This window comes from Mauremys mutica, unplaced genomic scaffold, assembly GCF_020497125.1.
Source record: "Mauremys mutica isolate MM-2020 ecotype Southern unplaced genomic scaffold, ASM2049712v1 Super-Scaffold_100101, whole genome shotgun sequence".
Lineage (NCBI taxonomy): Eukaryota > Metazoa > Chordata > Testudines > Geoemydidae > Mauremys > Mauremys mutica.
Window position 1 is genome coordinate 1,004,517 of NW_025423268.1, and position 70,682 is coordinate 1,075,198.

Here is a 70,682-nt window from a genome sequence, read left to right on the forward strand (position 1 = left end):
TTTCCCTGCCTTGCTCAGCTTGACTTGCTGCCTCACCCCGTTCCTGCCCTAGTGCCCGGGTTGACCTGGTGGTGGAAGGGGACTGGGGGCCAGTGGCGCGGGGAGGAAGTTGAGCTGGACCCTGAGCTAGACTAGACCCTGGGGGTGAGAGTCTGGCCACCACTTGCCGCCCCCCTCTGTTGTCCTGGCTTCCCCCACTGGGCGTCATTTCGGGAGGGAAGTGGGGCTTCTGCCTCCCCTCCCCGATTTTCACACCGCAGAGGAGTGCGAACAGGAAAACGAACGGCTGCTCCACACCCCCACCGGAGGAACCCGGCGCCCTTAGCTGTGGGGAGTAAGAAGTGGCTGTTGGCTGACAGGGCCTGTCCCCGAGCAGCTGGAACAGCAGCTGCCGCTTCCCCCTCGGCTCCAGGCGGTGGGAAATGCTCATTGCCTGGCTGCATGGGCGGCTACTGCTCTGTGCTCTGGAGAGCGTCTGTATTGCTCTGTCAACCCCCCGTCTTCACTGAGCCAGTCTGGTAAGGTCCCAAGTGCCCCCTCCGGCCTGGCAGCTGAGAGTCTGTGCAGACATCAGCCCCCCTGCCAGCCCTACAGGCAGCAGCAGCACCAGCCCCCCAGCACCACAGGGGTACTCAATGCACTTCCTGTGGGGAAATGGCTCCTTGGGGTCCAGCTGCTAGAGTGAGAGCCAGGAGAGAGCAGTGTCTGGCTCACCGTGGGGGAGAGAAGAGACCTGGTGAGTGCGGATCTCCCTCAGCCTCCCCCGCAAGGCTGGTCACTTCTATTGTCACTGTGAGAGTCGGTGCTTCCCTTCAGGGCCGGCCCTAGAGGGATCCGGGGTATGGGACAAATCCCCCCTTTCCTCCCCAGGCCCTGCCCTCCACTACACCCCTTCCCCCAAGCCCCCACCCCTCTCCCACCTCTTCCCGCCCTGCACCTTCCTGCCCCATTCCTTTCCCTCTTCCACTCTCCCTGCTCCTCCCCCAGCGCCTCCTGCACCCCACTGAACAGCTGATCACTGGCAAGTGTGAGGAGCTTGTCAGCAAGGCCTGTAGTGGGTGGGGGGGAGCTGGCTGCCAGTGGGCACTGAGCACCGTTTTTTCTCTCTGTTGGTTCTGCAGCCCCGTAGCTCCCATGGAGTCGCTGACTCAGCTCCTTTCACACTCTAGAGAGAGGAGCAGAACCAGGGCTATGGCTGATCTATGGGGCACCAGGTGAGTGGCAGAGGCTTCAGGTGCTGAGAGTTTGCCCAACCCCTCAACAACACAGTGTGAGGTGGTGTCCCAGGCATCTCGATGAAAGGAGCAGAACAGAATTTACTTGGAGTGGGGAGAGAATTGAGAGTGTCTCAGGGGGTTGTACAGAGGTATTGCCCGGGTGAGAGACTGGCTAAAACACAGGCCTCGCTGTGAGCAGGATTTGAACCTGCGCAGGGGAACCCTATTGGATTTCAAGTCCAACATCTTAACCACTCGGCCATCACAGCTGGGAGCACAAAACTGCCCCAATGCCAGAGAAACTGGTAAATAATCCCAATGCCCAGGCGTGAAGTCATCTGAACTACAGAATTCCCACCACAAACCTGGCTCCCAAAGCACAGGGGGGATTTGGGGTTTGTTCTGTTTGTTTAGCCAGGTGCCACAGGAGTCTTTGCTGCTTTTACAAATCCAGACTAACACGGCCCCTCTGATACTCCTAGTGACACTCTCCAATGGATCCCCATCCTCCACCCACCTTGAGCTAGGTAGGAGCGGATCATCATTATCCCTACTTGAGAGAGGGAGAAGCAAAGGCTCAGAAAGGAGAATTGACTTGTCTTAGGTCACACAGCCAGCCAGTGGCAGAGTTGGGAATAGGACCCAAGAGCCCTGATTTTGAAACTAACCATCAGATCGTGAATTTCAAACACTGAATGACCTGAATAAAGTGCTCTCAGATGAGCTCCAGACCAACAACAGTTCACAGTAATTATTCAGCAAGTATTTGAGGAGAACTGCAATGTTAGAGAGAATCATGAACTGCTCAGAGACCATTAATGCAGCAAAGCAGCAAAATTTGTCAACATATAAGAGGTTATGACTTATTTCCTTGGTCTTAAAAGAGAACAACAAGGACCTGAATCTCCTCCCTGTCAATAACCCCCTGCTCAGCCAATCAGGGTAGAGACTGAGAACGGGAGGCTGAGGGTTCTCACCAGAGAGCCCAAAGGATGGCCCAGGTCACTGGTGGGGATCACTGCCCGAGCACTATTTCAGCCCCACATTTTTGGGTGGACCTCCCACAGTGGGAGCTGCAGAGCACTCCCCCGCAACACACACATACACACACACACACACACCGCTCCTGCTGTTGGGAGGGGAACAGGTGAAAGAACAAAAGAAGCAAGAGACAAAGAGAAAGGAGGGATGGATGGATGGAGGAAAAGGTGAAACAGAAAGGACAAACCCTAATGTCCCCACTGATTCTATGGGACAAAATCCCAGGTGCGGAATAAAATTCTGCCTCCTTAAGTTTGTGTTTTCCATGCCTAGAATTCAACTGTCACCAGATGGATCAGACTGAACAGGTTTCAAACCTCAAGGAGGCTTCAACCTTCTAAACAGGGATGGCTGTTTTCTAGTAAAATCAGGAAAAGGGAAGGAGAAAACTCGAAAAAGCTTCCTCCTGGCACTCACGTCCATGAACCCGAATACTCTCAGTCCTCAAAGAGAGACCTAGAGAAGGAGACTTGCTGAAGCAAAGCCACAGGGGTCTCTGAGGTTTCCCTGGCCCCTCACCCCTGTCCTGCCTGACTGATGTCAGCATCTCTCTGTGAGGTCACCACCTCCCCACCACCTTTGACCAATAGTCTGAGGTCCTGCCAAAGGCCTTTGTGATGTCACTACCACACCCCTCCCTTGCTGTGCTAATGTCCTGCCCCTGGCCAGGCACTTTGGAGGTTTGAGCTACTCCCTGTGGATCACCCCACTCAAGGAGCGTTCGTTCTAGGAACCAAGCCGGCTAGACAGGAAAACACAAGACGCTGCTCCCAATGCTACACTCAGTTTTTCAGAAATTAGTCAACTTTATGGCCAGAAGAGACCATTAGAGCATCTAATCTGACCCCCTGCATATCACAGGCCTCCTGTATGACACAATATCTACTTTTGGGGCAAACACATTCCAGAAAGATAGCTAGTCTTCATGAAATGACATCAGGACATGGCGAATCCACCACTTTCCTTGGGAGATTGTTCCTGTGGTGAATCATCCTCGATGTTGAATATTTGTGCCTTAGTTGTAATATGAATTTGTCTCTTTTCACCTTCCAGCCATTGGGTCTTGTTATGCCTTTCTCTGCGAGATTAAAGAGCCCTTTAATACCCCATCTTTTCTCTCCATTAAGGCCCTTCAACACTTCAATGAAGTCACCTTTCAATTGTCTTTTGATAACCTAAACAGGTTGAGCTCGTTCAATAGCTCACTAGAAGGCATTTTTCTCCAGCCCTCAGAACACTTTGTGGCTCTTTGGTCATCAGATTCCTGAACTGCAACTGGATGTGGTTCTTGTTCTTCTGCACAACATAGCTCCTGGAGAAGAGGGATCTGCGAATGTACATTCGTATGATACCTTTGTTTAACTGATGAAAACATAAACTAGACACTTAGAGGATTGGAACTGATTTCAGCTGATGGACAGCTTTGCTAGGTTTTTGTGCATTTGGACAGCAAAATGTTGAGTGTTTACATTGATATCAAGCACTCCTGTATAGAGGAGCCCCTGAACATAATGGAGAATGGAAATGAAAATGTTTAACTTTTTAAAAAAAAAAGAAAGCAGGTTATAAGAGAACACGGGGGTTTGAACTGAGGACTACGTGAAAACTGCAGTTAAGCACTCTAACACTGAGCAATATCCCCAATGACAACAGGAGTATGGAATCGTGATGTCCAGGACTTTGAAGGACAAACCCTGATTCATTGAGCTCCTTTGCCATTCCCAGACCACAGGTGGTTTTCAAAATGGGGTTTGATTAAACTTCTTAAATGTGGTAAACACCACAGCTTGCACAACCACCGATATAGCTTCTCCCACTGACATAGCTGCCACCTCTTGGGAAGTGGATTAACTGCACCCACAGGAAAACTCTCTCCCCTCAGCACAGAGCAGTGGTTCTCAAACTGTGGGGCAAGACCCCAAAGTGGGTCATAACCCTGTTTTAATGGGGTCGCCAGGGCTGGCATTAGACTTGTTGGTGCCTGGGGCTGAAACCAAAAGTCTGAGCCCCACCACCCAGGGCTGAATCCCTCAAGCTCTGGTTTTGCCCTCCCCCAACTGGGGCAGGGCTCAGGATTTGTCTCCTCTGCCTGTGCTCAGTGTAGAGGGGCTTGGTGCGTCTTTCCAGGGCCATGTAGTAAGCTTTTTGGCAAAAAGGGGTTATAGTGAAAGGAAGTTTGAGAAACGCTGGCATAGAGCCTCTGAGTATGTCTAGACTTGGCTCCCTGTGGCAGATCAGACACTGGAAATACAGCCATGGAGACACCACACCCCAGCCTGGCCTAGCAGGCAAGAATCAAACCTCCACGGACAAGTGGCTGTTGTTTTTAACCCATCTCCCTAAGCCCCCAGCCACCACCACTTAACAAAGGGGCTTTTCTACACGATGGTTCTGGTCTCACTGAAGGGTCATTTCCAATTATTTGCTCAGACCAGCATTAGGGAAAATGGTGCCCTGGGCAAAGCTTGTACTTTGGCACTTCCCCATTGCCCCTGGACGATCCCCACTCCCCCTTTACCGCTAGCTCCTGCACTCCCAACCCTTGCGCCTCCTTCACCCCTAACTCCTGCCCCCTCCTGTGCCCCCTTTGCCCTTAACTCCCTGAGCCACCAGCCATTGCCCCTCTCCTGCAGCCCCTTCACACGGTTCCAGTGCTGGGGGCCCCGCACTTGTTCTCCCTTTCCCTGGGCTTTGGCATCACTAGCCCCTGCTTAGCGAGTAGGGTTCAGTGGTCCCTAAATAGTGGGGCATGACTCCTAGGGGGACACAGAGGAACATTCATGGAGTCAATGAAATCAGGCTGGGCCGGTGTCTGTGCTAAACTCGGCATCAATCAGGTGATTCTGGGAAGTTCGGGGTCCCCAGGCTCCCAAAGGAGGGTGAAGCAGGTCACCCCTGGAGCAGGTTAAAGCTGCAGGGTGACAGTGGGGTTGCTGCCCCTGGGAGCAGCTGCTGTAGCACCGCCTGTGCAGGACAGGGAGAGCCGGTTATACCCCCCCAGCCTGTATCGGGGGATGGGAGCACTCACACCCTGGGGACCCACCCACCAGAGATCTACGGGGGGGAGAGTGGCACCCACACACCCAGGATCTTGTAGGGGGGGACAAGGGCATCCACACTCCGGGATCCTCTGCAGAGGGACGGACACCCACACATCCAGGATTCTGTATGGGGGGCAGAGGTTCCTCGGCTCCTGGGCGGGGGAAGGGGGCACCAAAACATCCGGGATCTTACCTGGGACGACAGCGGCGCCTGCAGTTCGACATGAGATGGGGGCGGGGGGAGAAGTAGCATTTCCCAGTTCCAGGCTGTCCCCGTCTGGCCAAGGCGCAGAGCTCACAAGCAGAGTTTAAAGCTCCAGCTGCCAGGCCACAAAAGAAGCCGGGCCCCATGGCTGGTGCCTGTGATCCCAACTCCTGGGGAAGCTGAGACCAGTGGATCACTTGAGCTCAGGAGTTCTGGGCTGCAGGAGGCTGTGCCGATCAGGTGTCCCCACTAAGTTCAGCATCAATATGGTGATTCTGGGGAAGTTTGGGGTCCCCAGGTTGCCTAAGGAGGGGTGAACCGGCCCAGATCGGAAACAGAGCAGGTCAAAACTCCTGTGCTGATCAGTAGTGGGATTGCACCTGTGAATAGCCCCTGCAGCATAGCCTGAGTGAGACGTGGTCTCTTTTTAGACCTCCCTCCCCCCCAGCAGAGCCGGGATGGGAGCACCCACATGCTGGGGATTCTGACTTGGGGGGAGGGATGCCCCCCTGCAACACGGATCTTGAAAAGAGGAACAGTGACACCCACACACCACAGAGCCTGGATGGGGGCAGGGAAACCACACACGGGAGCTAGTTCATGGGGTGGGGGACACACCCATATGCTCCGTTGCACCATTCTTAATGAGAAGAATGGGGGCATCCACACAACACAGATCCTTAACGGGCGGGGGGACACCCACACACCCCACTATTAACCAGGTGGGACAGGGGAACCAGACACCCCCGGTAGTGTGGAGAACACCCACAGCCACCGGATCCCTCATGAGTAAGACAGAGGGGATTGTAATGGGGCCCAGCGCACCCACGCACCAGGGATTGTTAAGGGTTGAAGGACCAGGGACACCCACACACACTGAGATCACGTCCTTGGAGGAACGCAAAACCTCCACAGAAGGACCTGGTCTGTTCCATGATGACAGCCCAGCCTGGGTGAGTCAAAGTCTCTTTTTATACAGCCACGCCCCAGAGATCCTGACTAGCGGGAGAGAGACACCCACCCACCAGAGATCCTTAATGGTCTGGGTGCACCCACACACCAGGGATTCTTATGGGTGGGAGGAATGGAGACAGCCAGACACACTGAGATCACTTCCTCCCAGGAGCCTGGGCCAGACAGGGAGACACAGTCCCCCTTTACATATCTGCCATACAACCTTCCTCCCACTCCCTCCACACAATGTTCTTATCTGGAGGTGAAGCCAGGGAAACCACATGGAGGACTCTTATCTGGGGAACTGGGGGGACCCACTTACCACCAGACATTCTTAAGGGCAGGAGGAACAGGGACTCCCACCTCTGCAGCATGGGTGTGGGTCGCCTGCTGGGATCATCGGGGCATATTTCACCTCGTCAGTTCCCTGCCATTGCCTTGGGGGCCCCTTGTTCGCTGCCTCTGGTACCCAGTTTAGCCTCCTTCCTGAGGGCTGAAACGCTTTGATCTATCTAAGGTCTGTGGGATCAATATGTGTCATGGTGTAATTCTGTGTTATTCGGGGGTCAGACTAGCTGAGCTAATGGCCCCTTCTGCCCTTAAACGCCATGAAAACATTTCCCTGGTTTCTCCTTGCGCCTGACAGACACCACGGTGAGGGGCCCAATAGAAGCTCCTGGACACAGCGCTCTGGCTCTTACTTTACTTGGGGACGTCAGCGCTGTCCTAGCAAAGCTGCTGCTAAAGCGCTGGATTTGGGGAACGGTTCGGCTCCGATTCAGAGATCTGCCTGCGGGGTGTGAACCTGCCACGAGGAGTGAGAAATGCAACCAGCACCGGGAGGCGTTGGCTGAGCTCCAGGCTGCCCCCGTGTGGCCAAAGCTTAGAACTGAGCAGCGGAGTTTAACGCTGGCGCTGGGAGCGACCTGAACACGCGGGGCACGAAGGCTCCTGCGTGTAACACTTGTTGGGTGGGCAGCTGAGTGTAGCTGATTGCCGGAGTTCAGGGCTGCACACTGGGGTGCTGAGCAGGTGTCTGTGTTCAGGTTGGCCTCGCTATGATGGTTTCTGGGAAGTTTGGGGACACCAGTCTCCCTAAAGAGAGGGGAGCCAGCCCAGGAAAGGAGGCCGGCAAAACTCTGGTACCGATTGGCAGTGGGACTGCCCCTGTGAAGAGCCGCTGTAGCCCCACCAGGGAGAGCCGGTCTCTCTTTATGCAGCCCCCCCCCATTCCTCAGGACAAGGGTTGTGCTCAAAGATCTGTACCCCGTGTTTTCACCTCCGTGTGAAGCGCACAGTGCAAATAACCCTCAGCACATCAGCTCAGCTCCAGGCTCCACTTCCACCCGCTCAGGCTCAGCCTGCACAGAGCTCCCAGGTTGAGCCTGAAGTTGGAAGCGGGAGACCCTATTACTAGCCGAGCCCCGTGGCTGGTGCCTGTGATCCCAGCTCCTGGGGAGGCTGAGGCCGGCAGATCGCTTGAGCTCAGGAATGCAGGGCTGCAGGGGGCTGTGCCGTTCGGCATCAATATGGTGATCCCGGGGAAGCTTGGGGTCCCCAGGTTGCCTAAGGAGGGGTGAACCGGCCCTGGTCGGAAACGGAGCAGGTCAAAACTCCCGTGCTGATCAGCAGTGGGATCGCGCCTGTGAATAGCCCCTGCAGCGTAGCCTGGGCGAGACAGTGAGACACAGTCTCTTTTTATACAGACACCCCCCGCAGAGCCTGCAGGGGGAGATGGGAGCACCCACATGCTGGGGATTCTGACTTGGGGGGAGGGAAGCCCCCGTGCACCAGAGATGCTGTCAGGGAGAACAGGGGCAGCCACCAGAGATCTTCTGGTGGGGAGAGCGGCACCCACACACAGGGCCGTCCTTCGGATTTATGGTGCCCTAGGTGAGATTATTAAACTGGTGCCCCTGTGCCTGATCTGCTCTTAGCAACACAAATATAAGCATACAGTATTGGAAAACTTGCCACATTCACGTTATTAAAACCCGTTTTACTTAATTAAGCACACTGTAATGCTGATGCACTAGCACTAAAGAAGTAGCACTATAGAAAAAATTCTGATTTGACAGAATGATGCAAATAATATAATTTTTTTAATTTGTCAAAATTTTATTGGAAATTTATATGAAGAGGTATTGAAACAAAGTTTTGTTTTTAAATAAAAGCAATCTTTCTGGCTTTTTTGGCTGCAAAATCAGTTTAATAAGCTGGGTCAAACAGTGGGAAAATATAACCCTAGTTTTACTGCTAGGTAAACCACAAAGTGACCAAAAAGAAGTCAGCACAGAATCATCTCATCTAGATTAAGGTAGCACAGAAATGTTACAGAAGTCCTATTGTGCCTTATTTTGTTTGGAAAGACATTAGCAATAGCAGCACATTCACATGATAAAATACATGATAAATCACTGCCTCTAAAGTTCCATCAAAAACTGACATTTTCACAGCTCTAGCATGATCTGCTGTACAGATTCTTCACAAGGAAGTGTCCCTGGCCTTTTTAACTCATATTAACTATGAATTTACTTTATGAAAGTTGGAGAAAACATTGTGAAAACGTAAAACATTGGCTGCCCAACTTCTGGGCTAGCAAAAGCTATACTGACTCACAGGAAAAAAAAAAGCAGGAGAATCTTAGTACAACATATGGTCAGTCTATACCGGGGTCGGCAACCTTTCAGAAGTGGTGTGCCAAGTTCACTGTAATTTAAGGTTTCTCGTGCCAGTAATACATTTTAACGTTTGTAGAAGGTCTCTCTCTCTGTCTATATTATATAAATAAACTATTATTATTATCTGAGGTCCCGGCCACTGGTCCTGCTCAGGCCACTGCCAGCTGAGTAAATGAAACCCCAGACCAGCAGCGGGCTGAGTGGGGCTGGTGGCTGGAACCCTAGACAAGGATCCCAGGCCCTGCTCAGCCCGCTGCTGGTCTGGGGTTCTGACCACCAACTCCTGCCAGCCAGGATCCCGACCGCCAACCCCCGCTCAGCCTGCTACCAGCCTGGGATTCTGCTCACCCAGGCTGGCAGGAGGCAGAGTGGGGCCGGCGGCTGGGCTCCTGACTGGCAAGGGGCCAGCAGCAGGAACCCCGGCGTAGCAGTAGGCTGAGTACTGCCGGCACCCCAGACTGGCAGCAGACTGAGCCACTCAACCCTCCACCAGCCCTGCTCAGCCTGCCACCAGCCCACTCAGCCCGCTGCCGGCTGAGTGAATGGAACCCCAGGCTGACAGCAGGTTGAGTGGTTCAGCCGACCTGCTCAGCCGGCTGCCAGCCTGGGGTTCCTTGGGGGTCCCCAGGCCACCAGCAGGTGCTGAGTGGGGCCAACGGCCGGTATCCCAGCTGGCAATAGGGCAGCAGCCGGAACCCCAGAGCAGTGATGGGCTGAGCCGCTCAGCCTGCCGCTGTGTGCCATCAAAAATCATCTCACCTGCCACCTTTGGCGCGTGTGCCATAGGTTGCCGCCCCCTGCTTTATACACTAGTAAGGAGATGAGCATATTACAGTTGTTGGAGGGCTCTTATCAGGAGTTACAGGCTATGGGAAAGTCAGTCGACATTTTTTGTTTCTCTGATGAAAACTGGCCCACTCCCTGCCTCAAACCAAACCTGTCACTAATAATTGTCAACAACTTAATTTTCTGTTTTTGGCTAAGATATTGATTTTTTTTACAAAAATTTTTTAAATTGGATTCAGGATTGTTAGCAAGAATTTTTGGCATACAAAGTTGTTAAATGACAATCTAAATGGCAACACAGCACTGCTTTCATGCTTGGCTCACCCCCCAGCCTGCTGGTCCAACAGCTGCAGTAGACCCCAAAATCCACCTCTTAGGGTGCAGAGTGGCAACAGCAGCAGCAAACCCTCAGGTCCAATCACACGCCAATGGGCACCATCACCAGCCTTACGGACCATGGTGAAGTTAGCACAGCATCTGATCTCAGGGACGGGGCACCCATGGAGCCACAGCAGCTCATCCTGCCCTGTGCAGCTCCCCCCGGATGAGATGGATCGCTGGCAGCTGCAAGCCCGGGGGAGAGGCGCTCCCCAGCTAGGGTGACCAGATCCAGATGTCCTGATTTTATAGAGCCAGTCCTGATATTTGGGGCTTTGTCTTATATAGGCACCAATTATCCCCACCTAGGGTGACCAGACAGCAAATGTGAAAAATTGGGATGGGGGTGGAGGGTAATAGGAGCCTATATAAGAAAAAGACCCCAAAATTGGGCCTGGCCCTATAAAATAGGGATATCTGCTCACCCTACCCCAACCCCCTGTCCTGATTTTTCACACATCTGGCTAACCCCAGCCCAGCCCTGTGTGACATTCCAATCCTGGCTCACTGCCCAGGAAGTGAGTTACTTTCACTTTCATTCCTCAGCAGGCAGGCAGCCAGCCAGCCTCCTCCCCCCACCTACCGCCCAGCACCTCACCCAACCCAGCCCTGAGGGGAGGGAGGAGAGAGAGCGGGATGCTCCTGGGGAGGAGGGAGAAAGGAGGGGGTGCTCCATGGGGCAGGGCGGGAGAAGAATGGATGTTATGGGGGACAACAAAGGATACTGGTTCCAGAGCCACAGGGCCTGCCTCACCTCACCTCAGCGGGGGGGGGGGGGGGGGGGCAAAAGAGTCACACTCACAGGTGAGCTCCTTCCCCAACCACTCCTCCCTCCCCTTCCCAGAGACCCCAGCAGACAATCCCCTCCCTCAGACTGTGCTGCATTCGGCTCTCTCTAGGACCCAGCAGCCCGGCTCTTACATGCTCCACTGCTTCCCATCTGTCCAGTGGTCCCTAAATAGTGGGGCATGACTCCTAGGGGGACACAGAGGAACATTCATGGAGTCAATGAAATCAGTTGAGCTTCTTCAGTCTCTCGCTGCAGATATTTCCCTTGTTTTTAAAGGCAAAAATCCTGATCTTTCCAATGGGAGTTGCTGCTTCAATGTTCAGTTTGGGGAGGGATTTGGCTGCACTCAGAGATCTGCCAGCGGGTTACAATCTGCGATCCGAAGGGTCAAACGCAAACAGCATTTAGATGGGACCGTTAGTGCCGCCCCCGTGTGGCCAAAGATTAGAACTGACCAGCGGAGTTTACAGCTGGAGCCTGGGACACTCCTGAACAAACAGCAGAGCAGTGCCCCCAGAGCTAGTGGTGCCCTAGGCGGCTGCCTATGGCTAAGGACAGCCCGGGAGACGTGAGAGAGAGATCAGGCTAGAGCAGAAAGTGGTGGGGGGGGGGTGGAGAGTTTGAAATGCAAAGAGAAGAAAAATCTTCCTCCTGTTCCCTCTCATCAGAGCATCTAAAAACCAGGTGAGAGATACCTCTCCCCCTCTGCAACATCAACTCTGGTGGGCTTGGGCTGAGGAAGGAACTTCTCTCCCCAGCAGCTCCAGCACACCTGGGCTGGATCATGGACACCTCCCCCCACAGATCTGCTGTGCCTGGCCTGGGACAGGGGAGGGGCTCCTCTCCTCTCCATTGGGGACATGGCGGGATGAGAGATGTGACAGGGCTTTATGGGAAATCATTATTTGCCTGATTCATGTGCCAGTCCTAGTCCCTGCTGACCCAAGAAACTGTTTATCCTGCATGCTGATGCCAGTTTGGAGGGTCTAGGAGCAGTCTCCTACCAGGAAGTGGAAGGCAAATGTAAATCTGTGGCCTTTGCCAGCTGAGGACTGTCCGATAGCGAAACTCGCTATCCCATCCACCAGCTGCAATTCTTGGCCTTGAAATGGGCCATCACTGAGAAATTTTGAGACTACTTGTCTGGTGCTCAGTTTCAGGTATGGACAGAGAACAATCCACTGACTTATGTGTTACCAAGGACTAAGCTGGATGCTACAGGGCAGAGATGGGTGTCTACTTTTGCTAGCCATAACTTCAGCATTCAATATCAGTGAGCTGGTATAACAGGGAGTGTGATTTATCAGGACCACCAATTCTTGGCTGGGGGGGAGGATGTAAGCAGGGTCAGAATGAACTCTACCCTGCTATCTGTTGGTGATGTGTTGTAAAGGCCTTTTGTTGCTGATGTGCATGGTCACACCCATCCCGCATTGCATGATGGGGGTGCTTGTCCAAATGGTGATTTTTGGCTGCTGTGGGATCCCCAAACACTTTCTTATTAGGGCAAGAGTAATAAAGTGTAGTAATCTTGGTGATATGAATCAAGGACAGTAGAACGGTACTTAGCAGTTCTTGATTTCGGGACTCACCCGAACCTACATAAAAATCGTTAGACAAGGGACATGGGTTCCAAACAATAGCAAATTAAGAGAGATTGAAAATCAATATTTGTGTTTAGGGCATCCTGGGATTTTTTTTTGAAATCTCTAAATGCACATTTTATGGATTTCTACTCTCTTTAGTTTAAAAATAAAATTAATTATTATCCCACTACAAACAATCTGTTATAACATAAACCTAAAATCTTGGATAAATAAATAGAAACTTTAGTTACACTTAAACAGATGGCTTCTGCTGATACTTAAAACAAGAAGTTGGGAAGAATATACTGCTGAAGGAGAACATGACAGAAAAGTTTTGCTGGAAGAGTGAGCAGAGCAAGATTGTTAGTCACAGGTCAGTGGGTGGGTTTATGCAAATTCTGGACTCTGGGAACACAGGGGGGGGCACATGACTCTTACAGCACATGAACCATCTATGCAACTAACATTTGCTACCTCTCAGGACCAAAATACACCGTGAAAGAGATCTAACAGCATAAGCTTAGGGTGAGCAACAGCACCACTAACAACAATTTGAAGAGATTCAAAACCGCCTCTGTTTTTCCACACCAAGGGCAGCAGAAAGGACATCGGCAGCACCTGCAAGAGACCAACAAACATCCATTTCTACCTCCCACCACAGTCTGCTGTTAGGAACCCATAGCCCTTAATGGTGAGTACTTTTCAGCCGAGGGTGACGCTCTCAGGCCTCAAATGCCAGGTACACTTACTCTGTCCTTGATCCAAAATCAACAGGAAAATACACTGGATTACTCCTGCCCCAATAACAAAGAGACTGGGGATCCCGCAGCAGCTGAAATGACCATTTGGACAAGCTCTCCCATCATGCAATCCGGGGTGGGTGGAACCATGCAAATGACATCAGCCCCCAAAGGCCTTGACAACAGATCACCAATAGATGGCAGGGTAGACTTCATACTGACCCTGCTTCAGCTAGATTGTGGCAAAGATTCCAAAACACCGAATGTTAAATTCACCAAACGCGGGTCAATCCATCCTCATCGTCGTAACCGCTCGTTATACTCCACACCCGAACGTAGCCCTCATATGGACAACATACCCTCCTAACTCAGTGTCTGTACGTTAACCTTTTACCCCCAGTCAGGGCTATTGCAGATTATGTATTCCTTACGCCACCCCATTTTAAACCGAACTTCGCACCCCTTGGGTAAGCTGTACGTTGTTCCCTGAGCACCAGAAACTTCTACGCCGAAACTCTGTACCGTACACTTTTTTTTTTCTTTCAACATCATCTTAATAAAATGTTGACTTTTGTTCGAGATCCCGGCTCCTGTTCCTTTGCAAGGCGTGTGCGTTTGCTCCGGGTTTTAGTCTGCTAATACGGAGGGGGGCGATTGAGCCAGAGGTGCTTGCCTACTGCAGACACGGATCCAAGGCTGAACCTCGTCCCCCACAACCTTGAAAGCTTAACTGAAAACAGTTTAAGAAGTGCTCCCGTCTCCGGCACTCAACTACCCAGCTCCCAATGGGGTCCAAACCCCAAATAGATACTTTTTACCCTGTAGAAGCTGTACAATCCTGTGACCAGGGCAGCTGCCTAGCAGCCTGCGCATCTGCCTGCCAGCGTGAGAGCGTGTAAGGCACTAATCCGGATAGTGGCGGCTAGGTGGCTAGGGGAAGGGTATGAAGAGCCAGTAGAGTGGCGCAGCGGGAGCGTGCTGGGCCCATAACCCAGAGGTCGATGGATCAAAACCATCCTTTGCTACGCGTGCACTTGTTTCTTTTCCCTCTGGGCCTTCAAGCGAGCCGGTGACCAGCAGAGCACCAAGAGCCTAGGCCATGAGTCAAGAGGTGGCTGAGGCGAAGCGGTGGCCTGCCAGGGAGCTCCCTGTGGCACCTCTGGCTGCCTGGGCTGAAGGCAAGAGGCAGGCCTGGGCGTGGCGAGGGCCTCCTGTCCTGGAATGAGGCTGCAGTGCTTCCTGGTCCCCTTTTCCCACCCACACCGGCAGGTGGCTGCTGCGGGAGAGCACGAGGGAGGCTCTGGGGGCACTAGGCAGCGCTGTGTGTGTGGCTGTCAGGGGAAAGAGCCGAGGCTCCCGACTCGACCTGCCATTGACTCGCGTGGCTCTGCGCGCCGTCAGCCGGGGCGGGCCAGGCTGCAGACGTGACTCAGGCTTGGGCCGCATGGCTGCGCTTTCCTGACGAGGCATGAGGCAGGCCAAGAGCTTTGCACAGCGTACAGGGAAGTGGGCGGGAGGCGTCTTTGATCCGGCGTGTCTCCTCCGCTTCTCCCTTGCTGCTTGGGCGGAGGCGGAAACGGAGCGAAATGTTCCCGGCTGAAAGTTTTTGTGCTCAGCCTTGAGGATTAAGCCTGAGCCTCTGGCACGGCTGCTGGCAGATGGGTTTCTGAATGGCATCCAGCCCGCTCTTTGGACCACCAGCTGACAGCACTGAGGCCAAGAGGCAGCAAAATGGGACCTTTGAGGCTCCCCCACAGGGAAGCAAGGAAGTAGCACGGGCTTAGCGTCGTCCCTGGGTGGGCTCGAACCACCATTCTTTCAGTTAACAGCCGAATGCGCTGACCCATTGCGCCACAGAGACATGGAGGGGCAAGGCTGTATTGCGCACTAAAGCCGGGAATCAGCTCAGGGTACGGTATAGCACATGCATGCAGTGGTTAGCCAAGCAACAGCAAGGAACTGGACTGCTATGGAGCAAAAGTTCTGTGGGAAGGAACCGAAAAGAGCACCGGGGCTGTGGTACAGCGCTCGCGTACACTGTTTTTGGCCTGTTTTGCTGGAAGAGTTAGCAGAGCGAGATTGTTAGTCACAGGTCAGTGGGTGGGTTTATGCAAATACTGGACCCTTGGACCGGAGCGGGGGGGGGGGGCACACGATTTCTGTGGCACACGCAGCACCTCTGCAACTAACCTTTGCTACCTCACTCCCTAACAACACACCTTTTACCACTCAGGACCAAAATACACCCTGAAAGAGATCTAACGGCATAAGCTTAGGGTGAGCAACTGCAGCACTAAGAACAATTTTAAGAGATTCAAAACCGCCTCTGTCTTTCCACACCAGGGACAGCAGAAAAGACATCAGCAGCACCTGCAAGAGACCAACAAACATCCATTTCTACCTCCTACCACGTGCTGCCCTTAGGAACCCATACCCCTTAATGGTGAGTACTTTTCAGGCGAGGGTTAAGCTCTCAGGCCTCAAATGCCAGGTACAGTTACTCTGTCCTTGATGCAAACTAAACAGGAAAATACACTGGATTACTCCTTGTTCCTCTCCCACAATGCTCTGCTCGCACACTTGCTCACGCGGCTCCAGTCCTCCAGTCTGGCCCCTCCCCCTGCCTGGTGCACTCCCCTGGCCAGCCCGGGCTCTTCGGTGCTGAGAGCCCGGCCGCCAGCCCCACCAGGGGCCCTTGCCGAAGTGCCGCCCGGTCCCCCCTGGGGCCTCTGCTGGGCCCGCTCTCCGCGGCAGGCGGCTGCGGCTGCGTCAGGGGCTGCAGCCCAGCTCAGAAAAGGAGGGGGCCGGACAAAGCTGGAACCTGATTTCAAGAACACTTCAGTGATGCCCGAGAGTCCTAGCCGGGTCCAGTCCCAGGAATGATCAAACCTGAGATTTAAATCGGTTCAATTAAATGCTCTGCCGGTGCCCCTGACTCCCTGCCCGCAGCCCCTGCTATCCCAGCCCTGAGCTACCAGTCAGTGCTCTGCCTGTGCCTCTCACTCCCAGACCACAGCTCTGGCTTGTCGCTGGGGCGCTGGGCAATGCGGTGGAAGTGCGCTATACACAGCCAGTCCAGATTCTGCGGGAGTTTCCTTTCTCTGAGCAGGCTGACTGCAGGGCAAGAAGCTTATGAAGCTTCAACCTTCCTAGGTCTGACCCTTGAGCATTCAGTATCCCTGTCCCACCAGCCGCATCCTGCTGTGCGACTGCACATGGCTAAGCAAAGAGAATGAACCCCAAATCCCCCCTGTGCTTTGGGAGCCAGGTTTGCTGTGGGAATTCTGTAGTTCAGATGACTTCACACCTGGGCATTGTGATTCTCTGGCATTAGGGCATTACTGTGCTGATGGCTGAGTGATTAAGGCGTTGGAGTCGAAATCCAATAGGGTTCCCCTGCGCAGGTTGGAATCTTGCTCACAATGAGGCCTGTGTTTTAGCCAGTTTCTCACCGGGGCAATACCTCTGTACAACCCCCCGAGACACTCTCAATTCTCTTCCCACCCCAAGTAAATCCTGTTCTGCTCCTTTCATAGAGATGCCTGGGACACCATCTCACACTGTGTCCCTGAGAGGTCAGGCAAACTCTCAACACCTGAACCGTCTGCTACTCACCTGGTGCCCTATAGATCAGCCATAGCCCTGGTTCTGCTCCTCTCTCTAGAGTGCGAAAGGAGCCAAGTCAGCGACTCCATGGGAGCCATTTCCCCACAGAAAGTGCATTGAGTGCCCCTGTGGTGCTGGGGGGCTGGCGGTGCTGCTGCCTCTGGTGCCGGCAGGGGGGCTGATGTCTGCGCAGACTCTCAGCTGCCAGGCCGGAGGGGGCACTTGGGACCTTACCAGACTCGCTCAGTGAAGACGGGGGGTTGACAGAGCAATACAGACGCTCTCCAGAGCACGGAGCAGCAGCCGCCCATGCAGCCAGGCAATGAGCATTTCCCACAGCCTGGAGCCGAGGGGGAGGCGGCAGCTGCTGCTCCAGCTCCTCGGGGACAGGCCCTGTCAGCCAACAGCCACTTCTTACTCCCCACAGCTAAGGGCGTCAGGTTCCTCCGGTGGGGGTGTGGAGCAGCCGTTCGTTTTCCTGTTCGCACTCCTTTGCGGGGTGAAAATCGGGGAAGGGAGGCAGGAGCCCCACTTCCCTCCCGAAACGACGCCCAGTGGCGGAAGCCAGGACAACAGGGTGGGGTGACAAGTGGTGGCCAGACTCTCACCGCCAGGGTCTAGTCTAGCTCAGGGTCCAGCTCAACCTCCTCCCCGCGCCACTGGCCCCCAGTCCCCTTCCACTGCCAGGTCAACCCGGGCACTAGGGCAGGAACCGGGTGAGGCAGCAAGTCAAGTCAAGCTGAGCAAGGCAGGCAAAAGCGAGTCTTGTCTTCATGGGCCACTCACAATGACGTCCTTTTTGTGTGCATCGGCTGCAAAAAACTCCTGGAAAGAGAAGCAACAGGCCAAAATACTGCTACACAGCTGCCAAAGTAGCTCAGTTGTGAGCATATTGGGCTGAAGATCTAAAGGTTGTTCATTCAATCCCAGACTTTGGCAGGTCCTTTCATCCCTTTTTGTACAATGGTGGTTTGTCTTCTGGGAGCACAGGGGTGCCTGCACTCCAAGGTGAGTCTCTGAGCTTGGGCTCTGCAATAGGAAAAAAAAACCTGTGTGCTGCTGGCCTCACCTTTTCCAATGAGGGATGGGAGCTGTCTCTCCTACATGAGTTACTGGTGGACCCAATATGGCAGGAAGAGAGTGAGGCAGGGTGGCCCTCAGGAATGGTGCCAGAGGGGGTGCTGGGCAATGACAGGCAGGGATTGGGGATGAAAAGTCCTCTGTGCAGCTGAGCAAGGGCAGTGCCCTGGAAGGGGCATCTGTGAAAATGGCCATTTGGAAGGTGGAAGGGATTTGGGGGCCCAGGAGGAGGCACTTGATGTTCATTGCCTTGGAGCAGCTGGGCTTGGACATGGTGGGTGTTCAGGAAATGCACATTAACAAGTCTAGTGTAGCTTGATGGCCAGAGGGTGATTGGTGGAAGGGCCCATCTCTCTGGTCCTCCAGGCCAGTGAAGAATGATGGGGTTGGAGTCTTGTTCTTCACATTCATGGTGCGAGTACAGAAGATGCTGGAGCTCCAACCAGGGAGGGCATTACTGGTGGGCTTTGTGCTCTGTAGCACTGGTTATGGCTATATTAGTGTGTATGGTCCCCAGTTAAGGCGTGAAAGGAAAGTTCTATGAAGGAACTGGCTCCCTTCCTCTAGACTGTTTGGTGTTGAGCAGGATTTCAATTCCCTGACCCAGGGCAGAGGATATTGGAAGCTGAACATCCAGAGCTTGCAAGATAAAGGAGGCCTGGTGGTGTTGGCAGAACAGAAAAGCATCAGAGGGTTCTATGGCAACCAGGGGGATTGGTGGGAGTCGGTGAGGGAGGAGTTGGCAGCTTTGTTGTGGCAGTCGGGCAAACACCACAACATTTAAGAAACCAATGGTGCCAAGTCCTGCAACGTCGCCTGTGGGATTTCCACAAGAGCATCCAGGCAGGGGAGCCAGTCAGCGTGTGACTGTACGACCGAATCAAGCGACAGCTGCCCGAGTTCCAGGAGATGAGGCTGCAGCTGGCCGATATGAGCGGGAGCACCAAGTGAAGGGAGGGGTGGCCTCCCCTGACATTTTTGTGGCCTGCAGGGAATGGAGACAAAGCAGGGGGATGTGGGGTCTCAGGGCAGGACCCACAGATCTGGTAGAGCAGGACCACAGTCGCTGGAGGAGGAGAGAGAGTCCTGTGAGAGGAAGCCGCTGGTGGGAAGCAATAAGTGCAGAGTGCAAACCAGCCAAGAGTCACAGGGGTCTAGAAAATAAAACAGCAGCAGGTCCCATGGTGTAATAGGCACCACTCAGGACTCTGAATCCTGGAATCTGAGTTCAAATATCAGTGGGACCTCCTGGAGATAGGTTAGTTTGCTGCAAAGCCCTGGAGCTCAATGTGCGTGGCTACTCTCTCTCAGGGTGAACTAGAGTGAATTTTTTCCCTCCTGCTGGGTGACTGATGGCCACTGGAGATAGGACTTTGGTCTGGCTGGTTCAATGGGCTGGCTGCTATAGGTTGGGATCCTAGAACTTAACAGTCTGGCTAGAGAGTCCTGTGGTTTGACCATATGGTTGTTTCTCGCTGCTTCACCTGAAGTCCTCAACTTTGGTCCCTGCAGCTGCCACGCTTTTCCTTTTCCCACATGGCATTTAAAGGAAGGAGTTCCAGGGCCAGGCTTCATAGTCAGGGCTAGGCAGGAGGGAGGAAGAGTCCCAGGCTGGAGCCCAGCACACCTCTCCTCCTCTGGGCACCTGCAGCAGAGGCAGCTGGTGCTGACAGCTCCAAGGGAAGGCTTAAAAGCCACAGAGCAACCAAGGGCAGGGCAAGAGGAGGGGAGAACCATGCCTATGAGTGGCCAGAAAACAGCCACAAAGACACCCAGCCACCCTGCTCCCTGCCATGCCGAACCCCCACTGAAGGCCACCCACAGACCAGCATTCGTTCTGCGGCCGGCCAGTATCACAAGGTGGTTGGAAAGCAGGCGGGGCCTCCAACCATTCCCACTCAATGGGCTCCTTTTGGCAGTGGGGCAGGAGATATTTCCACCAAGAGGCTTTTTCCCAGCTGCTTAGAAGCACAGAAATACCCGGTCTTTGCTCTTGCGGTGAAAGGGGTTAATACATTTAGGCGGCCTGGCTAGCTCAGCTGGCAGCACCTCTGGCTCTTACTCTGAAGGTTGAAGTTACAATTCCCTGTTTGGGTGCTTGGGGCTCCTCTTCAATAATACAACACACAATCTGCTTAAGCCCCCACCCGGTAACCTGGGGAAACTAACCTGGGCCACTGGGTGCTGCTAAGAGGTGATACTTTCCCCACTCACATGCACTGAGTGTAGAAAAGAAACTTTAAGAAAAAGGAGGAAAATCACCTTGTATTAACTTGGGAAAACACCACAATCAGTATTCATAACACAACACTATGAGCAAAACACCCCCCCACAGCGTGCTGGGCAGTGGCCTTTTGCCTCGGGCTCCTAAATCCAGACACCAGAAGCTCTGTGGATGTGCCCTTCCCTTCACTGCACCTCACCCACAGCTGCTGTCCTGGGTCAGTGAAAACCCAGAGTTCACCTCTCACCTCCCGGGGGGAAAGCCCCTTTCTCCCGCCGCTGTCTGGCCACATTGCCGGTCACTTGCCGTTCCACCCTGTCACCGCTCTGCTGGCCACCCTCTCTGCTCTGGGACGTCTTGTGGTCCCACTAGGAGTGGGATAGGCTCCCTAAAAGCAGGGCCACCCAGAGGATTTGGGGGCCTGGGGCAAAGTGGGGGAGGGGACATAAAAAAGGAGCCACCCGCTGTGGCGCTTGTACTCACTGGGCGGCGTCCGAGTCTTCAGTGGCAGCAGGTCCTTCACTCGCTCTGCGTCTTTGGCAGCACTGAAAGACCCACCACAGAAGTGCTGCCAAAGACCCAGACTCCTGCCAGGTGAGTAAAAATTAAAAAGGCGCCTCTAGCCAGGGAAGGGATTCTCGGGAAGGGTTTGCGGGGCCCCTGCAGGGCCCGGGGCCTTGGGCAAATTGCCCCACTTGCCCTCCCCAGGCAGCCCTGCCTAAAAGTGGCGGCCACCAGAGCCCGAACAGTAGCCCCACCCCTTCCACTCAAGGCCACGCCCCTGCACCACCCCTTCTCCCCAAGGCCCCGCTCCTGTGCTGCCTCTTACCCCCAGACTCCTCCTCCCGCTCACTGCTCTCCGTCCCCTCCCCACCCTCACTCACCCTTACGGTCATTACAAAGTGGCAAGGCAGAGCCCTCCCATTTTTAAAAACCCTGGGGTGTTGTTCCCCCCTGTCCAGGCACCCCTGGGGCCCTGCACTTCACACAGCTCTCCCTGATTTCAGCTGTTAGTGAGGGAGCCTCACTGCTAGCGCAGACTCGGCAGTTTGTTGCATGAGAGACACTGTCCCAAAGCAGGACTAATGCTTAGAGCTGGTTCTCAGTGATTTCAGATCTGTTGGTCTGCAGCAAGACTCTCCATTGAGTCTTAACCAGCTCTGTTATTACACAGGGAAGAACAAAAGGGTCAAATGGTGCCTGGAACCCTTAAGAAGAATCCACCCCACCCAGTACAACACTTGTCGCTACCTGCTCTCAGCTCCACTGAGAATGTTTTGGGGTCACTCCTTGCCTGTATCAACCTAGGGGGTCTCGGCAAATCACAATTAACAGGTTCAGTGGTGCAATTGGTTAGCACACAGTACTTAAAGGGCAGTGCTGAGAGGAGCTATGCTGAGGTTGTGAGTTCAAACCTCCCTTAGAGCACTGGTTTTCATTAGCCAAGTGGTGTCATCCCCTCATTTGGCCTGTGGAATGTAGAATTCCAGCCCGGGGGGTAGAGCCTGAGGCAGGGAAGGATTCAGAAATGCACCCTTCACTTATTACCTCCTCTCCAGAGCTCAGGTGAGAATCTACAATCCTTTCTCCCCCTCCCCAGACCCTGTGCCAGGATCCCTCAAGCAGAGCCTGGAGTCCTGCCCCTGGCGTCTGTACTATTGACACAGACTAAGTGACAGGGACAAAACACTCAAATCCTGCCTGGTGCGGGGAGCCAGGTTTGCTCTTCAAATTCTGTCGTTGGTACATTTCCAGGCCTGGGAATGTCCCACAACAGCATTTAATGGGAAGCTGCCTGCAGAACAGTGACACTGCACAGAGCTCCTGTGGAGGAGGGGTGGGAATTAGTAACATTTTGAGGATCGTTTGGGAAATGAGCCTTTGCTGACAAGGTTTGTCTCTGTTCATATTTCGCCTTCAGGTGTTATGTTGAGGGATCTTTAGTATATTTTTGTGAGGTTAATAACTATCTCCTCAACTTTATTTACTCAACCTGAAAATTGGTGTCACCTGATTTTTGCATCTCCCTGTGACAATACAACTGACACTTGTGGCTCTCTACAGGGGGTCATGATGTTATAGTTGGAGAATTCAGTCTCTGTACTTCTGGAGGGGGGTGTTGCTTTTTTACAGCTGCCTCATGGCCAGGCACACTGGGCTATTAGCTGCACCCACTGTCCTTGCCAGGGGCCCCTGCTGAACCCTGGGCGGCTGCACTGCAGTGCTGGGGTGACTCTGCAGGGGGAGAAGCTGCTGTGGAGCAATGTAGAGCAGGTGCAGGAAGGAGCCGGGGTCACTATTCACATTCTGAACTGCACAATTTTCCAAATTTGGGAATAGAGTCATAGATTCACAGACTTAAGGTCAGAAGGGACCATTATGATCATCTAGTCTGACCTCCTGCACAATGCAGGCCACAGAATCTCACCCATCCACTCCTGTAAGAAACCCCTGACCTATGTCTGAGTTATTGAAGTCCTCAAATCGTGGCTTAAAGACCTCAAGGTGCAGGGAATCCACCAGCAAGTGACCTGAGCCCCATGCTGCAAAGGAAGGCGAATGTCGGAGAACAATCCTTAAGGGGAAGGTGAATGCAGAGCTATGACATTGGAGATGCCCAGACCTCCAGTGGGGGCAGTGTGGAAATTAATAATGGGAAGATCATTTGTGAAATTAGTCGTCACCAGTGGTAAGCTGCAGCCGGTTCGCAGGAACTGGTTGTTAAATTTAGAAACCCTTTTAGAACCGGTTGTAAATGTAAGCGGGGGAATGGTCCCGCTGTTGTGGGGAACTTTCCTGGCTTCTGCACTACCCCGGTGAAGTGGGCTAGCGAAAGGATCTGAGTCCTCGCTCCCACTTCCTTTACCCAGAGGCCTCGCTGCCCTTGAGGACTCCCCTTCCACTCTCCTGTCTGGCAGAGTCCTCGTAACCCCAACAAGGCTGGGCCCAGGATTCCTAGGGGGCTCGACCCCCAACCCTGCTGTGGTCACCTAGGACAGGGGCTAGGGTGTCCCCACTCCGGGGTACTCTCTCTGCACTGCGCACATCCCTGACCCACTGATCACATCATACAATTTAAAGCAAATACAAGTTATTTAATTAACACTTAATTTAAAAAAAGAATAAGGAAAAATGGGAAAGGTTACAGGAAACACATCACCCTGCTCTGTGGCAGGGAACATCACAAACAGTGTCTCTGAAAGGTCAGGGCAGTTCACAGTCTGTTCCTTGTAGGTCCCAGGCCTCCTTCTCAGGTCCTGGCTGTGCTGCAGGGATGCTGTGGGTCGGACACTTGCTCTGGCGGTGGCCACACACTCTCAGGCTCTGGGTGGCAGGACCCTTCTCTCCAGCGTCACCCCCGCCCTGTCAGGGTTACGATCCCCCTCCCAGTCTGGCCTGCAGGGCCTCTTGGCTGAGGTATCTCCCTGCGCTGGGCCCACTGCCTGGGGTCCCCCTCGCTCTCCCCAGCTGCTCAACGCACCCGGCTCCGGACTGCTCCAGCCCCAGCTCCACTCTGCCTCAGCACGGCTGCTGCTGCTGCTCTGACTTCAGCTCCCTGGGCTGCTTCTCTGGCCTCTCTGGCTCCAGTTGCTACCACTCTGCTCCCAGGGCAGGGCTGCTCTGCAGGCTGCTTCTGTGACTCTGCTCTCAGCTCTCACCTGCTTCCTGGGCTGCTTGTCTGGCCCCTCTGGCTCTGGTTGCTGCAGCTCTGCTCCCAGGGCAGGGCTGCTCTCTCTGGGCTGTGCTCTGGCTTTTTGGGCTGCAGCTCCGCTCCCATCAGCTTAGCTTGGGGTCCCGCTCTCTCCTTAGCTCGGCCCCACTCCATCTGACTCACAAATTCAGCTCACACGGAGGACGGGACCCCCCCTGGCCTCCTGACTCCTTGATTAGCCTGCCTGCCCTGTCAATCAGGCTGACCTGGAGCACTGGCCTCTCCACATTGTTCCTGGAGACTGTCAGTCTCAGGCTCCTGATTTCCCATCGACCGCTCCCTTTTTAGTGCTGGGAGCTAGCAACCAAACATCCCCACTGAATGTTAGTAAGGGGGCAACAGTCCCCTTACATTAAGGGCTTTTAAATTTAACAAACGCTCCAGCAGCTCCCTGCCCTGCCCTGCCCCCGGCCCCAGCTCACTTGGCTCCAGCTCTGCCTCTGCCTCCTCCTCTGAAGGTTCCCCCTCCGGGCTTCCCGCCAATCAGCTGTTAGCGCTGGAAGCCTGGGAGGGCTGAGAAGGAAGCAGCAGCTTCCTGCAGGTGAGCTGGGGTGGGGGGGGCACAAGGAGGGCTCTAGGCGCCGCGCGTCCCTGGCCCCAGGCCTGGCCCCGACCCAAACTCCAGGCAGTGCGGCTCCGGCCCGGCCCCCGGCTCTGACCCCGACTCCGGCCGGGCGGCGCAGCTCCAGACCGGCCCCCAACCCCGACTCTGGCCGGGCGGGTGGAGTGTCTCCGGGTCAGCCCCCGGCCCCGACAGCGGCCGGCCAGGCAGCGCGGCTCTGGTCCAGCCCCGACTCCGGAGGGCCAGGTGGCACAGCTCCGGGCTGGCCCCCAGCCCCGAACCGGCTCCCAGCCCCTGGCCCTGACTCTGGCCGGCCGGCCAGGCGGCGTGGCTCCAGGCTGGCCCCCGGCCCCGACTCCGGCCGGCCGGCTGGGTGGCACAGCTCTGGGCCGGCCCCCGGCCCCGACTCTGGCTGGGTGGCGCGGCTCCGGGTCGGAGCCCGGCCCTGGCCCCAACCCCGACCGGGCTGTGCGGCTCCGGGCTGGCCCCCAGCCCTGGCCCTGGCTGGGCGGTGCGGCACCGGGCCGGCCCTGACCCGCAGGGCCGGCTTGAGGCCTATTCCCCCAAATCGGGCCCCGCGCCTAAGAGGGCCCCGCACCCAGTGAGAATCCCTTCCCTGTCTATGGGCACCTTTTTAATTTTTACTCACCCGACGGCGCTCCGGGTCTTCGGCAGCACTTTGACGGTGGGTGTTTTGCTCGCTCTGGGGCTTCGGCGGCAGGTCCTTCAGTGCCGCCGAAAACCTGGTGTAAGTGAAGGACCTGCCACCGAAGACTCTGAGCCCCGCCCGGTGAGTACAAGCCCCACGTGTTTTTTTTTTTAAGTCATCCCTGCCGGGGCCCCGTCGAAACTGTTCAAATTGGGCCCCGCACTTCCTAAAGCCGGCCCTGCTGACCCAGACCCCGACTCCGAACTGGCCAGCGACTCCGGCTCCCAGCTCTGGACTGGCCCTCAGTCCCGACTTCAGGCCGGCCCCCGATTTCGGGCTGGCCAGTGGCTCTGGCCCGGCCCCCAACTCCAGCCCAGTGCCCGCGGCTCCCAGCCCCGACTCTGGGTGGCACGGCCCCCATCTCCAGGCAGCGCGGTAAGGGGGGCAGGGAGTGGGAGTTGGATAGAGGGTGGGGGGTGGATTAGGGTCGGGACTGGGGGCGGTCAGAGGGCAGGGAACAGGGGAATTGAATGGGGGCAAGGGTCCTGGTGGGGCAGTCAGGAAGGACCAGTGGTTGGATGGGGCGGTGGGAGGCAGTCAGGGGCAGGGGTTCCAGGGGTAGTCGGGACAGAGAGAAGGGGTGGTAGGATGGGGCAGGGGTCCCGGGGAGCCATCAGGAATAAGAGGGGTTGGATGGGGCGGCAGGGGGCAGTTAGGGGACAGGGAAGAGGGGTGGATGGGGCAGGGGTCCTGGGGGGCGGGGCAGGAGTCCCAGGGGGTGGGGGGGCATGACCCCCTTGTGGGGTGAGGAGGAGGGAACCGGTTGTTAATATTTTGGCAGCTCATCACTGACAAGATTTGTCTCTGTTCCTATTTCACGCTATGGTGTTAGTTAGTGGAATCAGTACAGATTTTTACTATATTAATTAAACACTTAACTTTATGTAACCAAGCCAAAAACTTAGTGTCACTTTTTTTCTCTTTCCTAGCAAGAATAAATTGAATTTTGTGACTTTCTGGAAAGTGCAGCGAGATTAAATGTTGTATACTACTTGTATACTTGTATACTTACTGCTCTACAAAATAATTCTTTTCTCACTGAATTGTCACTTCACATTGTTTGCCCAGACCAGCTTCCCCAGCACACTCTTAGCTGCGCATCAGTGTAAGTGTGTCCTTGGCTGAACAGCGAGAATTCCTGCCCATTTCCCTTCCGGCTGGAGCAGGATGAGAGTGTGTTTGTGTGAACAACATTGCTGTAGATTGTTGTTCATTCCCCATTCTGACAATTCAGACAGTCCCTTTCCTAGTCAAATCTCCAGCACATCGTTCCAATAGCAGGGGTCAGGATTTATCTGGGGCACTGAAATATTTCAGGGGGTTGATGCATGAACTCAGCCTTGCATTCCACCCTTGATGTTTCATGGACTATGAACAGCAGCAGAAAGAAAGAGCCGAGCCAATATCTCCCTGGCAGGGATGCAGGTGCCATGTCCCCTCTGTCTGTCCATTACCATTGCAGGAGAGAAGGGTTCACTGGAATCGAATGCCCTGGCTCAGACCAGAGACAGAGGGAGGTTTTGCTGTTCACGGATCTGTGCAAAGGAAATTGTGTCTCTGTGTGAAATTGAGGCAGGAAATGAAACACCCAATGCCCTAAGGAATGTGGGTGAAGGACTCGGGCTCAGCAATGATTTAACAGGGGTTTGTTTCAATTTATTGGCCTGATTAAAACTATGGCTAAAAGCCCCCTGTACCAGGGGCTGTGGGACAGGACAGGCAGTTCTGCGCGGAGTGTTCAGAGCTGCCCCGTATCTGCCCTTTCTCTGCACCAGCCCTGCTCCCAGAATGCACCAGGCCCTGGACTGAACTCTTCCCCTGCCGGCCAAGCTGGTTTCCTTTGCTGTGATCCTGTTGCTTGGCAGGGGGGGAAGTGACAGTCCCACCCCAGAGCCAACGCCCCCCCTGTCACCCAGCCCCCTGACCCCCAGCAGTGCAGGTCAGCCAGGAGCTGGGCCCTGCCGGGCACTCAGGGGCGTCTCCCCTGCAGCTGGGGGCTCTCCCCAGTGTGGTCTGTGGGAGCTCGCGCACTAACGGGGCAGCGGCAGCAGCCACGTGGTGGGTTGGGCTGGTGACCCGGGTCCATTTCCTGGGGTCGGCTGGGTTCATGCTCAGGCGACTGGCCCCAGCCACCGGCCGAGCCCCACGGCCACGCTGCTGCTGTTACCGCACTAGCCCCTCACGCCCCCATTCCCTCACTGAAGCCAGGAGAAGCTTTGCAGGGAGGAGGTGGGGGGGTTGACCCCAATATCCCAGAGCTGATTCTCCTCACAAAGGGGTGTGTGCATGTGGTGGGTGCCGTGTGCAACGCCCTGTGCCCATGAGGAGGGGACCGGAGCTCTGCCAGCAGGAAGATTTATCCTGCAGGAGCCCTGCCTCCCTCCCCCAGGGGTTCCCCTGGAGCAGAGAAGCTTTGAATCCTCGCTGGAGACTAGAGACGCCCGAGCAGCACGAGCTGCCTGGCAGAGGCTCTGGATCAGGGCCTCACGGGCACATTGGGTTCATTCCCTCAGGGCTGCCCTGCCCAGTGCCAGGGCTGCTCTCACTCCCCAGCACAGAGGGGGCTGCAGGCTCTTTGCCAAGCTGGGTCCCAGCTCAAGGCAGATTTAACACTAGCAGGGGGCCCAGGTATGTGCTGGTGCCGCTCAGGGAGGGAATCTGGGCCAAAGACTGATTAGAAATTGGGTAACACTGAAGTGGGACTAGAAAGACCCTTGATGGGACGTGGCGGGTAGGTAGCCCCCATTGTGTACCGTGCCCTCGCCGAGAAGTCTCTGGCAGTGTGGATTCTTCCTGATGCGCCACCAACACGTCTCGTTGGTCCTGATGTCGGCTGCTCCTTTCTTGATACTGACAAGCTAGTTGTGGGCGTTTCCCACTCACCCCATAGCTCCGGAATGCACAGACAGCAACACTGGTGTGGAAGAAACGAACTCCACGCTCAGGTTTCATGATCCTTGAGATCACTGACTTGCCAATGTAATTGTCAGGGGGTATAGCTCAGTGGTAGAGTGTTTGACTGCAGATCAAACAAGCCTTGGTTCAAATCCAAGTGCCCCCTTAAAAGCCTGGTCTTTCAACAAAAAGTAATTGCATATCCATTTCCATTATGTTCAGGAGCTCCACTTACTAGGGATGAATGGAAACACTCAACATTTTCCTGTGCAAATGCATAAAAATCTAGCAAATATGTCCCCCAGCTGAAATCAGTTCCAATCCTCTAAGAGTCTAGTTTATGTTTTCATCAATGAAACAAAGGCACATGAAGACACATTTGCAGGTCCTTGGCCTCCACGGGCTACAATGTGCAGAAGAACAAGAACCACATCCACTTGGGAGGCATGGACTAGTCTGTATTACATTTGGTAAGTAAGTTGCCATTGGGACTGAAAATTCTACTGGAGGTGGACAGGAGCCTGTTGAAAAAATAAAATAACCAAGATTTACCAAACTCCCTGTTACACATTCAATCCTCTCTTTTTTCTATTTTATTAACCTGGGAGCAAGTTACCAGTGACCCAGGGCTGGGGTGGAAGAAGGTGCAAGTGCGGGGAGGAGCCCAGGGCTGGGGCAGCAGGGGGTGTGTGGGTGGGGGAGCACTGGTAGGGGGGAAGGGGAGAGCCGAGAGCTGGGGCAGCACAGGGTGTGTGTGGGGGAGAGCCCAGGGCTGGGTTGGCAGGGGAGTGAAAGTGGTGGGAGGCCCAGAGCTGGGGAGGCAAGGGGTGCAGGTGTAGGGAGGGGAGAACCCAGGGCTCGGGCAGCAGGGGGATGGGAGGGCAGACAAATTTTTTTTTTGCTTGGGGAGGCAAAAAACCTAGAGCCAGCCCTGCCTCCACATACCATAAGGTAGGTAGGAGCGGATCATTATTATCCCTACTTGAAAGAGCGAGAAGCTCAGGCTGAGACAGGAGAATTGACTTGTCTTAGGTCACACGGCCAGCCAGTGGCAGAGCTGGGAACAGGACCCAAGACCCCTGATTTTCAAACTAACCATCGGATCTTGACTGAGGACGGGAAGCTGAGGGTTCTCAGCAGGGAGCCCAAAGGATGGTTCAGGTCACTGGTGGGGATCACTGCCCGAGCACTATTTCAGCCCCACATTTTTGGTGGACCTCCCACAGTGGGAGCTGCCAAACACTCCCCCGCAACACATACACACACCCCGCTCTTGGTGTTGGGAGGGAAACAGGTGAAAGGACAAAAGAAGCAAGAGAAGAGAAAGGAGGAAGGGATGGAGAAAAAGGTGAAACACAAAGGATAAACCCTAATGTCTCCAGTAATTCTAGGGGACAAAATCCCTGGTGCGGAATAAAATTCTGCCTCCTTAAGCTCGTGTTTTCCAGGCTTAGATTTCATCACCAGATGGATCAGACTGAACAGGTTTCAAACCTCAAGGAGGCTCTTACCTTCTAAACAGGGACGGCTGATCTCTAGTAAACTCCCTAAAAGGGAAGGAGAAAACTCGAAAGAGGTTCCTCCTGGCGCTCACGTACGTGAACCCGAATACTTCCTCAGTCCTCAAAGAGAGACCTGGAGAAGGAGACTTGCTGAAGCAAAGCCACAGGGGGTCTCTGAGGTTTCCCTGGCTCCTCGCCCCTGTCCTGCCTGGCTGATGTCAGCATCTCTCTGTGAGGTCACCACCTCCCCACCACCTTTGACCAATAGCCTGAGGTCCTGCAAAAGGCCTTTGTGATGTCACTGCCACACCCCTCCCTTGCTGTGCTAATGTCCTGCCCCTGGCCAGGCACTTTGGAGGTTTGAGCTACTCCCTGTGGATCTCCCCACTCAAGGAGCGTTCGTTCTAGGCAGCAAGCCGGATAGACAGGAAAACATCAGACGCTGCTCCCAATGCTACACTCAGTTTTTCAGAAATTAGTTGACTTTATGGCCAGAAGAGACCATTAGAGCATCTAATCTGACCCCCTGCATATCACAGGCCTCCTGTATGACACAATAGCTACTTTTGGGGCAAACACATTCCAGAGAGGCATCTAGTCTCCATTAGATGACATCAGGAGATGGCGAATTCACCACTTTCCTTGGTAGCTTGTTCCTGTGGTGAATCATCTTCGCTGTTGAATATTTGTGCCTTAGTTGTAATATGAATTTGTCTCTTTTCACCATCCAGCCACTGGGTCTTGTTATGCCTTTCTCTGCTTTAATACCCAATCTTTTCTCTCCATTAAGGCCCTTCAACACGCCCCAGAGCCCAGTGCCCAGACCCCACAGCCGGGGCCCCAGACACCCCCACAGCCCCAGCCAGGCTCCTGCCAGATCTTCCCTGGCCCCCAGTCCCCAGAGTCCCTGGCCAGGGGCCCAGACACCCCCAGAGCCCCACCAGCCGCAGGGAGAGCTGGACACTGGCGAAGGGGAGAGAAAATGGGGCACAATCGGGGGGGGGGGGACAGGGAACTTCTCAGGGGTTGGGGGAGGGGGGGTCACCCTGGGGGCTGCTCGTGGCTCTCTAGGGAGAAAGGGGGCAGGACGGGGGGGGCGGGGGGTCCCCACGGGGGGGGCAGCGGTAAATCCGAGGGGATCTCAGCCCCCCCCTTTCTCTCCCCGCTCCTCGGGGGCACCGGCTCCCCCCCCCGCCCCTTTCCCACGGAGGGGCCGGGCATGGGGGGGTTAATGAAGGTCTCTCCCGCCGCGATCTGCGCATGCCCAGAGCCCCAGCGCCACAAACCTTCTCCAGCCCCGGGAGAGGCTCCAACGGCCCCGCACGAGCCAGGCAGAACCGCAGCGCCCCGCACCCTCTCCGACGTCACTTCCGCTCCACTGAGAGCCCGGAACTACATCTCCCAGCCTGCCCCGGGGGCCCGTCCGCCCTCTCCAGCCCGGGTGAGGGAGGGGTCAGCAGCTGGAACTGCGCATGCTCCGTGCGAGCCCCGCTGGGGGCGGGAGAACAAAGCTGCTGCTGCCGCCTCCGTGTGAGCCGGTGAGTGAGAGACCCGGGGGGGGGGCGGGCACGTGACTCTGCCCCGGGGAACCTGGGAGAAGCCTCGGAGCCGCCTCGGCCCCGGGAGCTGCAGCAGGATCCGTCTGTGCGGGGGGAGAAGCCGGAGTTGCGGGGGGGGGGGTCGGTGGGACTGTCTCTGGGCAGCCAGAGTCGGGCGGGGGGGGGGCGGGGAGTTAATTGGCTCCTGTCCCTGTTGGCGCCTCTCGCCCCCGGTACAGAGTCTCTCCGGTTCTGCCCCGTTTCTCTCTCGGGGTCTCGCTCGGGCTGTAACATCCGGGGAGATTCGACCCCCCCCCCGTGATCCGCTCTCTCGGCTCCCCTGTTCCCCCCCCCCCCGGTCTCTCCATGAGTCTCCAATGTCCATTTAAAATCTCTCCGCTGGGGGGTCCCCCCCGTTTTACCTGCTGCGTTTTGTCCTTGTCCGGGTGGGAAATTGTTGCCCTGGGTCAGTCCCCAGCACGTGGCTGCCCCTGGCGGGGGGGGGGGGGGTGAGATGCCGGTTCTCTGCCAGGGCGGGGACGGGAGGGGCACGTGTCCCCTGTGGGGGCTGCCCGGACCCCGGTTTCCCAGTTACTGCCCCCAACTACCAACACAGCCACCTGCCCATCCCCCACTGCTGCCCCCTTCCCCCATCCAGGGACCTGCCAGCTCCCCCACCCCCCCTTTGCCCTCTTAAAGCAGCTCCTCAAGGGGCTCCCTGCTGCCTGTGGGGGTGGGAGGAACCATCACTTTCTGTTTATCTATATATAAAATCCAGTCCAACAGTCCCCCCTTTTCCCTCTAGTTATGTAGCAGTAATATAAAATCCCCTCAGATCTCGATGGTGTTCATAGACTATCAGGATTGGAAGGGACCTCAGGAGGTATCTAGTCCAACCCCCTGCTCAAAGCAAGAACAATCCCCAACTAAATCCTCCCACAGATTTTTACCCCAGTTCCCTAAATGGCCCCCCTCAAGGATTGAACTCACAACCCCGGGTTTAGCAGGGCAGTGCTCCAGCCACTGAGCTATCCCTCCCCCCTATCATGTTATCACTTGCGTAGTTTCTGATATGTATTCTCTGCAAATCTAAAAATTATCCTAAGCCCCACTTTTTCTCTAATTGTCTATTTCTAAATGACTATGGCCTGAGATTTTTCCCTGTCTCTTTAATTATAAAATACTAAGAAAATCTCAGATTTTCACCTTTTCTCAGATTCCTGAACATGGATATAAAATATTGGCAAATGTTGCCCATTTTCTCTCTATTCAGTTATCAGATATTGATGTGAAACACTCAGATTTTACCTTGTATCAACAACTGATATAAAATCCCTCTGATTTTCCACTTTCCTCTCTAAACGTATTTAATACCCATCAAACCCAGAGGCCTCCCCCTGTTTGGGGGATCAGTGGTTCCCAGCTGGTAACAGGAGAGTTGGCTGGACCCTTGTCTTTTCTCCAGCTGGCACTGGGTGAGGAGGTCACTCTGAGTGCAGCCTGGGTCCAGAAGTATCCCAAAGCCCATGACAAATGGTCTCTGTGAGGGGTTGCTTCCCGCAGTGCGAAGATGTAGCTAGTGACAGGGCATGGACCTTTCTTGCCCTTCCATTCTCCTGTTAAAGCAGCACCCCGCAGGGATCCCTCTGCCCGGGTGACTGGCCAGCAGGGGGCAGTGATAACTTTCTATCCACTTAGCAGACACAGTGAGGTAACTGTTGCTGGGGTAGGGGATGGGGTGTCTGTGTGGGGAGATTGCAGCTGGAGCTGAAGGGGCATTGTGGGAGGGGGAGGCCTCTGGGTGACTGGGCAGGGGGTTCTGGAGGTTTGGGGGGGTGGGTTCTGATGTGCCCAGCCCTGAGGCTGTGGGTCCTGGAGGTGGGTAGCACTGGGGACTTGTTGGTGCAGAACAGTGAGGGTGGGCGTCTCTTGGGGAGGCGGGGCAGGGGGCTGGAGGGAGCCTGGTGCTGTGCCAGGGGCTCAGTCGTGCCCAATGCACAGAACTGGGTGGGGGAGTGCCAGGCGCTAGGTCGGGATGCCAGGCAAGCAGAGGGAGGGGTCCCGTTGTAAAGCATCAGGGGGTCCCAGGCAAACGGCCTGGCAGGTCCTGCTGGAGGACAGGTGGGGGTCGTAGGCAGGCAGTAGGGGAATCCTGGGCAGGCAGTGAGGGACTGAATTCCCAGTGAGCGGTCCCCTGGGGGGGTGGTCCCTGGCTGTTGGGGGCTCTTGGTGGGGGGAACCTTTAGGATTCCCAGCCTGCCAGTGATGGTCTGGTGGGGGTTCTCTGGCCAGTGGGGTGCTGAGGGGTATCTGGAGTCCCTGTTCAGGGATTTTGGGGGTTGGGTCCCAGGGAATATCTGGCTGCGGGGTCTGGGCTCTGGGTACTGGGGGTGTCTGGGGGGCCCTGGATGGAGGCTCTGGGGGCTGCTACTAACCATGCTCCTTCTCTCTGGTCAGCTTGTGCCAGAATCCTGACTCCAAGCACATCCCAGCATTCCCCAGCCAGGCCCAGTCACCATGATAACTTTCTAGCCACTTATCAAACATCTTGAAAACTCCAGGACCTTCCAGTTCCATTGGGAAAATTTGTCCCCCGAGTCCTTATACTAGATCTTGAGGGTGCGGCAGGTGGGAAGGGGGCTAGAAATGCCACACAATGGTCTCTTCCACAGCATTCTGGACTCATTCATTCTGAAATCTGGTTTCATTGAGACCATTGTTAATCCAGAGTCACTGTATGGAAAGACAGGGAGTGACTCCAGATGGACAGTGGGGCAAATGAGATCAGCAGTTCTCCCTGTGAGGAGGGGCTCTCATTAGCTGCTCTCCCCAGAGAGCTAAAGGAGGGAAGCTGCTCAAACGCTCTGTCCCTCTCTGCCCAGGATATTGGAGCTCAGCTTCCTGGGTCAGACGCTGCAGCCTCCATTGTGATCTGGGAGACCAGGCTTAGCAGCTGCTGCTCCCCCAGCAGGGGCTCTGTGCTGGGATGTGACCTTAACTAAAGCTGCTTCTCTGCCTGGCCCAGGTGATGACTTTCTCCAGCTGGTCCTAGCCCCTTGGGGCAGCCCTGGGCCCTGTTAATACAAATTCTACCACAGACTCCAGGTAACTGAAAGTCCTCTGGGAAAGTGCTGGGGACTGGCAAGAAAGTGACTCTGCACAAACAGCCTCTCCTCCCATTAGCAATTGCCAGGAGCAAATCCAGCCATGGGAGAGCAAAGCCCCCAGGAATGGGACTGTCCCAGCCAGAGGGGCAGGGAGAGAGGACAGGGGAAGGAGAGACTGAAAGGGGCAGTGGGAGAAATGAGTGGGGGGGAGAGATTTCCAGTTCTCTAGTCCACCCAGACACATGTATTGCAGCATCCCTGGGCAGAACCACTTTCCAGTGAACAAGAAAAGGATCAGACAGAGGAAAAGCTGGTTCTTGACTCCATATTCCCCCTGCTGGGGTGTGACTGCCGAGGGGTCAGTGTCCGAGGGAATCCCCCACAGTGACTCCTTTGGTGCTGCTCTTTTCTAGCCTTGTGTTCAGAGACTTAGTTATGAGATTGGGAGAGGGAGAAGGAAGGTTAAAAATTTCTCTCTGGGCTTAGCCTGGCAGGAGGGGCCAGGTCTACACTGTAATACAGAGATTGAGCATTTTCCCAGGATGGCAGAATCTAGGATGTCTGTCTGCAGGGAAAGGGCCTGGGGGAATCGTCCTGTGACATTAACTAAAGCCTGTTCTGTAACCCCAACAACTGCCCTTCTCACCCTCCCAGGCTGCAGAATGACGTCCGTGTTTCACTCCAGCTCATCCCATCCTGCCATGGGACAGGGGAGAGAAATGGCTGCAGAGGAGCCTGTTCAGGTAGGGACTATCGGGGGGTAGCTGGTGGGTTCCTGCAGGAGGGAGAGGGACAGCAAATACACTGGAGATGGGAAGATTTGCACAGTCTGGTTTGGAGCAGGGCAGGAAATGCACAGGGTGGGGAAGGGAGGAGGACAGCTTGTGACATTCCTGCTGGGGGGAGTTTAATGATTGGCCCATATTCTAGGAACAGACCCATGAGATTAGGAGGTGGAAATAACCTAATTTGTGAAACAGAAAATAACCCTCCTACATGGGGCTAGGAAAACTGACCAGACTCCCAGTGCTGGAGCCTGACCTGACTAACCAGTGGCTGCTGTGAGATATGAAGGGGACACCCACTAGTGAGGTTTAGGGGAGATTCCCCTCCTTTCGTATCCAGCTCTGCACAATGGGGAGGGTGCTGGGCTTCCTACCGGAGATCTCTCCCTGGTCCCTGCTAGGGGCTCCATCTCCTTTATCCGTCTGTGGCTAGTAGGTGTGTGATGGATCTGCTGGGAGAGAAAAGGGACTCTCTATTCGTCCCCTTAACCTGGTGTTTCCAGGATGCTCTGAGTGGGGTGGAGGTGGGACTCTGACTGTGATCCACCCAGAGCTTGCATTTGATTGACTTCTCTCCCCCACAAATAGTGGGGCTGTGAGTGAGGCAGCAGGTACTGAGTGTTGGACCCTTGCTCTTTCAGAGGCCAGTGACCTTCGAGGAGGTGGCTGTGTATTTCTCCAGGGAAGAGTGGGCTCTGCTGGACCCTGCTCAGAGAGCCCTCTACAGAGACGTCATGCAGGAGAACTATGAGACTGTGACCTTGCTGGGTAAGGATTCCTGTCCCCTCAGTTCTTGGAAGGGGAAATGAAGAGATACGGTTCATGCCAGCCCCACAATGGTACCTCTACACTGTCCTGTCTCTGCATCACCCCAATATGCCAGTGACCCACACACTGCCACAGACCCTCCCCTGCTGCAGAACACAGGAACAATATTGCACAGTGTCAAATATCTCCTGTTTGCATAAGTAAACTTCTTTGAGATGGGGTGACCACACCTGCACGCAGTGTTATGCTCCTACAAAGCACATGGGATCTTTATAGAGGAAGGTAAACACGCACACACACACACACACACACCCTCTGCCAGAGCAGTTCATAGTTACCAGTCTGTTGTAGCTCGAGTCAATCTAATGGCCAATTACACTGAGCACGAGTGTGGGACTGGGCTCTTGTCGGTCGCAATCCAATGCTCCGGGAGTGTGGAAAGATGAACGCAAAGTCCCATGGCCAAGCACCCTGGTTCTTATAGGGTTTTTTCCTTTGTTGAAGTCTATGGATTTTGCTGTATCAGTTTGTGATCGGTTACTTCTTAACTGGTGTAAACATTCCAGTGCACCTCTGAGAGGGTCAGCCTGTCCTTTGTTCTCATTTAATCAATTGTCCTCAGGGGTGCCAGCCTTTACCTCAGGGTCATCAATCTGCCCTTCGTTATGGATGCGCGTTGATGATTCTTTGATGTCCTTTAAGTCTCTTGACTCCTTCTTCCTTGACTCTGTCTATAACAATGGCCTTTACACCTTCTCTTTTCCTGATGCATACATCCTCATTCACACAAACCCACTGCGAATACAAACAGTAGTATTTTATATCGAGCAAAAAGGCATTGCAAATGAAACCTTGCCTTCAATGTTTCTCTAATCTACTTAACATAGACACAATAGTGAATCCTGTCTCTTACTTACTAAACCTTAAAACAAAGACATGTAGATTTAACTAGAGTGCCTAATTTGTAATACATAGAGGAATCCATAGTAGACAGTGTAACTTATCCTAAAACAAAAGGTGACCATAATCAGTCAGAAGGATTGTTCTGGTCTGTCATTCCTTTATGCTATTCAAACAGGGTGGCTGACAGGATGAAATCAAATCGTACATTAAATTCTCCCAGTACATTATAAAATCCAGCTCCTACAGCCGTATTCGAGATGTGGGCGTACCGTAGATTTATATACAGGCAATATGATATTTTCTATCTTTTCTATCCCTTGCTTAATGATTCCCAACATTCCGTTCGCTTTTTGACTGCTGCTGCACATTGAGTGGATGTTTTCAGAGAACTATCCATGACTCCAAGTTCTCTCTCTTGAGTGGAAACAGCTAATTTAGACCTCATCATTTTATATGTCTAGTTGGGATTATGTTTTCCAATGGGCTGCACTATGTGCTATCCTGACATCTAGTACTCCTGAGATCCTGCATTCAGTCATATCCCTGCCCTTCCTGTTCCCTTTCTCCACTGAACCCCACCAGCCCATGCTTCCTGTTCCCAGCTTCTCCAGGACTCTCTCATTGTCTCTGGACCTCTCCGTCAGCAAGAAGCAGTGGCAGAGAGACTTGCCCTCTCTCTGGAGTCTTGGATTTCTGGGACATGGATTTACTTTCTCTGTGTTTTGGGAGCCTCTTTGAAATTGAGTGTCTGTGACATTAACTACAGTGCAATCTGGAGTGTTGAACAGCTGTGTCCCCTCAGTTTCCCAAGCTGGGGTGACTTTTACTCTGTTTTACTGTGAGAGCAGCCACTCCTGGGCAGTTATCACACAGTCTCCAGCATGTAACTCGCTCCCAGCTACAGTATTGAGTACTGCTAGTCAGCGACTCAGGAGTTACAGTGCAGCACAGGAAAACCCCAGAAAAGTCTCTGTTCCCAGACTTCCCCCAGAAATGTGCATCTTTCCCTGTCCAGCACACTACTGAACAAGGCAAGCTCATATGAAGTCTGTCATTTCATCAGTGGAAACTGACATGCACCAGCCTTGTTATCCCATGTAGATGAGTGGACTCATCCCTGCGGCACCCCCTGCTGGTGACGTCTGGGAATTAGCTCATTCCAGCTCCCGCGCACCCTCTGCAGGCCGGTGATCTGCCTGTCCTCTGGCCCCCCGTGTCCCTCCCTGGACCTGGTGCCCCTTTTACCTGGGGTGCTGCCCTCTGGCAGCAACCCCTCAGTCTTAGGGTCTCCCCTCCCCAGGGAACTCCCACCCACTATTCCCACCTCGGCTCAGTATAAGGCCAGTCATCGTCTAGCCCCACACCCTGGGGCAGGCTGCAGTATCAGCCACTCATCACTGGCAAGGAGGGTTTGGACCTGCTGCCTTTGCCTACCGCTGGGCTGCCCTCTGCAACCCCCCAGTACCTATTGCCTTCTGCTAGGCCTCGGCCTGGGGCTTTCCAGGCTGGAGCTCCCCAGCTCCTCTGCCTTTCCCCAGCCCTGCTTCACTCAGGTACCCTGTGTCCAGCTCCCTGCAGCCAGGCCCATCTCCCTCTACAAACAGAGAGAGAGACTATCTGCCCCTGGCTTCTCTGCCTTTATAGGGCAGCTGAGTCTGTTTGGGGCCTGGCCCCAGCTGCAGCCACTTCCCCCAATCAGCCCAGCCTTAAAGCTGCTTTCTCCAGCCACAGCCCCCTCCTAGGGCTGTTTTTAACCCTTCAGAGCAGGAGCGGGGGTCCACCCGGCTACATCCCAAATGCAGTTTCCAACACACTGTAATCCAAACACACTAGTTGGATAAAACAATAAAACAAGATTGTTAATTACCAAAAAAAAAGATTTTAAGTGACTACAGGTAACGAGGCATAAAAGTCAGAATTATTTACAAAAGAAATGCAGATAAAACACAAATAAATTTGTTAGTCTCTAAGGTGCCACAAGTACTCCTGTTCTTTTTACAAACTAACATGTAAGTCAGGGGTAGGTAAACTACAGCCCGCAGGCCACATCCGGCCCGCAGGCCCAGCTTGCTCGGCCCCTGAGCTCCCGGATGGGGAGGCTCCCCTCTCCCTCCCCTCCCCTGCTGTTCCCTCGCCCCTGCTGTCCCACTGTAGACTCAACATGCTGCGCCACCAGCGCTCTGGCCCACCACTCCTGGGCAGTGTTGCAGCGGTGGGGCTGCGAGCTCCTACTGCTCTGAGTGGCATGGGGGGGGTCGGTCAGCGCTCTCCTGAGGGACCTCATATCTAGCTCCGGCGAGCCGCGTGGCTGTGGTAAGGGGGCCAGGGGGTTGGATAAGGGGCAGAGAGTCCTGGGGGGCAGTCAGGGGACAGGGAGCAGGGGACGATTGGGCGGGCGGTCAGGGGATGGGGAACTGGGGGGTTGGATAGGCGTAGGAGTCCCGGGGTCTGTCAGGGGGCGGGGGTGTAGATATGGGTTCATATCCAGGACCCCACCCCCTACCCAACCCCGCTGCTACCTGTCCCTTGATTGCTCTGACCTCTATCCACCCCCCTGCCCACTGACAGACCCTTGGGACTCCCACACCTATCCAGCCCCCGTCCTCCCAGAACCTCCGCCCCATCCAACTGTCCCCTGACTGCCCCCTGGGACTCCCTGCCCCTTATCTAACCCCCCGGCCCCATTACCATGCCGCTCAGAGCAGCGCGTCTGGCAGCCACGTGGGCCACGCAGAGCCAGACACACTGCCCCGCAGGAGCGCACTGCCCGCGCGGTGGCGTGGCTGTGGGGGAGGGGCTAGCCTCCCCAGCCGGGAGCTCAGGGACCGGGCAGGACGGCCCTGTCGGCTGGATGTGGCCCGTGGGCCGTAATTTGCCCATCCCTGATCAAGGGCATAAACGTATTGAGTCAGCAAGACATGCAGGGGTATGTCTGTGTGCTGAGACTTCCGAGTCTTTTCCATGCCCTGTGCTGTGAAGCTTGTGTTTGGGACACAGGAAGTACAAGCCACATGGCAAAGGGAATATAAAGGGCAGCTGCATCATCTCCATTTTGTCTTCAATCCCTCTTCCTATCTCTGGAGCAACTTCTCTACAAATTGAAGCCTGGAACAAAGGACTGAAAGACCCATCGAACTTGTGGATGTGTTCCAGACGGACTTTCAAGCCAGCAGCTCAGCAATACTGCTAATAACCTGATATATAGATTTCTGAATGCATCTCACTGCTTTTCCATTTAACAACTTTTTTTGTGTCATGTCCTGTCTTGTCTTTCCATGCTAAAGGATTGGCTGGCAGTGTGGTCTTTTGGGTAAGATCCAAACCTATAGTGATCTTGTAATGTGGCTGACCCTTTGGGGTCAGAAAAACATTTTATATATGAGCAGAGTTTTTAAATAACCTCTCACTGTACTGGACCTAGGTGCTGATTGGGAGTCGGAGAACTGGAATGCAATAAAGGGGGCCATGTGATTTCTTTTTTCAGCTTCTCGATAACCCGTGTGTGGGATCAGAAGCACAGTTTGTGACTGGTCGTTGAGTTTAACTTCAGTGTTAACCACCAGTTTTGGGAGCATCTGCTCTCCCTTTTTCATCCTGCCCTGACCCTGGCATTTTCAGTGTGGACTGCCCCAGGCACACCCGTCACACTAAGCACTGAAGTTAAATTAATAGAATGTTTTTTATGACAAAGTTATGAAATCAAGTGACCTCCTTTGTTTTCTTTCATCTGAGCAGGGTTTCCAATTTCCCAACCTGATGTGATCTCCCAGCTGGAACAAGGGGAAAAGCCATGGGTCCCAGACCTCCAGGGTTCAGAGGAAAGAGAGATCCTGAGAGCTCCCTGCACAGGTGAGGAAATATTAAACCAACTCAGAATCTGTAAGTGCCTGAAGGAAACATCTGGGATGCCCTACAATGCCCTTGGAAGGTCTCTCAGTTCAATATTGTCCCTAGCAGGGGTCGTATCCTTAGGGTAAATATAGCTCATGGCTTCCTGTAGACCCTAGCAGACACCAGACAGTAGCTTCCTCCTTTCCCCCTGTGAATTTGGATGGGATGTGATGAATTGATCCCCTCCTCTCTCCTGTTTGGGGAAGAACTTGGGGGAGTTCAGTTCCTGATTTTTATTTGACCTCTCTCCAGTACTTGTATTGGTTTGGCCTTCCCCTTTCCATCCCTGTTTGAGGTTTCTGTCTCTATCACAGCAGGTGACGCAATGGTATGTGAGAAAGAGGAGCAGAATTCTCAGCAGGAAAATGTTGAGCAAGTGGATAAACACAGAGCATTATCACAAAGATCGAAAAGGAATGTGTCCTGGAGTCATAAGCAGGAAAAATCCCATGACATTCAGCACAGACCAGAAGGAGAGCAGGGAAACCAGCCAGGGGAGAAATTGGGTAAATGTATTTCCTGTCAGGAAACTCAGAAGGACCTCAAGGAAACCACAACACAACAGGAAATCCTCAGCAGAAAGAGAAAAAATACATGCAGTGAGTTTGGGGAAAACGTATGTGATTACTCCATCCTTATAAAGCATCACAGAATCCACACAGGGAAGAGGCCCTATGAATGCACTGAGTGTGGAAAATGCTTCCCTAGCAGCTCAGGCCTTTCTCAACATCAGAGAATTCACACAGGGGAGAGGCCCTATGAATGCAGTGAGTGTGGAAAATGCTTCACTAGCAGCTCAGCCTTTTCAACATCAGAGAATTCACACAGGGGAGAGGCCCTATGAATGCAGTGAGTGCGGGAAAACCTTCAGTCGCAGTTCACACCTTATTACGCATCAGAGAATCCACACAGAGGAGAGGCCCTATGAATGCAGTGAGTGTGGAAAATGCTTCACTAGCAGCTCAGGCCTTTATCAACATCAGAGAATCCACACAGGGGAGAGGCCCTATGAATGCAGTGAGTGTGGGAAAAGCTTCACTAGCAGCTCAAACCTTCTTGCCCATCAGAGAATCCACACAGGGGAGAGGCCCTATGAATGCAGTGAGTGTGGAAAATGCTTCACTGACAGCTCAGCCCTTTCTCAACATCAGATAATCCACAGAGGGGAGAGGCCCTATGAATGCAGTGAATGTGGGGGAAAATTCAATCGCAGCTCAGACCTTATTAGACATCAGAGAATCCACACAGGGAAGAGGCCCTATGAATGCAGCGAGTGTGGGAAAACCTTCAATCGCAGCTCAAACCTTCTTACCCATCAGAGAATCCACACAGGGGAGAGGCCCTATGAATGCAGTGAGTGTGGAAAATGCTTCACTAGCAGCTCAGGCCTTTATCAACATCAGAGAATCCACACAGGGGAGAGGCCCTATGAATGCAGTGAGTGTGGAAAATGCTTCACTAGCAGCTCAAGCCTTTATCAACATCAGAGAATCCACACAGGGGAGAGGCCCTATGAATGCAGTGAGTGTGAAAAATGCTTCACTGACAGCTCAGCCCTTTCTCAACATCAGAGAATCCACACAGGGGAGAGGCCCTATGAATGCAGTGAATGTGGAGGAAAATTCAATCGCAGCTCAGACCTTATTAGACATCAGAGAATCCACACAGGGAAGAGGCCCTATGAATGCAGCGAGTGTGGGAAAACCTTCAATCGCAGCTCAAACCTTCTTACCCATCAGAGAATCCACACAGGGGAGAGGCCCTATGAATGCAGTGAGTGTGGGAAAACCTTCAGTCGCAGTTCACACCTTATTAGGCATCAGAGAATCCACACAGGGAAGAGGCCCTATGAATGCAGTGAGTGTGAGAAAAACTTCACTAGCAGCTCAAGCCTTTCTAAACATCAGAGAATCCACACCGGTGGGAGACCTTATAAATGCAGTGAGTGCAGGAAAACCTTCTGTGGGCACTTAGCCCATGTTAGTCATCAGAGAATCTGCAAGGGAGAGCAACAACATAAACACCTCTAGGGCTATCAATACTTTTTTTTCTCTAATAATTTTCCTGATTCCCACATAGTAACTTTTGCAGCTGTTTGAACTGTTTGCAGCATGGTTATCCCTCAGTTTGACCAGATGAGTGGCCATTTTTGCCGTTTGCCCTGTTTTGAAGTGGACCCATTTGTCCTTTCTATCAACTCCATTATCCCATGAGTAATTCAAGTGTGTCCTTCCTATCAGGAACCAGGGAGCATCACATTTATACTATTCCTCCTATTTCAAAATTATTGTTAGTCACTAGTGATACAGATTGTATCATTGCCACTTGTTCTCACGTTGCTCTGGGTTGTGCTGAAGAGCAGATATAATGGGAATTTTTCAAATTATAGTTAAATGAAGAGGAGCAGGGGCAGGAAAAAAAAGTGTAATTTCAGCCTCAGTGACACTGGAAAGAGATGGGGAGACGCAGAGATTCCCTCCTTCCCCATCACTGCAGAACTGTTACCTTTTGTCTGAGCCATGCAGAGGTTATCAGCATCCCATTCTATCCATCCACTTCTCAAAGTGTCCTGTGAGGAAGAGTTCTCAGCTGTCTGCTTGGAGATGATGCTTTGACTTCTTTAATCTTATCTCAGAGTCGCTCTGACTGGAGATGAAAGTGTCAAAGACCTGGAAGGGGAATTCAAATGGATCCCAAACACAGTGTGATCATTGGGAGTTTAAATCCCAGGTTCCATCTATTGGTAAAGCCACTTCTGGCAAGGTGTGAGTGGTTTTGTCCCAAATTATAGCAATGCTTGGATACTAAAAATTTTGTAAATAACAACTGGCTATTGAGACAGTGCTGAGTGAAGTATGTTTGAATGGATCAGAGGAGAATGTGATGGGAGAATCTCTTGTCCTAATTCTGAATAATCAGATGTAACCTGCTCTGGAATTTCACTTCACACTTTCATTGCCATGTATTCTAGCTCTCTGTGATGTGGGTTTCTATCTTTCCTGAAGGCTGTTTGGTCACTCAGTTGGATAGTAGTTCAGTTTGATAGGATGTAGCGCAGATTTATTGGAGAATTTAAGACAAATGACTATTTGCTAAAGTCCTCATTTCTCACTTCAGCTTTGCTTTTTCCCCATCCCTGCATGATGTCATGGAGAAGGTTGAGGTGCAGTTCTGTCTGCATTAGAGAACTCTCCAATTTACTGGACAGGCTAACAAAGAAACAGCAGTGATTTAAAATCTCTACTCAGAAATGGTGAACAACAGCAGAACCCCAACTAACTGAAGGAAGTGCATATGATCACAGTGTAGTTCAATTGTTTAAGTCAATATTGTCCCAGATGTTCTGGGGAGAAAATTCCATGCTAAGTGATTTTTGAACTAGGCACAATGCCCATGTATTTGGTTCCAAAGCCTTTGTAACCCAGGCCCTACAGAAGTTCTTTCCTAGCTAATCTTATTGTATCGGAGATGCTGCCCTTCATGATGCAGATGTTGAGGAAATAGAAGTGGAGTTTTGTTGAATTTATCCTTTGTAGGTGCTAAAAATGTATATCGAATCAAATCAGTTTTGGAAATCTTATAGCTGCAGAAAAATAGCTATTTTTGAATAGAAACTCCAACTCTGGTCACTAATGAAGATTGTGATCCAGCCCTGTATCCAGTCCCTTGCCTGGAACTGTGCCACCAAATTAAAGAAAAGCTGGGCATGTTTTGGTAAGCCTCCATGTTTTGGTAAGCCTCACTAACACTGCTGAGATTTGGAGTGGTTTTGTAAAGGCTTCTACTTCGGAGAAGTGTAAATTTACCCTAACCAAGACCAAGGATTTGGAAAGAGCTGGGGCTGAAAGAGTCCACATCCAGTTCTTGGTTTCCACCCCAGTAAAGGAAGCTATGGTGACCAATGCCCCAAGGAAAATTGTTTGTACAACTCCATTTCCTAGTTCAGTGTCACTGATTACAGTTCCAAAGGATGCCAGGTTACATTGAAAAGAATCATCCTTTACCATTTGGATCCAAAGAGAGAGAGCTTCAAAGGACATTCCTTCCCCGTGGATCCCAAACTGGCTGCCTGATTGGGTAACAAGGACTTCAAGGCTGTAGAAATGATAGTAACCAATGAGGCAATGAATGTATCAGGCTCCAATTTCAGACTTCTGGATACTCGCATGTTGAGTTCTGATTCTATGGTTTTGTGTCTGATGCTATGGCTACACAATAAAGCTGATGTTGGTGCAGCTGCACCAATGTAGCTGCGCTGCTGTAGCGCTGCTATTACAGACGCTTTCAGCCAATGGGAGAGATTTCTCTCATCGGACTTGATTAGTCCAACCCTCGCAAGCGGCAGTGGCTCTTTTGGCAGGAGAAGTTCTGCTGCTGATGTATCGCTATCTACACAGGGGGTTAGGGCTGTGTAACTACATTGCTCAGTGGTGTGGATTTTTCACACATCGGAGTAATATAGTTAACCGATAAATGTCTTTAGTGTAGACCAGACAGTTCTCTCTTGTGTTTTATGCATTTACATCACTTCTCTACCTTCTCTCACTTTGAAAGATTAAAAGTGTGACACAAGAGGTATTTTTCCTCATGATGCAAAGATTCCCACATAGGAGACCCCTTCCACCAACACATACTGCAGAAGATCCTGAGATATATGAACTCACAGAAGTGGTTGGGACAAACCACATCTTGAGCCAAGGTTCAGTTGTTGGCAATGGGCATTAGAAGAAAACTAACATATATGATAAGAATTTGTGATCTTTGAATATGTTTTTATCATCTATTAAAATGAGATTATTGGTGAAGTTATTGGTTAAAGAAGAAGAGACTAAATGTGTGATAATCTGAAGTATTTTGGAAAACTGAAAGTTGTTTTTGTTTTGTTTTGTTAGTCGTACAGGAAATGGTGGCTAATCTTGAATAGTTAATTTGATTTAATTTACCCCCTGTAGTATAAAGAGTTCTGGTAGAAAACCTCACTCCAAAGGTTGGGATGGGAGAATGTGTGTGAGAAAGTGTGCATAAGAGAATATTGGCCCAGTATAGATTTTAGTATTTTGTGTTTTCAAATAGAATTTATTTTGTTTAGTTTCTAAGTCAATTTCTATTCAAAGGAAAGCTACTCAAGGTGACAAGTTGTATAAATTTTTACCAGCTTAGACTGTAAGGGTCACTGTCTTCCCCACTTCTCTAATTTGCAAAGGAAAGGCCTGACATCTGTCACAGGATGTGTCCAGCAGGTAGAACAGCTGCACTCATCAACCATCAATATAAAGAAAAAGACTGAAATCCATTGTCTTTCAGGTCAATAAGCCAGCTAAAGGCTGGTCGATGTTGAAAAGCTGTGTTGGCATAACCACATCTCTCAGGGGTGTGAAAAGTCCTCTCCACTGAGAGAAGTAGTTAATGTGACCTGAGCCCCAGTGTAGGCAGTGTTGGGTTGTCAGAAGAATATTTCCAGTGTTTGAAGTGTAGAGACAGTCTTAACATCAATTCCAATTTTGACCCATCTCCCTATATGTGAGAAAGTTACTCGTATGGAGGGCTGAGCCAGCTGTCCGCTCACCTGGTTCCTCAACTGTAGCTACAGCTCTTAGTGCCCATGAATGCAAAGACTGAGAGAAATGGAGAGTTCCAGCCATTGTCATTTTAGTATCTTATTGTTCCTCTCTCTGTTTTTTGTGCTGGCCTTTCTGTTCTATCAGGGGGTGACGGTATAGCTCAGTGCATCTGTGACAAAAGCTCATTGGTGCCAATTGGCAAAGGGGGTCACTGTTCTTCACAAGCAACTCCTGTGTCAGACCTGAAAAACTCCCCACACCTAATACACTGCTTTTATGATAGTTATCCAGGAAGCATAGCAGTGAAATCTCTACTGAAAGCTTGTAAATTATTGATACTCCTACTCACTGCGAGAGGTGTGTCCAAGTCATAGTTAAGGGGTAATGTAAGTACATGGAAAATTATGCCCATATGTTATTGTTGTGAAAGTGAGTCACCCCAATCATAGGTCTTGTTGGGAACGGCCCATTCCAGTGGGAGGGAATTGGCACCTCTCCCTTGCTAGCCAGTTATGTGATGTATTGCTCCATTGTCAGCCTTTGCACCAATCCAGAAAAGCCAATAGAAAACCATCAAAGACAAATTATAGACATCGAAACCCTGTGGAAGTGACAAGGACAATATGAGAATGAGGAGATCGTCCTTTCTGTGAATATAAAGACAAAAGACTGATTCAGTTCATAACAGGGTGGAGAAAAACACTCTGGGTCCATTCACCAAGGAGATTCCTAATGACCAGCGGTGCTTCATGAAAGGCAGGGCCGTGGCTCCTAGGGACTAGGAATCAGTGAAATTGACTGAAGTGTGAGGTGAGACTCTACTTAGATAGGAAAGGTAACTATTAAGAAGTGTAGGTTGCATTTTCTGATTTTGTTTAGTTGGTAACAGTTGGTTTCCATCACTCACATTTGTTTGTTTAAATCTCTATCGGTTGTTAAATAAATTTCTGCTTGTTCGATAACTATACTCAAGTGCTGTGTGAGATACAGTAGCAGTGGTCCACAGTAAAACTAGTAACCGGGGATATACCATTGCTTTGGGCAGAGAGAATCTGGGATTTCTCTGAGTATCTGGTGATCTGGGCTGGACCCCAGAGGGAGACACATTGAAGGAACTCGGGGGTTAGGGTGGCTGCTGTAGCTCAGAGGAGGGTTCTTGAGTTCCTGAAGGGCTGGGTGAGTTTGGTCACTAACATCCAGCTGCCAAATGCAAAACTCCCTCTTCCTAGTGGAAGGTGGCAACAAGGAAACTCGCAGCCCTCGGCTCCCTGAGAAGGGTCACAATATGTCTCTATGTTGATTCACCTGTCAAATTCACACAAGGAAAGCTCCCTATAGTATAAAACTCTGCCATATGAAATCATGGAACATGTGCTCTTCACTCTGTGAAAGCACTTAAAGAATCCAAGCGCTGGAGGACAGGGTTTGGGCCCAGAGTGACCTAGACAAATTGGAGGATTGGGCCAAAAGAAATCTGAGGAGGTTCAACAAGGAGAAGTGCAGAGTCCTGCACTTAGGAAAGAAGAATCCCCGTGCACTGCTACAGCCTGGGGACCGACTGGCTAAGCAGCAGTTCTTCCTGAAGGGCTGGGTGAGTTTGGTCACTAACATCCAGCTGCCAAATGCAAAACTCCCTCTTCCTAGTGGAAGGTGGCAACAAGGAAACTCGCAGCCCTCAGCTCCCAGTTTAGCAAGGGAACGAGAGAATCAACGTGCTGCAGGTCATTCAACACCCAGTGGAGGAAGAAAGGGGCGGGACTATACAATGAGCAAGTGGAGTCATCCTGGTATTACAGTGTTTGGTTTATTTTTTATTTTTTTTCCTTTACTTCCCTCTCCCTTTTAGACTCAGAGCCTTTAAGGTCAGAAGGGACCAGTGTGATCATCTAGTCCGACCTGCTGCACCTTGCAGGCCCAAAGACCCCACCCACCCACTCCTGTAATAGACCCGGGAGGGGAGGCAGCTCTGTGCACTGCCCCTACCCCAGGCAGCACATGGAGGCCTTCTGCTCCCCTCCCCCAATGGGTGTGCAGAGATGTGCCAGCAGCACTGAGGTGGCTCCCTGCCCACTCTGCCTCCGTCCCTCCGTGCCGCTCCCAGAAATGGCCGGCATGTCCCAGCATCCCCTGGGGTGGGGGAGTGTCTCCATGCACTGCCCCTGCCCCAAGTACCAACTCCGCAGCACCCATTGGCCAGGAACTGCAGCCAATGGGAGCTCTGGGAGCAGCGCCTGCAGCAGTGGCACACGGAGATCCCCTGGCCTCGCCCACCTAGGAGCTGCTGCCAGAGGGTTGTGTTTACCGGTCACTTTGGGAGCTGCACTGCCCGGGGTAAGCGCCACCCCTCCTGCACCCCAACCCCCTCCCCCAGCGCAGAGCCCGCACCGCGCACCCAAACTTCCTCCCAGAGCTTTGCTTGTCTTCCTTTCACCCAGAACCATCCTTCTTCTCCTGGGCTGGAAGTAGCCATCCCTGGGAAGCCAAGACGCAGGCACAGGATTCTACCTCCCAGCAGCCAACCGCACCTCCCCAGGCTTTGCAAAACGACTGGTGGTGCTCTACTAACCTCACTTAGCTGCACTAAGGCACTTAGCTTCTGCCCTGCCTTCCTCAGATCAACTTTCCTCTTTTGCCCCATTCCTGCCTCACTTCTTCCTTTGGCAAGTCACACAGAAGAGCCTGCCACCATAGGCCAATCTCCAAGTGCAGAGAAGACCAAGCCACAAGGCTTCAAAAGGTGCCTGGCCCAGATCCTCTAGCTTTCCCCTGCTGATGCTAAGGCTTTTTCCCAGCTCATTTCACTACCCTCTGTCATGCAGGGGTTGCGGTTATCGCAGGTGTTACCCTAAATTGGGCCAGCTAGTCAGCGTAGGAAGCACTAATGACCCACCAGAGTTTGGCAGAAAGCAGCACGTTTATTATATTGATAGCTAAGCTCAAACGAAGGGGGGCAGGGTGACACATTCACGCTCCCAGGACTGGCACGGCACTGGAGATGTCAGGATTCTGCAAGGTAAGTGTCCCACAGCGCAGCTATGGATGGTGCAATGAAGGTAAGTCTTCCTGAGGCACAATGAAATACAATGCAGAGAACCACTGGCGAGGCGGTCCGGGCAAAGGGCATTCACGGGAGGTACAAGCTTGTGAGTGCTCTCCTGAGCACAGGGCCCCTTCCCCTTTTAAGGGCCTGCACCTCATGGCCTGCGACTAGAAATGACTTGGCTGCATCTGGCTGGTCACACTCCACCTTGGGCAGTGTCCATGCTCTGGGTGTGTGATCGCTGCCTAATTAGCGTCCCAGACACCTTGTCTACCTTAGAGCTCTTCTGCTCTTCAACCAGCCCATTCATCCCAGGAGCATTCCAGGAGGGAGCGGGAGGGGAAAAGCCACTTCACAGGCATTCAGAGAGGGAGAGGAGACAAAAGTGGGAGCAGGGGAAGTATAACAGACCTTTTGAGCATAGAAATCACTGCTGCGCCTACAACAGCAGGGAATAGGCCAGTAGGAGCTGGGAAAATTAAGCCAGCATGTTTCTCAACCAGGGACTTTTTGCGTGTTAGGCAAACGTGATAACCACTGCACTACAGAAACTCTGTCCCAGTACATTGCTCCTCCCTTCATAAGACCATAAGAATGGCCATATTGGGTCAGACCAAAGGTCCATCCAACCCCGCATCCTATCTGCCAACAGTGGCCAATGCCAGGTGCCCCAGAGGGACTGAACCTAACAGGTAATGAGCAAGTGATTTCTCTCCTGACATCCATCTCCACCCTCTAACAAACAGAGGTTAGGGACACCATTCCTTACCCATCCTGGCTAATAGCCATTCATGGACTTAACCTCCATTCATTTATCTGCAAAAAGAACAAGGAGTACTTGTGGCACCTTAGAAACTAACAAATTTATTTGAGCATAAGCTTTCCTGGGCTAAAACCAACTTCACTGGATGCATGCCGCGGAAAATACAGCCGGAAGATATAGATTATCTATCTATATATATACATACATACATACACACACAGAAGATGAAAAATTGGGTGTTGCCATACACACTATAATGAGAGTGATAAGTTAAGGTGAGCTATTATCAGCAGGAGAAAGAACCCTTTTGTAGTGGCTTTCATGGCCTTTGAGAAAGCAAGACAGAGCCTTGGAAGACCCAGCAGGGTTTGTGGCACAGGAATTGTTCTCAGATTCCACTGAGACTTCAACTCAGATTGCAGGATTTAAAGTCCTGAGTGCTGGCCCTTACACCATGGGACCAGCAGAGCACCTGTTGATTCCTGTAGACTTCCAGCAGGGAGGACTCTGTGGGCAGGTGCGGCTCTAGGCATTTTGCCGCCCCAAGCATGGCAGGCAGGTTGCCTTCGGTGGCTTGCCTGCGGGAGGTCCGCCGAAGTCGCAGGACCAGCGGCCCCTTGACAGGCATGCCGCCGAAGGCAGCCTGCCTACCGCCCTCGCTGCAACCGGCAGAGCGCCCCCCGCGGCTTGCTGTCCCAAGCACGCGCTTGGCATGCTGGGGCCTGGAGCCGCCCCTGTCTGTGGGGACAATTTTTTCTGGCAGGGAGGACTCAGTGGGAAGATGCCTCTCTGGCCAGCCCTGCATTTGCTCAAAAAGTCAGCGCATGACACTTTGCTGCAGCCCCAGAGGCCTTTCTTCCTCCAGACTGTGAGGCCAGTGGACAGGTGAGGCAATAGCACCTTCAGTCCGAGGCAGTAAAGGGCCCTTCCTGGGAAAGGCCATGTCCTGAAAAGGAAAAACTAAAGTCAAGGAGAGTCCTTCTAAAACTCTTTGGGGATATCACAGGAGAAAAGTGTTTCTTCACCTGACCAGGGACTTGAACTCTGGACCCTCAGATTAAAAGTCTGATGCTCTGACAACTGAGCTAGCTACGCTCACATTTTAAAAAAGGAAATTTTGTGCAGAAGAGAAACTAATCATGAAAATGAGGGCAGGAAACTATACAGAAAATCTGCTATTCTTGCTCTCTTAGCAGTCCTAGCCCCAGCCTGCTCCTCCATCTGGTGGCTTGAGGCCATATTCTTTTTTTCATTAAACATCAAATCCAGGAGAAAACACAGTTATACAAAGCAAAACAAAATCACAAACAGAAATCTCATTGGAAATACAAAAATAAAAAAGGAAAATGCAATTCCCATCACTTTATCGTGTCGGGGCCATTCCTGTATCGAGAGCACCCGCGAAGGTCCCTGTGTGTTTACGAGAAACCTGGAGGAACTCATACCACAGCCTGAACATGAATCTCAACTGCTCCCAGGTGCCGCAATAAAACCTTTTCCCAGCTGTGACCTTGCACTCCATAGGATTTTATGAATATATGCTAATGAGTGTGAATATAAAGTGACTGGACTATGCTTCATGCAAAAGGTCTCTTGTAAGGTATAATTACAAAGCTTATAATCTACGGTGTGTGTTCATCCTATTTGTATGAACCGATCATTCTTGAATCTGAAACTAGAAATATGAACTATAACTCTGAGGTCCTGTTGTAATGATGCAAAGTATGGGCCATTTACAGTGGTTTGGACTCTTGATGGCTCCCATTAACCAGGACAATTGACTGTAGATGGCTCTGTCCTGCACCATCTGTGAATCAGGCCAGGAAGAATGAAGGCCTGGGGTCTCACAGGACATGTGACCATGTCACCTGGTACAGGAATCCATCTTAAACCTGGGGCTCTTCCTCAGGAGAGAGACAAAAAAATCCTGCCTTGTACCAAAGCTGTATAAGGGGGTGGAACTGAACAAACATGGCTGCAGTCATGAGACATCCCCAGCTACCACCTGAGCTGGAACAAGGACTATACCAGGAGAAAAGATTGGGCCCAGACTAGAAATAAGTCTAGTCTTTGCCTCTCAGTCTGTGCAGATGGGACCTTTCCCTCTAGTGCTGGAGGATTCTCCCTTCTCATCTACCCTTGTCCCAGGCAACACAACTGGTGGGAATCTTAAATGTACAGAGGAGACTTAGAAGCAGAAACCCCCCCGACCTTCCATGCAATTGGCACTTATCCATCACTGAGCAGGATTGAGATTCCTGCAGGGAGACTGCTGGGCCACATCCCCTCTGGGCATGAGCAAAGCAACAGGGTGAAAAGAACTTGGAGATGCTGGGGATTGAACCCAGGACTTCATACATGCAAAGCATGTGCTCTACCACTGACCTATATCCCCAGATAGGCCATGTGTTCTATAGGTTACACTCAGAGCCCTCCTGTTTCCAGAGCACCTAGTGGCCTAAAAGCAGCATGAGGGACACATTCCCTGCTCTGAGGCCAAACCTGCTGTCCTGGAGGTTGCTGGTTCTTAGGGGTCACTTTGCAGCAGAGCCAGATTCGATGTGTGGGGCAGAGAGAGTGGGTGCCCTGGACTCAGGGTGCAGAGATACACTCAGCCCTCTCTCCTGCATTGGGTGGAGGGTGCTGCCACCTCCTGCTGCAAGGGAATGGGAGGGGAGGGGCCCTGTGAGTGGCTCAGCACCTGACTCTGGTGGCAGAAGTAGAGTGGGAAGCTCCAGGTGTTTCTAGGATCTGCTCTTTCCACCTGCCTGTGAAGTCCAGCTTTCCCCAGCACATTCACTGCGGTGCAATTGGGTCACTGTTTCCATGGCTGAGCAGCAAAGAATCACTCCCAGTTTCCCTTCTATCTGCGGCAGGATTAGCCTGTGTCAGTGATTAATGAGGTGGCTCTTATTGTAAATTGTTATTCATTCCCCACCTTGACAATTCACACAGTCCCTTTCCCATGCAGATTCCCAGCACCTCGGTGATCCTGGTAGCAGGGGTTGGGTCCTGAGATTTTCAGGGTCCTTTTTCCCCTCCACCTGGAGTGAACTCAGCTTTTCCCCCATCCCAGCCAATCCATGAAATGACAACAGGGGCATAAAGAAAGAGGGGAGGGAACATCTCACGGCCAGGGCTGGATGTGCCCAGGGCCCCCAACTCATCCATTGTTTCCATGGAATTTGGCCCCCTGCTTTGCACAAGGGACAGAGAAAGATCTTGCTGTTCCTGTGTCTGTGCAAGGAAAATTGTGCTTCCCTAGGAAAGAGAGGCGGGAAATGGCCCCATGGTGGGACAATATCCTCAGGATTAAGACCTAAGGATTTAGGCTGAGAACTGGTAGAACTGCACTTATCTGGGATTTAACAAATTATCTTCCATGGAGCAGGGCCAGATCCAGCGTTTTTGCCACCCCAAGCGAAAAAAAATAATAAAATAAAATGTAAAAAAGCCACAATTTGCAGCACTTCAGCTCTACCACTACAGCTTGTGGGGGCAATTCAGTGGCAGGTCCTTCCCTCCAAGAGGGACTGAGAGGGCCAGACCTGCCTTTGTGCCTCCCCTTTCTAATGGCCACCCCAGGCTCCTGTTTGCTGCTCTGGTGCCAGCCCTGCCATGGAGACACTGGGAAGATGGGGGAAATCAGGAAAAACCCATTAATTTGTTTACACTGCAGCTGAAGGTTTTTTTGATTTAAAGTTACTTTTCCCTCACTGGGAATTGAACCCAGCCCATGGCAGTGAAAGTGCCAAATCCTAACCACTGGACCACTAGGGAGGTGAGGATGGTAATTTTCTTCTCACGTATGCTACACTTTCTTAGGCTACTTTCTAGCCACTTTCTGAAACTGCTCCATTGTCCATTCCCTGAGGGGCTAAGAGCAGAGAACCCCTGTACTCAGGGTCACAACTTGAGCCCAACCCAAGCCACTGAAAAAAACTCAAATCATGCTTCAGCTTCCTCCAGCAGGATCACAGAGCCACACAAAGAAAACCCATGAGGAACAATCCTCCTCTGCCTTCATTTACCCCATTGCAACCCTCTCAGCAGCCAACTCTTGCGGGAAGGACTGAGCTGATAGGAGCTCTGGCATAGAGACCAAGGGAGGGGTGTTGCTCCCCCTGGGTGAGAGCTGATCACAGTCTGACTCTGTGTAACGGGGCTCTGAGCTTTGCCATCTTGTGAGTTCTGTGTCCTCAACAAGCAACCACAGTGCTGACCCCTCCAGATCCTTCTGCTGGGAGCATGGGGATTGCACGACAGCTGCCAGCCCTTTTTCCCTTTCCTTGTCCTCCTCGGCTTCCCCAGACCTTCCCCAAAAATGGTTCTATCAGGCGCTGGAGGGATCTAAGGACCTGCAGGTTTCCCGAACCCACCTCTTAAGGCAAACAGTGATTCCCTTCTCTGACACTCCTGGGCCTGGGCTTCTTTTGAGTTTTTCCCTAGGGGACCTGATTCCCTGTGAAAATGTGTGTGTGGCGTGTGGGGAACTGGCTTGTCTGCCCCCTTCTCTGGGAGCTGAGAAGCTTTTTCAGACTCTCCCCCACTAGATGAGTCCAACAGCACCTCCCTCTGGTGGTAGGAGAATCCTAAATTCCACCCTCCCACCCTGGTTACTCTGACCAGCTGATGGTGGCAGCATGCTAAATCAACCCCAGCTCTCTGGGCTAGAAAGCAGCATCTAACCAGCCTTGTGACAGCTCCGGTTTGCTCGCTGGAGATATAGCGAACCAGGAAAGAAGGCAAATGTCAGACAGGGAACCTCAGCTCACAAATAAACACCCTCAGGGCTCCTTCTACATGGAGACTGGGCAGTTGACTGACTTTAAATCTAGCTAGCTCAGTTGGTAGAGCATGAGGCTCTTAATCCCACCATCATAAATCCAAGCCCCATGGTGGGTGGTAGTGACAGCCCTTAGGTGTCACTCTTCTGCTAATAGTCACAGACCAAAATGAAACAAACTCTCTATGCTCTTCGGCAGGTCATGTTTCTTCCTCTCTCTCAGCTTCAGTAAAACATGAAGAGAGACCAAACTGACATTTGCATCCTCTGTTAAGAGAGGAATTTCTCCTCTTCCATTCTAGCCCAGGCAAGAAGAGGGGATAATAACCATTTAACGGATGTCTGCAGAGAGAAAAGTTTGGTCTTTATAAATAGGACGATGATCAATTAGTCTCCACGTCCACTGACGGTAGGACAAGAAGTAATGGGCTTAATCTGCAGCCAGGGAGATTCACGTTAGATGTTGGGAACAGCTTTCTAACTCTGAGTGTAGTAAAGCTATGGAATAGGCTCCCAAGGGTGTCTGTGGAGTCGCTGTCCTTGGAGGTTTTTAACAAAAGGTTGAACAAACCTCTGTCAAGGATACTCTCCATATACTTGGTCCCATAGACAACCTGCTCTGGCTCTGGTTCCCTCCTTCTGCTCCCTGCCTGGGCCCGCTGCTGTGGGCACTTGACCCCACATGGCCCTGATGCATCATCTCTGCTTGGCCCTGCCTCAGCAGCGAGGGCTGGATTTCATGACCTCTCCAGGGCCCTTGCAGCCGTACAGCTCTGTAATTCGATGCCATCGCAATGTAATAGAAACAACAACAAAAGTGAAAACACCCCAATCTAGCATCTAACAATTCAGCGTGAACTGACATTCCACAGCACAAAGTGACAATACGTAGGAGTGCAAAGCCCGACAATTCAGCGCCATGCAAATGAACGCCCCATAGGGCAAAATGACACACTGCAAAAGAGCTCAGCTCAAACCGACACAACACAAGGCAGTGCAAAAACCATACAACACGAAACAATGTGTCAGAGTGCAAAGTGACTGTGACGGTGCTGCCCGTGGGAGCCAGCTGAGGTTACTTAATTAGGGTGAACTGCAAACCAAACAGGGCAGACAAACCCCAAATGCTGGTGGTTATTCCAATACTTAGATTTACCAACCAGCACAAAACAGCTTCTACAGTACCTTACTGGTTACTTAGAAGTCCAAACCATGCAGTTCCCTTAAAGTGCCCAGCCTCAGGCCTCCGTCCAGACACACCTGTCAGATATGATGATGATTCCTAAGAATCTTACTTCATCATATAAAAGAAAAGGTTCTTCCAATCCCAAAGGATCAGCCACATACCCAGGTTCAATTATAATTTAGATCTTACCCAAAATACACGCTACAGCCAATTCTTATTAACCAAGCTAAAATTTATTTTAAAAAGAAAAGAGAGAGAGTGTTGGTTAAAAGATTAATCTACAGACAGACTTGCATTCAATTCTTGAGATTCAGATACACAGCAGAGATAAGCTTGTAGTTGCCAAAAGTCCTTTTAGAAATAGTCCATAGGTTATAGTCCAATGTCCATATTCAGGGTGGCTCCAGTCAATGACTGGGGATCTCAATCCTTGTGGCTTAAGGTTTCCCCCTCTTGAAACCCAAAGCAGATCTGAGATGAAGAAGGATCGTGTCCCAGGCTCCTTATACATTTCCAGCAGCCTTTTGGCCTGAGAAAACAATAGGCTCAACTCCTTCTCCCAAACATCCTGGCAATTAGCACAGAGTAATTTATCCATTAAACAGTTCAAATACAGGTTAGCACAACCTTCACAGAGACAATAATACAATTTCACTCAAGTATCATCATAAATGTTAATATTCCTTTTTTGATCTTTGAATTAAAACGATAGCAATAGACAAGACTTGTTTGCTGCCATCACAAGACCTGAGCAAACATCTCCCCTTCTACCTCTAACAATGCAGACTTGCATTTCAAAGCTCTGTTCATTTACATATTTTCCTAACCAGTCCTTAAGGTTCACCCATGGGTCAGGTCAGTCTGTGAGTTAATTAACTCTTTCTGGCCCTGTCATCTTTCAATGAGATATTATATCACAGTCACAACGTCACAGTGACACTGTGCAAAACAGCTCAGTGTGGAATAACGACACAGCACAAACCCACACAACAGAATCATATAGAAAGGTAGGGCAGGGAGGGACCCCAAGAGTCAGGGCCAAGTATCCCTAGGGCACCCCGACAGGTGTTTGTATAATCCCTTCTTATAACCCTCCAATGAAGGAGATTCTGCAACTTTCCACTGGGCCCTCTGCCATGCAATCGACAACTCTTGGCTTGGCTTGTGGTTCAGGGCAAGTCTGTGGCTCAGAAAATCTGGATTCAGTTCCCAGTTTTGCCCTCTGAGCAAACATGGACAAATTACACCATATCTTTGCGGCTCAGTTTCTCCTTCTATAAAATGGGAACCGCCCTCCCACACTTTGTCCATTTCCCCTGTGAGCTCTTGGCAGCGAGGACTCTCTCTCTCCCTGTGAGTTGTACAACTTCCGGCAGAATCAGGGCCCCCACCCTCATCAGGATCTCTGCAGTGCCTGGCACAACTGGAGCACCTGCTCTTGGTTGGGGCATCTGCAATACCCAGCACAGCAAGAGCCCCAATCTGGGAACCATACGATTTTTGTTAAGTCCATTGTTAGCCTTCAAGTTCAGCCAGAAAACATGGCCCAAGAGTCTCAGAAGAACCAAGAAAAAAATAACATTACTCCCAAAAGGCAGCGGTTCTTAAACATAAGCAACCCTTGGGATTTTTTAGGCCTGACTCCTGGTTATTGAGTGTTGGGTGCTGAATAGATAACAAATATTATAATTAATAACTATGTGCCCCAGTCATCATGGGGCTCTCTATTTATCATCTCGCAATGACTCTAGGTTCAACTTGCTCAGGTTAGAAAGAAAGATTTATTTTTTTTTATTGCGAGCCTGGAAATAGTCTCCGGTGTGAAAGTCAGAGCGGGATTATTTCGAGTTCATGCACCCTTATCACTAATGAAGGAGTAAAGGAACGTGCAAACCAATGAAGCCTTAACATGTCATTTGCATCCTCAAGGCTTGTCTCTGTGGCAGGATCTCAAGGACACACAGAAATGTTACTCGGTATCAGGAGGGGAGAGGAAAGCACTTTCCCTCATGTATTTCCCCAGGCTGTTGTGCAAGGCAGCAGAGGCGCTTTAGGGCATTTTCTGTCACTGATTTTTTCACGTTGGTGTGGGAGGAAAGACTTAGACCTGCCCACTTTCTGAACGTGTGAATGGGAAGTGACCAAGTGGTGAGTTAACCATGATGCTGTTGCACAGGATTTGACTGGAACTAGAAAACAAAAAGCCCTTAAAGTAGAACTCTTGGGTGAACAGAATGATCTGATTTGTATTCAACCTTGGAAGGCAATAGATTGTTACATCAGTCAGAACAGCCTGGTTTGGTTTGTTTGTTTGGTTCATTGGTTGTTTTCCCTGATAAATTGCAGAGGGTTCAGAGAAGAGCCACAGGAACGATTAAAGGCTTGAGCAGGGAGAGAAGTTTAAAAAGAAACTGAACCTTTCCTCCGCCTGCCGGCTGTGACTGCTGAGGACATTTTCCTTCTCTACTTCAGGGTCTCTCTTCTGCCAGATTCTCAGCAAGTCAGGCCCCCTGCAGACTATGGCAGAGCAGTTTGGGAATAGGCTGCAGGACTCACCACGTAAGAATGTAGCTGCTGTAGCACCTTGACTGTCCATGGGCCAAATCCTGCAGCCCTGGATAACCTCCCACTGATGGCGATGGGAATTGAGCCTTTGTAACTAACTGCTGGTACCTGCAGTCTCAGCTACGGATTAAACTGGTGGCAAACACAGCTTCAGCCAAAGACATGAAGGATGTAAGAGCAAAGCTGGCCCTGGGGAGCTGCTGCAGTCCCATCACCACAGCTGGAAGGGAGAAAAGGAAAAACTCCCTAAAGTGCTGGGAGCAACACTGAGAAAAGGAAGTATCAGAGGGGTAGCCGTGTTAGTCTGGATCAGTAAAAGCAGCAAAGAGTCCTGTGGCACCTTATAGACTAACAGACGTTTTGGAGCATGAGCTTCCGTGGGTGAATACCCACTTCATCAGATGCATGTTAAAAACACTTAGTTTAAACTGGAACTGCCTGTTATTAAAGGCTGGTTTCCCCACGTCAGTTCCATAAGCTCTGCTAGAAACACCCTGGCTTCTCTCCTGCCTCGGTGGGAACTGCAGGGAATCGTCCCCTGCTGCCCTTGGCTCCAGACTGGTTTTTCTGGGGAGGGGACGTGGAATTGATTTGTTTGCTGTTGAGAAGGGAGCCAGGCCAGTTCTCAGGGAACGAGAACTCCCAGCATCTTCCCAGCCCAGCCCAGGCTGCTGCCCTGTCCCAGCCTCTGTTCCCCTGGGGGCCCTGCATGTTTGACTCTGGAGCAGGCCGGGAGCAGCAGCTAAGGCAGAGGACAGCCTGGGCCGGGCAGATAAGAAGGAGTTTAGCAAGCAAAAAAGGTAAAATGGCAGTGGAGTATTACCTTGGACTCGACAGCATTTCTCCATTGGTCTGTCTGCTTTGGGGCAGGGACAATAACACATCCTGCTGCATTCGTTATTTCAAAGGGCGGTTTACGATTTTCATTCTCACACACGGTGCATGTTGTGTATTTGGTTGTCATGGTTTTTGGTTCCTATGGTAACTGAGTTAGATTATTAGGGGATAGCTCAGCCAGCTTCAGCCGGCTGGGTGAGTTCTCTGAGTCTGTAAATAAAATGGTGGTTTTGTTAGCTGTCTGTTGTCTGGCCTCAAGTGATTTCTTCCTAAACCGGCTGCCCCCAAGGATATAACAGGGGGTCATCCGTGAGGGGCTTGGACCACTGACCTATCAGCTCTTAACTCCCAAACAATCAGTAAATCTATTATCAGTGCCAGTGAGTGTAATTTAAATCATAAGAAAAACCACACTGGGCTAGACCAAAGGTCCATCTAGCTCTGAATCTTGTCTTCTGACAGTAGCCAATACCAGGTGCTCTAAAAGGATCTCAACAAGGCACCCCTGGGAATTGAACCGAGATCTCCTGTTTACAAAAAAACTACTTTAGCCAGCTAAACCACGGTGCCTACCTGTAACTAATATACAATGTCTGCTCATACCTGATTCCCTGCATTCCCACCTGAGCCTGACAAGCTTTGCTTGTGTTTGGATTCTGCAAAGCAGAGGAGCAGGTGAGGTTTTCCTTGCAAGCTGTGTGTCTGTGTGTGAATCTTTGGCCAGGTCTGCACTACAAAGTTATTTCAGCAGAATTATATTGCTCACGTGTGTGAAAAACACACTATGCTCCCTCGGTCAGCGGCTTGTGGCTGGTGTACACACTGCAATGCCACGTCTGGCGACAAAACTGCCCTGTTTTGGTGACAAAATAAAACGACTTTGATGAGCAGTCTAGAGCTTTTTGCAGCAAACTTAAAGTGAGAGGGTCAGTGTAGACGCTGCTGTTCATTATATCACCATAACTGGCCTCTTCCAGTGTCCCACAATGCCCGCCGTGAACTCGCCTGCCCTGCATTCCTGCTACAGAGCCATGGGCCCCTCTCCTTTCATCGCTCTGGGAAGTTCTGACAGCTGAGCCTGCTGCTCTGCTCCGGCAGCCAGGAGCAAATCACTGCCGTGGATGCTGCTCTCTCCCGCCCTGCGAACACAGAGCAGGGTGGCGGGAACTTCCTTACATGGGGGGGCACCGGCATCCGAACTGTGACACCCCCAGGACACCCCTTCCCTAGAGGAGGCTCTTACCTTCTAAACAGGGACGGCAGTTTTCTAGTAAAATCACTAAAAGGGAAGGAGAAAACTCAAAATAGGTGCCTCCTGGCGCTCACATACCTGAACCCGAATACTCTCTCAGTTCTCAAAGAGAGACCTGGAGAAGGAGACTTGCTGAAGCAAAGCAACAGGGATCTCTGAGGTTTCCCTGGCCCCTCGCCCCTGTCCTGCCTGGCTGATGTCAGCATCTCTCTGTGAGGTCACCACCTCCCCACCACCTTTGACCAATAGTCTGAGGTCCTGGAAAAGGCCTTTGTGATGTCACTGCCTGTCATGGCCTCACAGATCGTGTGCACCCTTGGCCCTGTGCGGTCCATGGGGGGTGCCCCTTTCAGTGCGACAGCCCTTCTCGGGGGTCCACTCTCTCTCAGGGTCAGGCCCCTCCACCTCCTGGAGCCGCACCTGTCTGAGCCTTAGCACGTCTGTCTCTCGCCGTGGGCCCCCTCAGGGAGTCCATGCGCTCTGGACCCCTTGGGCCTCCTCACCCTCGAAGGGGTTGATGCAACCCTGCTCTCTAGACCGGAGTGACTCTCAGCCAGCATAAAACAGGAGGGTTTATTGAGAGTTGAACACAGCACAGGAAACTCTCAGGGCCTCAGGCCTGGCCTCTCACAGTAACAGCACATCCCAGTCCCCCTGCAGCCAGGTGGGCTCTGCCTGCTTCCCCTCGCCAGCCCAGAGCCCCCCTGCTTCCCAGTTGGGCCTCTTATATCCCCGGCCCCAGGCCCCACCTCTGTCCATTGTCTTTTCTCCAGGTAAACAGGGTTGCCTGGGCCTCCTCTCCTCTCCGCCCTCCTCTGGCTGGAACAGGTTGGTCACGGGGACCTCTCTCTGCAGCCCATTGTCCTCTCACTGGCCAGAACTGGCTGTGACTCCTGAGCTGGGTCTCCGGGTCACCAGGTCACCAGTCGCTGGGGTCTCCATCCTCCAGGCCTTCAGCCGGGGTCCCAAGTCCCTCTCCGGTCCCCTGTAACAACAAACTCCCTTTCCCCTCCCCTCGTTAAACCAGTAACACCTGGGGACACTGAGTCCCGCTCCCTGTGCATGCGAACCACTGGAAAACACAGAAAACCCCAAGAAAATCCCCAACTTCGTCACAGAGCCCAGCACACCTCTCCTCCTCTGGGCACTTAGAGCAGAGGCAGCTGGTGCTAACAGCTCCAAGGGAAGGCTTAAAAGCCACAGAACAATTGAGGTCAGGGCCAGAGGAGGGCAGGACCATGCCTATGTGTGGCCTTCAGACAGGCACAAAAGCACCCAGCCAGGCTGCTCCCTGCCATGCCAAACACCCACTGAAGGGAAGGATCTGCGTGCCTGGGAAGCTGCGTCCCTCCAGAGGCGCTTGAGAAGCCAAAAGGGGCCGTGGGTGAGTTTGTGATGAGGTGAGTGTGAAGTGTGGAAGGGGGAGGGTGGCAAGAGGAGGTTTTGAGAGGAAAAAAGGTGCTGCTGAGCTGGTAGGGGAGGGCAAGGTCCCAGGCGGGTGTTGTGTGAGGAGCTGTGTAGGCCCGGAAAGGCGTCCTGCTGGGCAAGGGCAGGTGAGGAGGGCCAGGGCTGTTGCTGCGGCCAAAGCCTTTGGGAAGCAGAAGAGGGCCAGGGGTGTTGTTGCCTGCTGGGGCCCATGCGACGGTGTAGGTGTACGCTGACCATAGCTGGTGTGTGGGAGCTGGGGCCACTCACCATACCCCTTTCCACATTAGTATAGTGGTGAGTATCCCCGCCTGTCACGCGGGAGACCGGGGTTCGATTCCCCGATGGGGAGGGTGACCCCTTTTGAAGGGGGGACAAAGAAATCCCTGGCCTGCCCACCACATGCCTTGCATTCTCCTTCCACGGCCACTTCCCTTCGCACCCCGCACTGATGACTTGCACCTCCAGAGAGACAATTACCTCGCAAGGACACGCTGGCCCTAGCCAAAGCCTCCCCCAGGTCCTGCACGTGGGGGCACGTTTCAGAGCGGCAAAGGGAAATAGGCTGGCCAGGGGCATGAGGACAATGGCCCAGACAAACGGGGAGGGACTTGGTCCAGGGGTGGAGGAAGACAGAAAAAGGGACAGGCATGGGATTGGCTTCCTGTCTTTTTTCCTTTGCTCAGCATTTGACCTGTGACTGTAATGGGGAGACTTGAGAAAGACCTGTGGCCGCCGGCGAGGTAGGTGGCCGCCCCGAGAGCGCAGAGCTGAGCATTTTCCACTGGGCTGCTGCCTGCACCCCCAGCACCTGGCCGTGATCGTATAGTGGTTAGTACTCTGCGCCGTGGCCACAGCAGCCTCGGTTCAAATCTGGGTCACGGCATTGTTTTTTGGTGGGGAGGGGCTATCCTGCAGCACGCCTCGTGGCTCAGTCTGATGGCGTCCGTTTGCAAAGAGAGCCATCAGCCGGTCCTTAGTTTCTGCTTGGTAAAGGCAAGTCAGTGGGGTCCATCAGTCAGAAAAAGAGTCCCAGGACTTCTTGCTGGGCACCAGGGTCCAAAAGCGGCGCATTCCCTCCTGGAAAGGGCTGTGTTTCGAATGTCCGTCCAGTGCGTGTTGAAGGGAAGGATCTGCGTGCCAGGGAAGCTGCGTCCCTCCAGAGGCGCTTGAGAAGGCAAAGGGGCCGTGGGTGAGTTTGTGATGAGGTGAGTGTGAAGTGTGGAAGGGGGAGGGTGGCAAGAGGAGGTTTTGAGAGGAAAAAAGGTGCTGCTGAGCTGGTAGGGGAGGGCAAGATCCCAGGCGGGTGTTGTGTGAGGAGCTGTGTAGGCCCGGAAAGGCGTCCTGCTGGGCAAGGGCAGGTGAGGAGGGCCAGGGCTTTTCCCAGGGCTGTTGCTGCGGCCAAAGCCTTTGGGAAGCAGATGAGGGCCAGGGGTGTTGTTGCCTGCTGGGTCCCATGCGACGGTGTAGGTGTACGCTGACCATAGCTGGTGTGTGGGAGCTGTAGCCACTCACCGTGCCCCTTTCCTCGTTAGTATAGTGGTGAGTATCCCCGCCTGTCACGTGGGAGACCGGGGTTCGATTCCCCGACGGGGAGGGTGACCCCTTTTGAAGGGGGGACAAAGAAATCCCTGGCCTGCCCACCACATGCCTTCCATTCTCCTTCTACGGCCACTTCCCTTCGCACCCCGCACTGATGACTTTCATCTCCAGAGAGACAATTACCTCGCAAGGACACGCTGGCCCTATCCAAAGCCTCCCCCGGGCCCGGCTTCGGGGCCTGCACGTTGGGGCACGTTTCAGAGCAGCAAAGGGAAATAGGCTGGCCAGGGGCATGAGCAGTGATTTCCCAACACCCCCCCCCCTAGTTTTGTGAACTAGTTACATGCCAAACCTGGTGGCTGAACTTCACGACTTTGTCCTCACCCACAACTATTTCACATTCGGGGACAATATATATCTTCAAGTCAGCGGCACTGCCATGGGTACCCAAATGGCCCCACAGCATGCCAATATTTTTATGGCTGACTTAAAATAATGCTTCCTTAGCTCTCGTCTCCTAATGCCCCTACTGTACTTGTGCTACACTGAAGACATCTTCATCATCTGGACCCATGGAAAAGAAGCCCTTGAGGTATTCCACCATGATTTTAACAATTTCCATCCCACCATCAACCTCAGCCTAGATCAATTCACCCAAGTGGTCCATTTCCTTTACACTACTGTGCTTACAAGTGATGGTCACATAAACACAACCCTATACCGGAAACCCACTGACCGCTATTCTTACCTACATGCCTCCAGCTTCCATCCAGGACACACCACATGATCCATTGTCTATTGCCAAGCTCTAAGGTACAACCGTATTTGCTCCAATCCCTCAGACAGAGATAAACACCTACAAGATCTCTATCAAGCATTCTTAAAACTACAGTACCCACCTGCTGAAGTGAAAAAACAGGTTGACAGAGCCAGAAGAGTACCCAGAAGTCACCTACTACAAGACAGGCCCAACGTAGAAAATAACAGAACTCCACTGGCCTTTACATTCATCCCCCAATTAAAACCTCTCTAGAGAATCATCAAAGATCTACAACCTATCCTTAAAGATGATTCCCTCACTCTCCCAGATCTTGGGAGACAGGCCAGTCCTTGCTTACAGGCAACCCCCAAACCTGAAGCAAATCCTCACCAGCAACCACAGAACAACAGCACTAACCCAGGAATCTATCCTTGCAACAAAGCCTGATGCCAACTCTGTCCACATATCTGTTCAAGTGACACCATAATACGACCTAATCACATCAGCCATGCCATCAGGGGCTCATTCACCTCCACATCTACCAATGTGATATATGCCATTATGTGCCAGCAATGCCCCTCTTCCATGTACATTGGCCAAACCAGACAGTCTCTGTGCAAAAGAATATATGGGATGTAAAGCAGATGTCAAGAATTATAACATTCAAACACCAGTAGGAGAACACTTCAACCTCTGGCCGTTCAGTAACAGATTTAAAGGTGGCAATTTTGCAACAGAAAGCTTCAAAAACAGACTCCAATGAGAAACTGCTGAACTTGAATTAATATGCAAACTAGATACAATCAATTTAGGCTTAAATAGAGACTGGAAATGGCTGAGCCATTACACACATTGAATCTATTTCCCCATGTTAAGTATCCTCACACCTTCTTGTCAAACTATCTTAAATGGGTCATCTTGATTATCACTACAAAAGTTTTTTTTCTCCTGCTGAGAATAGCTCATCTTAATTAATTAGCCTCTTAGAGTTGGTTGGGCAACTCCCACCTTTTCATGTTCTCTGTGTGTATGTGTGTGTGCATATACATATAGCCTCACTATATGTTCCATTCTATGCATCCGATGAAGCCATTTATCAACATTGAATTTCAGCTGCCATTTTGTTGCCCAATCGCCCAGTTTTGTGAGATCCCTTTGTAACTCTTCGCAGTCTGCCTGGGACTTAACTATCTTGAACAGTTTTGTATCATCTGCAAATTTTGTCACCTCACTGTTTACCCATTTTTCCAGATCATTTATGAGTATGTTGAACAGTAATGGTCCCAGTACTGACCCCTCTGGGATACCATCTCTCTCCATTCTGAAAACTGATAATTTATTCCTACCCTTTGTTTCCAAGATTTTAACCAATTACTGATCCATGAGAGGACTTCCCTCTTATCCCATGATGGCTTACTTTTCAAAAGTCAATTTAAATTAAATACATTGTTTTAAATTATATATATTTTTAGAAATCTAGACCTGTTATGTGTAACTTGCATTATCCTTATGTTAAATTTGCATTATCCTAACAAAACATTTACTTTATTCACATCTCTTTTATATATCTCATTGGCCCTGACACCCCCACCCTGTAAATTCAAACACCCCCCCTAATTTCAATTCCTGGGGAAACTACTGGGCGCCGCCTCCTGCCTGATAGCTGTGGGGCTCCCACCAGTCGACACCTCCAGTCTTGCTGCCCCAGGGCTGAGACAGAAAATGTCACTGAGATCTCTGAAAGTCACAAATTCTGTGACCCCCCTTTATATAAACTTAGCCTTAATAGTTGTTGACTGTCTCTCTCAATCTAGTGGTCTGCTCTAGCGCGGATGGGACAGGGAAGACAGAAGCTCACCCCCCAGCACAGGTTTGGGCAGAAATGGCTCTTGGGCTATTTGCTGAGCATGCAGAGGACTTGTCCAGGCCGATGGAGCAGCTCAGCCAGATGAGGAGCTGGAAGAAGGAGACTTGAGCAGGCTGGACATCCCACTTTTTCTCCACAGCCACTGCCTGTCAGCAGGATTCCTCCTCCTCCTCAGTGAGACCAAATCTACGCACCTAGATAGCTGGTCTGTCCACTGCACCCCAATCCCTCATGCCTGAGCCTCCCTGCCAAAGTCCTGTACCTGGCTCCAGAGAATTAAGTCTCACTTCTCGCTGGGAAATTGACTTCTTGTGCCCAGAGAGTCTCGGCCCCCCTCAGTAGATGACCCAAGAAACACAGTGTCTGCCTTTTCCAAAGAAGGGCTTGGAGAGGTTTTTCCATTATAACTGTGTGGCCTAACGGATAAGGTGTCTGACCTCTGCTTAGGCAATTGAGGGCTTGAGTCCCTTTGCGGTTGTGTTTGTCCAGTTTTAACTTTGTGCTGAAAGTCCTGCTCCCTTCAGGGCTGGAACCTCTTCTTGGCCGCTCAGGCCAATGCTCTGGCTTCAGCTAGAGCCCCAGGAAGGAGTTGGGGGTTGGGTGTCACAAAGGCTGGGGCATGAGCCCCAGGTGCTTCCAGTCTCGCCTTTGCCCTTCCTGACTTGCCAAAGAAAATGGGCTGCTGCCCAGGCTAGAGTGTGGAGCAGTTTCCCTCTTCCAAATGTGCGCCTGTCTGTGTGCTTGGGGGGTTTGCTACATAGCACCTTGGGAGCCTGGGTGTGTCTCTGCTTCTCGCCAGCTGAGGAAAAGAGCATCCAGGCAGGGGAGCTAGTCAAAGCCTCTTGGGGGAAAAAAATCTCCTGCCCCACTGCCAAAGTGAGCACCTGGAGTACAAATGGTCAGAGGCCCCACCAGGGGGGCTGGCCCTGCTTTCTTATCGTCTTCTGATGTTGGCCACAGAGCGTCAGCAGCTGGTCTGTGAGTGGCCTTCAGTGGGGGTTCGGCATGGCAGAGAGCAGGCTGGCTGGGTGTCTCTGTGGCTGTCTGCTGGCCACACATAGGCATGGTTCTCCCCTCCTCTTGCCCTGCCCTCGGTTGCTCTGTGGCTTTTAAGCCTTCCCTTGGAGCTGTCAGCACCAGCCACCTCTGCTCCAGGTGCCCAGAGGAGGAGAGGTGCTGGGCTCCAGCCTGGGACTTTTTCTCCCTCCTGCCTAGCCCTGACTATGAAGCCTGGCCCTGGCCCTCCTTCCTTTAAATGCCACGTGGGCAAGAGGAAGAGTGTGGCAGCTGCAGGGACCAAAGTTGTGGACATCAGGTGAAGCAGCGAGAAACAACCATCCGGTCAACCCGGAGGAATCTCTAGCCAGACTGTTAAGTTCTGGGACCCCCAACCTACAGTGGCCAGTCCACTGAACAGGCTGGACCAAAGACCTATCTCCAGTGGGCATCAGTCAGGGCCGGCTTTTTTGCTGCCCCAAGTGAAGGGAAAATAAAAAGCTGCAGTCAGCGGCAGCTCTACCACCACCGCCTCATTCTTCAACGGTGATTCAGCAGCACGTCCTTCCCTCTGAGAGGGACTGAGGGACCTGCTCCCGAATTGCCGCTGAAGAACCAGATGTGCCGCCCCTCTCCGTTGGTCTGCCCCAAGCACCAGCTTGCTGTGCTGGTGTCTGGAGCTGGCCCCGGCCTCAGTCACCCAGCAGGAGGTGGGGAAAAACCTCACTTTAGTTCACGAAGAGAGGGAAGTCAAGCACATTGAGCTCCAGGGTTTGGCAGCAAATCAACATATTTCCAGGAGGCCCTACTGAGATTTAAACTCAGATTACAGGATTCAGAGACCTGAGTGCTGCCCATTACACAATGGGACCTGCTGCTAGTTCCTTTTCTAGACCCCTGTGACTCTCAGCTGGCTAGTTTGCACTCTGCACTTATTGCTTCCCACCAGCGGCTTCCTCTCGCAGGACTCTCTCTCCTCCTCCAGCGACTATAGTCCTGCACTATCAGATCCGTGGGTCCTGCCCTGAGTCCCCGCATCCCCCTGCTTTGTCTCCATTCCCTGCAGGCTGCAAAAATGTCAGGGGAGGCTGCCCCTCCCTTCACTCGGTGCTCCCGCTCATATCAGCCAGCTGCAGCCTCCTCTCCTGGAACTCAGCCATCTGTCGTTTCATCCAGTCATACAGTCACAGGCTGATTAGCTCCCCTGCCTGGATGCTCTTGTGGAAATCCCACAGGCGACACTGCAGGACGTGGCACCCTTGGTTTCTTTAGTGTTGCGGTGTTTGCCCAACTGCCAGAACAAAGCCGCCAACTCCTCCCTCACTGACTCCCACCAATCCCCCTGGTTGCCATAGGACCCTCTGATGCTTTCCTGTTCTGCCAACATTGCCAGGCCTCGCCCCCTGCTCCTTTATCTTGCAAGCTCTGGATGTTCAGCTTCCAATATCCTCTGCCCTGGGTCAGGGAATTGCCCACACTGAGCACATGGTGAGAGCTGCGTGATCCGAACAGTCCATTGGCACCACCCTGCACTGGGCTGTCGACGTGCTCTCCTTCACGGAAATCCGGTCAGTGCGACTCCTGGCCTGTCCCCGCAGAAAGGTGTATCCCCTCTGTAGCAGGTGTGAGCTCGGGTCAGAGGAATAGGAGGCTATCGCCCACCCTCCACACGTTCAACTACGGAGAAACAAGTCCTCTAAGCCGACCTTGCTACAGACCTGCGCCAGCTAGTGCTCATCATAAAAAAGTTTCCTCTGATGGTTGGGAAAACAGGACCAGTGGTCCTCCGGCCAGCTGGAACAATTGAAATCCCCCCAACACCAAACACCGTGCAGTCCAGAGGAAGGGAGCCACTTCCTTCCATTGATCTTTTCTTTCACACCTTAACTGGGACGATAAACACTAATATAGAGTAACCAGTGCCACGGAGCACAAAATCCACCACTAATTAGGTACCTAGTCAGAGCTCCACCACCTTCTGTACTCACACCACGGATGTGAAGAACAAGACTCCAACCCCATCGTTCTTCCCTGGCCTGGAGGACCAGAAAGACAGGCCCTTTCTCCAATCACCCTCTGCCCATCAATGTACCCTGAAGTCATTAATCTGCATTTCTTGAATGCCCACCCTGTCTATGTCCAGCTGCTCCAAGGAACTGAACATCAAGTGCCTCCTCCTGGGCCCCCAAATCCCTTGCACCTTCCACATGGCCACTTTAACAGATGTCCCTTCCCTGGTACTACCCTCACTCAGCTGCACAGAGGAGCTTTCATCCTCAGTCCCTGCCCATCACCCCCTCTGGCACTATTCCCACTGCCTCACTTTATTCCTGCCATATTTGGTCAACCATTAAGTCATATGGGAAAGACAGATCCTATCCCTCATTGTTAAACGTCAGGTGGGCCAACAGCCCACAGTCTGTTGTCTGGCTTGGGAGCAGGGGCTCGTGTCAGCTAAAGGGTCTGCTACTGCTCCCAGGAAAGAAGCCAGCCCGGCACAAAGAGGGATGAAAGGGCCTGCCAAAGCCCGGGTTTGAACCAGGAACCTTTAGCTCTTCAGGCTAACACAGCTGCATGGCATTTCTTTGGCCTGATGCGTCTCTGCCCACGATGTTTTTGCAGCAGTTGCACCCAAAAAGGACGTCATTGTGAGGGGCCCATGAAGACAAGACTCGCTTTGGCCTGCCTTGCTCAGTTTGACTTACTTCCTCAACCTGTTCCTGCCCTAGTGCCTGAATCAACCTGGTAGCAGAAGGGGAAAGGCGGGCCAGTGGCACAGGGAGGAGGTTGAGTTGGACCCTGAGCTAGATGAGACCCTGGTGGTTGAATTTTTTTTCTTGAACTTCTTTAGACGGCTGAAGCTTAAATTGCTTAGAAAACAAAAAAAAGCCCCATAGGCCAACAGAGCTTTGAGAGAAATAGCATTTATATTATCTTTAGAGCTTGATGTGTTAGCATGAGGTTTTTCTAGGAGGGGGCTATTTTGTGATCTATATTCACCTAGCTGTTTGGTTTCATGTGTTGTCGGTATGAGTGAGTTGCTGAGGCAAGGCTTGCATAATGTAGAAAATAACTTACCGATATCGTTTTGAGTTTCATTTTTTTTCTTCATGCATCATTTCATTTCCAAAGGAAGGAATTAGAATAACTCATCCCCATATTTTCTGTGTTAATATTGAATGGTACAAAAAGGTTATTCATACTGGCCTGTCCGGTTATTCTAGATGACCTTATGCAGCAGAGCTCATTAGCAATTAATTCTTTCATCCCCATGATTTCCTGTAAGGCCAGAGTGGGTCAGACCAACGGTCCGTCTAGCCCAGCGTCCCGTCTCTGACTTTGGCCACTACAAGAGCTTCTGGTGGAGTGCACAGAACAGGACAAGCTGAAGTGATCCACCC

At 52.2% G+C, this 70,682-nt stretch overlaps 6 non-coding genes across 6 annotated transcripts; 3 read left to right on the plus strand and 3 right to left on the minus strand.

Annotated features, from left to right (window-relative positions):
* Window positions 1-1,404: 1,404 nt before the first annotated feature.
* Window positions 1,405-1,486, minus strand: TRNAS-UGA. The gene has a single exon. It is a non-coding gene; the product is annotated as a tRNA-Ser (tRNA).
* Window positions 1,487-15,206: 13,720 nt separating this feature from the next.
* TRNAN-GUU lies at window positions 15,207-15,280 on the minus strand. The gene has a single exon. It is a non-coding gene; the product is annotated as a tRNA-Asn (tRNA).
* A 13,021-nt stretch (window positions 15,281-28,301) lies between these two features.
* TRNAC-GCA lies at window positions 28,302-28,373 on the plus strand. The gene has a single exon. It is a non-coding gene; the product is annotated as a tRNA-Cys (tRNA).
* A 25,400-nt stretch (window positions 28,374-53,773) lies between these two features.
* TRNAE-UUC lies at window positions 53,774-53,845 on the minus strand. The gene has a single exon. It is a non-coding gene; the product is annotated as a tRNA-Glu (tRNA).
* An 8,551-nt stretch (window positions 53,846-62,396) lies between these two features.
* On the plus strand, window positions 62,397-62,468 carry TRNAD-GUC. The gene has a single exon. It is a non-coding gene; the product is annotated as a tRNA-Asp (tRNA).
* A 1,173-nt stretch (window positions 62,469-63,641) lies between these two features.
* TRNAD-GUC lies at window positions 63,642-63,713 on the plus strand. Its single transcript has one exon. It is a non-coding gene; the product is annotated as a tRNA-Asp (tRNA).
* The last annotated feature ends 6,969 nt before the right edge of the window (window positions 63,714-70,682 follow it).